General features: G+C 37.2%; 4 protein-coding genes across 4 annotated transcripts; 1 reads left to right on the forward strand and 3 right to left on the reverse strand.

Annotated features, from left to right (window-relative positions):
• Window positions 1-12,769: 12,769 nt before the first annotated feature.
• Window positions 12,770-16,930, reverse strand: LOC140817806 (uncharacterized). Its single transcript, XM_073177595.1, has one exon. The coding sequence runs from the start codon at window positions 16,928-16,930 to the stop codon at window positions 12,770-12,772; it is 4,161 nt and encodes a 1,386-aa protein (XP_073033696.1).
• An 8,182-nt stretch (window positions 16,931-25,112) lies between these two features.
• LOC140818626 (coniferyl alcohol acyltransferase-like) lies at window positions 25,113-28,130 on the reverse strand. Its single transcript, XM_073178655.1, has 2 exons — window positions 27,674-28,130; window positions 25,113-26,178 (listed from the first exon to the last, which is right to left on the reverse strand). The coding sequence occupies exons 1-2, from the start codon at window positions 28,073-28,075 to the stop codon at window positions 25,216-25,218; spliced, it is 1,365 nt and encodes a 454-aa protein (XP_073034756.1). The 5' UTR covers window positions 28,076-28,130; the 3' UTR covers window positions 25,113-25,215.
• Window positions 28,131-31,411: 3,281 nt separating this feature from the next.
• LOC140817807 (zinc finger BED domain-containing protein RICESLEEPER 2-like) lies at window positions 31,412-34,616 on the reverse strand. The gene is made up of 3 exons (XM_073177596.1): window positions 33,992-34,616; window positions 33,893-33,906; window positions 31,412-31,501 (listed from the first exon to the last, which is right to left on the reverse strand). Exons 1-3 carry the CDS (start codon window positions 34,614-34,616, stop codon window positions 31,412-31,414), a joined length of 729 nt encoding a protein of 242 aa, XP_073033697.1.
• A 15,807-nt stretch (window positions 34,617-50,423) lies between these two features.
• LOC140817808 (uncharacterized) lies at window positions 50,424-52,295 on the forward strand. Its single transcript, XM_073177597.1, has one exon. It carries the CDS (start codon window positions 50,424-50,426, stop codon window positions 52,293-52,295), a length of 1,872 nt encoding a protein of 623 aa, XP_073033698.1.
• Window positions 52,296-65,077: the final 12,782 nt, after the last annotated feature.

Below are 65,077 nucleotides of genomic sequence, written 5' to 3' on the forward strand. Positions count from 1 at the left end.
ACTGAAGTGAAGAAAGTGCTATCCAAAATTGCTTTGCACTCATCTTTTGAGTTTGGAAGTGTCAAATCTTCTCGAAATATCTATTCGGTTCGTTGTGTGAATAAAGGTTGCAGCTGGAGAATTTGGACTTCAAAACAGGAGAACTTTTTTGTGATTCATACATACTGCAACATACACAATCATGACTTGACTAGAATGCGTAAAAGGCATCGACAAGCCATCTCATATGTCGTTTGTGATATGTTGGTAGAGAAATTTCGAGGACAACAGAAAACACCTCAACCAAAATCTATTATGAAAATTATGCGGAATAAAGAGGTTGACATTACCTATTACAAAGCCTTGAAAGGTAAACAATTTGCTCATGATATCTTCAGAGGTGATCCTTAAAGAAGTTTTGGTCTTCTACATTCATATTTGAAAATGGTCGAGAGAATGAACCCTGGTAGTATAATAGATTTATTAGTAGATGAGCATAATAGATTCAAGCATTTGTTTTTAGCATATGGCGCATGTGTAAAAGGATATAGGTTCATGGGAAAAGTCGTATCTATTGATGATAAATGGTTGAAAGGAAAGTACGACGGTACTTTACTTGTGGCATCAGCACAAGATGGAGATTTTCATCAATATCTTTTGGCTTGGGCTGTTGTTGATGTAGAATCCATTGGTTCATGGAGTTGGTTTTTGACGAAGCTCTTGGAAGTAGTGGTTGATGAGGAAGAGCTGGTGATTATCTCAGACAGACATTCGGGCATCATTGCTGCAGTTGCGGACATTTACAAAAATGCACATCATGGTCATTTTATATTGCACTTGTCACAAAATATGAAAATTTGTTGAAAAAGAAAGGTTGTACCGAAATGTTTATGTGGTTAGCAAAATTTACAAACAAATCGACTTTGACTTGGAGTACGAAAAGTTTAAGAAAATATTTCCCGATGGTGCAAAAATTTGTATGAAAGTGATTCATTTGATCGATGGACTCGAGCATATAGCCCAAGATCTCGGCAAAACATTATGACAATGAATGGTGTTGAATCAATAAATGCAAGATTGCGTGAAGAAAAACAACTTCCAATCATTTCACTACTAAATTCTTTGCATACATTGACTACATCTTGGTTTTCAAGGTATTGAAATGATCCATCACATCAACAACAAATTTCACTCCAGCTATTGAGTCGATTCTGCGTGAAAGGTTTAATATTGGTCGGAGATATCAAGTTTATGAGCTGGGTACCCATTGATATCAGTCGGGTATTATCGTGAAATTAATCCTAGCCATGCAATAGTTATGTATTAAATACATAAAAATAAATAAACACATGATTTAAATAAAACCCTAAATTGCATGCATTCAGGTTACGAAAAATTTAAATTTACTGGACCTTACAGAAAGAGTATCTAATTAAAATTTACAAATACATGATTTTACTCTCCTAGATACTCATATCCAATTATTTTGGGATGCCAAAATATAATTTGAAATTAATATTGAGTGGTATTGATGATGACATCCATGAAGTAAAATTGTGATACCTAAATTAATAAAAATAAGACATAATTCAAGTCCACAAATACATGATTTTACTCTTTAAATACTCAAATTCGATTATTTGAGGATGTCAAAATATATAGTTTGAAGTTAATATTGAGTGTCATTTGATGATGAGATTTGTGAATTAAAAATATGGTACCTAAATTGGCACAAATATAACCTAATTGGATCTCACATATACTAGCTTTTACCCTTTTAAGACTCAATTTTGATTATTTTGGGATATAAAAAAAATATAATTTCAAGTAATATTGACTGACTTTTGATGTGTCATTTGTGAAATTAAAATATGATAACTAAATTGGTACAAATAGTATCTAATTTGAGTCTACCAATACTTGATTTTACTACTTAAATACTAAAATTCAATTAATTTTTTATGTAAAAATATATAGTTTGAAGGTTTTATTGAGTGTCATTTGATGATGATATTCGTGAAATAAAAATGTGATTCCTAAATTAATACAAATAATATCTAATTTGAGTCTAGAAATACTTGATTTTATCTTTTAAAAACTCAAATATTATTATTTGATGATGTAAAAAAATATAGTTTGAAGTTAATATTTTCTATGATATCATTCATGTGAAGTAAAAATGTGAAACCTGAATTGGTATAAGAAAAACCTAATTCGAATGACAAATAGTTGATTTTACTCCTTAAATACTCATGTTCAAATATTTGGGGATGCCAAAATATATAGTTTAAAGTGACATCATCAAAAGACACTTAATAGTACTTGATATTTAAGCATTTTCTTACAAATTTGAAATATTACAATAGTCAGATTTGGAACCCAAAATATATACTTTATCGGTCGATATAATTATTTTTCTAATTTCATGATGTGTGAGAAACTATGTATTTTCAAAAATTAGATGACATGAATAAGTCATCTTAATGCTTTTTCAATGAAAAAACCAACAATTACTGAATTTATGGTGATTGTTCGAAGATCCAGTATTTTCTTACACATTTGGAGTATTCAAAGAGCCAAATCAAACATCTGAAACTCCAAAATAGGTATTTTTTAGGTCAAAATAAATACTTAATTTTATTTCATGATGAGTGATGAATTATGTTTTTTCCTAAGTAAAATGATATGAATAAGTCATCATAATGCATATTTCATAAAAAGACTTACAATGAATGAATTTGTGGTAATTACTCGAAAATATAGTATTTTCTTATACATTTGGAGTATTCAACGAGTTAAATCAAGTATCTGAAACCCCATAATAGGTACTTTGTATGTCAAGATAAGTATTTACTCTTATTCCATGATAATTGAGAAACAATATATTTTTTTAATTTTTTAAAAAATATATTTTAGATGGAGAAGACACGTTTAATTCTTGTGAATAAAATAATATATTTATTTAAATAATAAAAAGATAAAAATGTAAACTTAGGTTTGTAGGGAGTTAAAACTAAAATGATCATAATATTGTCAGGTACTGAATCTTAAAAATTTGTGGTTAGGTACTAAATCTTAATTTAAACAATGACAGAAGTATTTTTCACAAATTCACCGAAGTTTTATAATGATTAAAGTTTCATATATTAGTATTGAATTATGTTTGATTAAGTTTCATTATACATGCATTAGTTAATTAGAGGCAGCGTCCTGGGTAAGGGCTTTACATAACATGTTCACTCAAAATATTTGAATAGTTCATCGATATAAGCAATGCATTTTAGTAGCATTGCTGTTACTAAAACATTTTTTAATGAACAAATCCAAAAACATTAACACAAACAAGGATTCTATGATTATTGGGTTTGAGATTGATCTAATAATAAGAGACGTTGATTCAAGTCGTTATAATGATACTTGAGCAAAGAGTACTCTAAAATCACATCTATTCCTTGTCTTAGGGCACCCACATTGGTATGTTAATGGGTGTTATTAACACCCATTAACATTAAAGCACCAATGTGGGTGGAGGTGTTATTAATTTTTTTGTGCCAAGTCAGCAGAAAAATTCATCAGAATGAGCCGTTAATCCGAAATTTGAAAACCGTCGCAAATTCAAAAGCGTCACTACTTTCTTATTTTTTTAAAAAAAAATCGCAACTTGCGACGGTTTTGTAAAAACCGTCGTTATTTGCGACGGTTATATTAAAAACCGTCGCTAATAGCGACAGTGTTTGAAAAACCGTCGCTAACATTATTCACCAACGGTTCTTTCATAAATTAAATGTAGTGAAATTAAATGAACGTGGGTGTGTGTTAATAATGGGGAAGTGTTAATGTAATGAATATGTGGCTCGTGGACCCCATCATTTTTGATGAGATGGAGAGTTATTAACATGAATTAATTCCGACGGATGCGGATGCCCTTATATAATCATATCATATAAGGCAAAACTTGTGTGAGACGGTCTCACGGGTCCTATTTGTGTAACGGATCCCTTATTTGGGTTATCCATGAAAAATTATTATTTTTTATGCTAAAAGTATTACTTTTTATTATGAATATGGGTAGGGTTGACCCGTTTCACAGATTAGGATCCGTGAGACGGTCTCACATGAGACCCACTCATCATATAAATGCCTCTACTTAGTGTCATCACACCAACAATCCGGATAAAACCGTCATATTTATAATCTCAGCAAACTGCATTAATAATTACCAATCAAAGATCTACACTCTAATCAATCACATACATTTTAAATATATTATCTGACTTTAATCCTCAAGAATATTATATTATTATATACTGAAATCATAGTAATAATCATATATTTATATTATGAATTTTATATAGATATCAATTTTTACACAAAATAGCATACAACAATCAAATATTAAAATAAATACTTTTTATATTTATATAAGCAGTTATTTATATTAATATCAGAAGTTGATGTCAAGTGAGATGTTTTTGTGATTTTCTTGACTTGAAGTTTATTTCATTTCACTCAAGTTTTGCTACGATGGTTTCTTGAACAATTACTTCGGATAAATCTTTTCCGTTAAATTTTGATTTTGAACATGTAAATGTTTTAAAACTTGAAAATTATTTAAAAATTGAGTAGGCCAAACTATTCGATCTTTGTTTTTTCTTTGCAGCCTAGCTTCTAGCTACCAGGCTTAGAGAAAAGAAACGGGTCTTCGACCTAACTTACCTGTAATCATTGTAATGCACATGGACTGTTCCCGGTTGGACTGATGCAACACGGTTATCCCATTACCCATTACTCATAGAACTTCTCCAGCCCAGGCACTGGAGTTTTTGCCTTCCCCAGGATTAGAACCCAAGACCTCCTGGACTTATATAGATCTTACCAGGATTGATGCCAAGATCTATATAAGTCCAGGAGGTCTTGGGTTCTAATCCTGGGGAAGGCAAAAACTCCAGTGCCTGGGCTGGAGAAGTTCTATGAGTAATGGGTAATGGGATAACCGTGTTGCATCAGTCCAACCGGGAACAGCCCATGTGCATTACAAAAAAAAGCAATCCTGGTACCAGTTGAGTGATCGCCGGTGCCATCAGTTGCACGGACAATGAGCGGCTCCTGGCAGGCTTCTAGGTGGAGGGAACATGAATGAACCGACCCACACGGGAATGAGAGGGATTCTGAGACTGTGCAATGTAATGGACTGAACAGTTGAAGAGGGCTTAAAAGATTTGATTGGTACTACTCATATCACGAAGGTGCATCTTCTTTTCGGTAGCTCATCACATAAGAACTCCAAAGCTAAGCGTGCTTGACTTGGGGAAATTTTGGGATGGGTGACCTCCTGGGAAGTTTCCCAGGGTGCGTGTGAGTGAGGACATAAGCACGCTGGAAAGACCCGTCTTGATACAGTGAGGACAGTCGTCAAATATGGGGCGTTACAAGTGGTATCAGAGCCGACCTCTCTTAGTACGGTGTGGTTCGGGGACGAACCAAGCGGAAGCTGGTGGGCATGTGAGGCCCGGGGCCGAAGAGGGCGGGGGGTGATCGCCGGTGCCATCAGTTGCACGGACAATGAGCGGCTCCTGGCAGGCTTCTAGGTGGAGGGAACATGAATGAACCGACCCACACGGGAATGAAAGGGATTCTGAGACTGTGCAATGTAATGGACTGAACAGTTGAAGAGCGCTTAAAAGATTTGATTGGTACTACTCATATCACGAAGGTGCATCTTCTTTTCGGTAGCTCATCACATAAGAACTCCAAAGTTAAGCGTGCTTGACTTGGGGAAATTTTGGGATGGGTGACCTCCTGGGAAGTTTCCCAGGGTGCGTGTGAGTGAGGACATAAGCACGCTGGAAAGACCCGTCTTGATACAGTGAGGACAGTCGTCAAATCTGGGGCGTTACAATCATGATACCCCAATCGGGTTGCCACAGAGGAAGGTAAAAGGATTGGCCCATTCCAATTCTTTCCATTCTTCTAATCAGAAAGTCTCCTCGTACCCTTCCTTTTATTCTCCATAATAGTAACTAAGTTGATACGATCTCGCTGAAATGGGTGAGCCGGGTAAGGAGCTCCAACGGGTCGAATCAGTAATTTATAATGGTTGGGAATTCTGAACGAAGATAATGGCTTAGAGAGCACCTGTAGATAATAAAAGGAGCTCGTGAATGGGCGTCGGAGGGGTGTCCGACGTAACCACTCCGATGCTAAAGTCAGCAAGTTGGCGAACAAAGAACACATGTAATATTTTGAAGGAAAATATATAAGTACTCTTTGTTTTTAGGATTTCAGGATCATTAAATGAGATTAATACTTGCTATTTATAGTGGAAGAGTGGGTAGTTACCTCGATTATCACACCGTCTACTAAGTCGGTTTATCATACTAGCTTCTGATGACTTCTCGGACACTTCAAACCCAAGTGGTTCTGACAGATTGGACTGCCTGCATCGGCTGTACTCGAGTGGGGTTCATACCCCGAGGTGGTGCAATTCTCGAGGTTGCCCAAGTGGTAACGTAACCGGGAACTTAACCCGGACAGGTGAGAACTACGAATGAAACCCCAATGCCCGGGAAGGGAAGATTTACCCGGGCCCTCATAAAATGACCCGGTACCCCGGGTTGTAGATACGGGTATCAGGTGAACGCCGACCCATATCCTTATAAGGGTATCAACACCCATCCCTAAAATATTCGGGCTAGAGCTTGACTCGCTGTCCCGATCCAGTCACACATCATAATCCCAAAGCCTGTAAAGTGAACTGTACACGTCGAGATTTAATATCTCCCCTGCCTTAAGCATCCGTTATGAGTACTCTTGGGAATTTCAAAAGATATTATTATGATGCATGCACCGGAGCATTGAATTCGCCGAAGATCGCTCATTTTCAAGGTAATAATGAGTCTGTCCCCTCGATATACGTATACGTCTTTTCACATGTACGCACGATTTCATAGGCTTTTTGCGATCGTTTGATTAAATTCAGATCGAGGGTGGAAATTAGCGCCTTCCCTTATAAATAGTAACCTTACTTATTCTTTCATCATATCTCACAGATTTTCATCGGATAAGTGAAATGGCAGGCTCGAGCAGTTCGAAAGTCCTGGATATGGCGGAGGAACTTATGACATCTGCAATAGAGAAAAGGAAAACGGCTATGGAGGACGAAGTCTTCCATAAAATACTTCATTTCTGGGAAAAACTGTACGAGCTGGAATCCTCTCAGTATGTAGAGGGTGTTCCTACTCTTGAGAATGTGGTTCTTATGCGGAAATATCGTCGACGCCTCGGTGTTGCGGATTACGTGGACATCTTTACTCACCATGGTGTCTACGCATTAATGCTACAAAGGGAGTTGAAGATCCTGGAAGATATAGCCGGGTCAGATAGCTTTGGCAAGACCGCTACCGGAAATCTCAGCGGTTGGTTGCACAAATGGAGGGTTGTTGTTGAAAAGGAATATCTTCATGTACTTTCTGCTCATTTTTTTTAAGTAATGAAATATCCCTTTTGTTTTGTTCTGGCATATATCTGGTAAATGACAAAACCAAGTTAAACGAAGGTAAATAACGAAGATTATCATGACTAAAACTCCCCAGATAAAATGTTTGGGCCTCCGAGATCTCAGCCTGTCAACCGATATGCCGAGATCCCGAATTCTTTAGTCCATAAGGGAATAAATCGGGACCCATAATCCCCGGTCTCCTGATGTAGTGACGCGATTCATCATTAAACTCCTGCTAGACAAAAACGTTCTGCATTCCGAGATGCGTTGGATTGACGCTTTGATAACCGTTCATGCCCTTTCGATGGCTCAGCACAATTTACGAAAGGTTTCCTGGGCCTCCACGTGTCTACATCCGACGGTTTCGATTAATTCTTGTTTTTGAATAATAAAGGAGACGTTCGATTGGTTGAGACCGTTTGACTTCCTCCGCACTTAAGGACGCTTACCTATAAATAAGATAGTAGAAATGCAAAGCGAACCTTAATTTAAAATGTCGAGTTCAAGTGGTTCCAGTGCTTGCAGCAGTACTCATGTCCTAGTGACTGATGCCATGCGTCCTCATATGGAGGATTTAAAGAAAACCATTGAAGACCTTATCTGGGTGAAGGTCATGAATGTATGGTTCAAGGTTCAAGACCTGGATAATACCTACCGCAATCGTCTCGCCCCTACTCGAGTACAAAGAGCAAGAGCAAGGAAGTATACCCGAGAATTTGTCGTAGACCGGGTGACAGATCTGGCTGATGACGAAGTTCTACGACATATGATGTTGTGGAAAGAATGGCATGCGCTGAACAAGATAATGACCGACGAATCCTTTGTCAACCTCCGAATTCACGAGTTGACTAACTAGATAACAGAGTGGCAGGATTCTGTGTCTCACATAATGGATAACATAACTGTTCGACGCTATTTTCTGTAATGAAAAGTTTATTGATTTTTATTAATTCATTACTCTTCTGCAAACAAGTCTGTACGAATTGACGCGCACTGAAACAACAGATGTACAATAAATCGTAATAACCGGATCTCTAAAACTGAAACGCCTTCGCGACATACCTGACCAAAATATGATTCCGGGGTCGGGTACCCCCCCCCCCCCCGGACTCAAGACATAATACCGGGTAATCAAATCTTCGGATTATGAACAAGATGCCGGGGCCTCGCACTTACCCGGATCTAGAGATCATCACCCCGGGTTACTAGGTTTTCCGGGTTACGAGACAACCTTGCCGGGGTCTCAAAAACCTCTTGGCTTATTAACGCAGCGTCGTAATGACACGTGCTCCTTTACTCCAACGGTCAGTGACGTCTCGCATTCCGAGGAATTGATAAGCCTGACACTTTAATGATTGCGTGTGTCCCTTCACATACTTACCGATTCCCGAGGATCATCTCGACCATTCGATTGGATGCAAATCAACGGTAGAAATCGAATCCCTCCTTTTATAAGTAGTGGTTCCCAATTTTTTACCGAAATCATTCTCGAATTCGGATTTTCAACAGAGCTCTTGCGCTTTTTTCTCTCTTTCTCCGTCGTGCAAAGTCATCCTCCTCCGGCGAACTCCCCACCGTCTTCCCTACCTATTTGTAAGTTTTTCTTTCTCAAAATGTCTGATTCCACCTCTTCCACGTCGGGAGCCAATGCGCGCGGTTCGCCTAGCGATGAATCCGCCGCATTGCGCTCTGATGCCTCTCAATCCCAACCCCCCCCCCCCCCCCCCCCCCCCGCCGCTCTATCACCCAACCGGCTAAAAAACCAGTAGCCCATCAAACTAAACCTCTTTCTTCTTCTAAACCCTCTAGTTCTAGCCACTCCAGAGCTATTGCCCAAAAGAAAGGTAAGGGTAAAGCCCGGACTGCAGGCCCTTCTCATACCGAGGCCCCAGGAGTACCCTGGTTCTCCTCTCTGAGCAGCACCCTATGCTCGGAGGCTGGTGCGGAACTTCGGGCCTTAGCCCGTATTCCTCCTACTCTTTCTATTCTGATACCCGGGCCTTCTGATAGAGCCAACAACCCCCCTCCCGGGTATACCACTTTCTTTCGAGACCAAATTAAGAATGGTCTCCGATTTCCTGTTCATCCTTTCTTCATTGCAGTCGCCAAATTTTTTGGTGTACCAGTTAACCAATTTCACCCTAAGTCCTTTAGAATAATGCCTACCACCTTCGTCCTTTTCCGAATGACCGATTTTCTCATCAACCCTCTCATCCTTCACTACTATTTTTCTTGTCGGTTTGGTGATAATGCCTTTTCCTTGACCGCCCGGCAAAACACCCGTTTCCTTGATGACATACCCTCTTCGCAGAAAGGGTGGAAAGGAAGATACTTCTTTATTCGACTTTCAGGGGATCTTCCCTGTCTAACGGGCTTTCTCTCCTCTCTTCCCACACAACCTTCCCTTCCCGGGACCTATAAATTTGAAGAGCTCTTCCTTATCAGTCAAGATCTGGTAGAGGGGCGTAAATATTCGTCCTCCACCCTCATCTCTGATGAAAATCTGACTACTTACGGGTTGAGTCCCCAGCCTGAGGATCTCGAAGACCGCATAATCGATGAGGTGGCGGGCTCGGGCTCTCAACCCGGTAATTCACCCTTCCGCCTTATTGCTCTTTTTTTTTTTGTTTCCCTCTCCATTTACTTACCATTATTTCTTCTCTGTGCAGATAATTCCGAGATGCAGGCAGCTTTTGCTAAGAGAAGGGCAGCTGAGAAAATCGCCCGGGAGAAAGATCTTGCAGCTCGTCGTGCTACTATTGAAGCGGAAAAGAAACGAGCTGCCGAGGATGCGTCTCAGAAAGTCGAAGTTACCCGGGAAGATCCTCACCGGAATGACACCCTCCGGGGGATGGCTGAGACTTCAGAGGAAACTGAGGATCTTGTCCCTCTAAGTCAGAGGAAAAGAAGAGCTGTGGTAGAGCCCGAGCTGGTCATTCTTGAAAATCCACCTGAAGGTGATCCAAGTGCTTCCCAGTCTACCCAATCCCGGCCTTCCCAACAGCCTGCTGAGGTCCCAACTCCTGAGCTTCCTTTGAATAACATTTTTTTCGAGGGAGCTACTGCCAGTGGTGCAAAACGCTTTAGGCAGATGCTTCATCCCGCCGAAGCAATTTTTCTGAAGAGTGTCCCTGCTAGCAGCAGGTTTCTTGAGGGATCAAATCGGCTTTTCTCTGTAAGCTCTCCTTCCCGTTGTTTAGCATTTATACCGACCTATTACTCCTAAACTTTGTTTTTGTTCAGGCTGCTCAAATGATAGTCTCGGCCTTCGAAGAGGTGGCTGTCGTGGCTACTAAGACGAACAGGCAAGCTCGAGCGACTCAAGAAGTCCACGACTAACTTCGAGGGGAGATCGCTCGAGCTGAAAAGCTGCATGAGGAGAAGGTCACCGGTCTCCTCGCTTCCTTGGAAAGAGCCAATCAACAATTGGACTCAACTCAGCGTGCCCGGGACGAAAGTTTGGCTCGAGAAGAGGCCTCTCAAAGGCAAATTACTTTCCTGGAATCCCGGGCTCAATTTCTCGAAGAAGAAGCCACTCTTCAACAACATCGGGTTGTGGCTGCTGAAGATAGGCTCAAGCAGGAGGAATGGAAGACTGTCTTCCTTCAATCTTCGGATTTCCAAGCAGCTGTTGAAGATAGATCGTACAACTACTTCAAAGTTGGCTTTGAGAAGTGCCGGGAACAATTTGAGGAGGAGGGCTTGATTCTGGCAGACAAGGAGGGCTTTCCGGACATAGACCGAGCCATCGACTCCCTTCCCAAGGACGATGCTGCTGACAAGGAGACCGAGAAGGCTCCCGAAGAGGCCTGGGAGAAATCTGATGCAGTAGTTTTAGCGTAGGATTGTTTCTTTATATTTCCATACTTTCTTGTGTAATTCTCGCCCCCGGGCTTTGGTTATAAAAATCATTTCCTTTTCGCAATATCTTGATTTAGGGCGGATCAAATATCTTATATTCGATAGGAAGTTAAAGAATGCAAACCTTGCTAAATCCGGATTCCCAACATGGGTTCATATTCTTGGAGTGGGAAGCTTGGTTTACAAAGAAAATCCTCAAGCTCCTTTTGACCAAAGAACAACCCCCCGAACCACGGTGTAGTTCCCTGGGCTTTTAGATAACCAAGGTGCGGAGCCTTGGGCCGGGGAGCATGTCCCGGGACTTGTGAATGGTCGAGGTACGGAGCCCCGAGCCAGGGTGTAATTCCCTGGGCTTTTAGATAACCAAGGTGCCGGGGAGCATGTCCCGGGACTTGTGAATGGTCGAGGTACGGAGCCCCGAGCCAGGGTGTAATTCCGTGGGCTTTTAGATAACCAAGGTGCGGAGCCTTGGGCCGGGGAGCATGTCCCGGGACTTGTGAATGGTCGAGGTACGGAGCCCCGAGCCAGGGTGTAATTCCCTGGGCTTTTTGTTGTTTCTTCCGGAACATAAGATGCAATAATACAATTCTTTCGAGAAAAGTAAGTCTTTCATTTATATCCTCAATGAATCGATTACATTTGTTACGTATAATACTGCTTTAAATTAAATACATTCCAAGGTCTCTTTAGAGACCGTCCTCGTGCATCCTCAAGATAAAAAGATCCTGAGCTAACCCTCCGGGTGATTTTGTAGGGGCCTTCCCATTTTGCTTCTAACTTTCCGACCTCTCCAGCGGGGTTGACTTTTTTCATGACTAAATCCCCGATTTGGAAATCTCGGACTCGGACCCTTTTATTGTAAGATTTCATTACTCGACCTCTGTATGCCTCCATTCGGATGAGCGCTTGGTCTCTTTTTTCCTCCAATAAGTCCAATTCTACGGCCCGACTTTGATCATTTGCGTTCGGATAAGATTCTATCCGGGAAGAAATCTTTCCAATCTCAACTGGAAGCACTGCCTCAGAGCCATATACCAAGCTGAAAGGTGTTTCTCGAGTAGGTGCCCGGGAAGTAGTTCTGTAAGCCCAAAGAACACTAGGTAGTTCTTCAACCCAATCCTTTCCTCTGCCTTGCAGTCTTGTCTTCAATGCTTGCACAATAATCCTATTAACAACTTCTGTTTGGCCATTTGCTTGAGGATAAGCGACGGAGGTGAAAGATTGAGTGATCTTCATTTCTTGGCACCATGACACAATCCCTTTGCCCTGAAATTGTCTGCCATTATCTGAGATTAGTCTTCAAGGTACTCCAAACCGGCACACAGTATTCTTCCATAGGAATTTCAGCACTTCCAGCTCGGTGATCTTTGCTAAAGGCTCAGCTTCTACCAATTTGGAAAAATAATCGACTGCTACTAATAAAAATTTCTTCTAAGCTCGGGCAACTGGGAAAGGTCCCACGATATCCATACCCCATTGATCAAAGAGAAAAGATGCCCAGATAGGCTTCATGAGAGTAGCTGGGCTGTGTCTGAAGTTTGCATGGTGCTGACAGCCCTCACAGGTTTGAACCACCCGAGCTGCATCTTGACTAAGGGTGGGCCACCAAAATCCGGCAAGCATTGTTTTGCGAGCCAAAGACATTCCTCCGAGGTGTTCCGCACAACATCCTTCATGAATCTCTCGGAGTACATAATCTACCTCTCTTTCGGGTAAGCATTTTAATAGAGGTCCCTGGAATGACCTCCTATATAAAATAGTATTCAAAAGAACAAACCTGGGAGCTTGCCTCTTGATTTTTTGAGCTTGAGTTCTGTCCTCAGGTAATTCATCTCTTTCAATGAATCTCATCAAGGGTGTCATCCAGGAGTCTTCTAGATCTGGGGCCATTTCCTCCTCTGTGGAGAGGATCAGACGGGAGACATGCAATACTTCCCGGGTGTTTATTTCCGCCAATGAGGCGGCCATTTTTGCCAGAGTATCTGCCTCACTGTTTTCTTCTCGGGGTATTTGTTCAATACTCCAATCCATAAAGATCTCTGCTCGGGCTTTGATGAGTTGTAGGTATTTTATCATTCTGTCATCCTTGGCTTCATATACACCCTTTATCTGTTGAGTGATGAGCTGCGAATCAGAATACAGCATAATCCGGGAAGCATTGACTTCCCGAGCAGCCTGGATTCCAGCTAATACGGCCTCGTATTCGGCCTCGTTGTTGGTTACCCGGGAATCAATCCTCAGTGCTAGTTTAATTTTCTCTCCCAGGGGGGATATTATCACAACCCCCACTCCACATCCCGCAAGGCTGGATGCCCCATCTACAAATACTCTCCATACCTCCTCCTCGCCGGGCTGGATCATCTCAGATAAGAAGTCCGATAGAGCTTGTGCTTTAATAGCCACTCGGGGTTTGTATTCGATATCATACTCCCCCAACTCTATCGTCCACTTGATCATTCGCCCGGATACCTCTGAATGAGTCATGATTCTACCCAGAGGGCTATTGGTAAGAACCACTACTTGATGTGATAAGAAGTAAGGTCTTAGCTTCCGGGCGGTCATGATCAAAGCCAAAGCAATCTTTTCCACTTCAGTATACCGGAGCTCAGGCCCTCTTAGAGAATGGCTGACATAATAGACAGGCCTCTGATCAGAGCCTTCTTCTTTGATCAAAACTGAGCTGACAGCATGCTCGGTAGTGGATAAATATAGGAATAATTTCTCCCCGGGCTCTGGCTTTACTAAAATAGGGAGCTCTGCAAGATGGGCTTTCAAGTCCTGGAAGGCTTGCTCGCACTTATCGTTCCACCTGAATTGTTGGGCCTTTCTCAAAACTTGAAAGAAAGGGTAACTTCTGTGTGCTGACCGGGAAATAAATCGGGAAAGGGAGGCAATCCTCCCAGTCAGCTTTTGTACTTCTTTTACAGATTTGGGAGAGGGCATGCATAAGACAGACTTGACCTTCTCCGGATTTACCTCGATTCCCCGCTCTGTCACCATGAATCCTAAGAATTTTCCACTCTTTACGTCAAAGATACATTTGGCAGGGTTGAGCTTGATCCCATGTTGCATGAGAGTGGCAAAAGTTTCCTCCAGATCATTAATGAAGCTAGTAACCTCCCGGGTTTTGCCCAGAATATCATCCACATAGACCTCCACGTTCCGCCCTAGCTGCTTTTCGAATACTTTGTCCATAAGACGCTGATAAGTGGCCCCTGCATTCTTCAACCCGAAAGTCATTACTATATAACAAAATGTACCTCCCGAGGTGACGAAACTGGCTTTGTCTTGATCACTTTTGGCCAAGGGAATTTGATGATACCCTTGGTACGCATCCATGAAACTCAGCAATTCATATCCCGAGGTGGAATCCACCAGCTGGTCGATCCTAGGCAGCGGGTAATGATCTTTGGGGCATGCCTTGTTTAGATCGCGGAAGTTTACGCACATACGCCACTTTCCAGTAGATTTGGGCACTAAAACCACATTGGAGAGCCATGTAGGGAATTGAATTTTCCTGATATGTCCCGCCTTCAAGAGCTCCTTTACTTGCTCACTAATGACTTTGTCCTTTTCAGGACCAAAGTGCCTCTTTTTCTGCTTTACCGGGTGAGATCCCGGTAAGATGTTCAAATGGTGCTCCGATATAAAGGGAGAAATCCCTGTAAGCTCCTGCTGAGACCAGGCAAACAAATGGATATTAGTTTTCAAACACCTAATTAAACTCACCCGGGTGGATATGTCAAGATCCCGAGCCACCCGGATTTGTTGGCCTGGCCCAATTTCCACCGCCTCCTGCTCTTCTTCTGCTACAAAATGTATCTCCCCTTCCTCCACTATCCTTCCTCCTGCTCTATCCATCTTAGCCCTCTTCCCTTCCCTCTTAGATCTGCCCTGATCCGCTCGGACCGCCTCTACATAACACTTCCGAGAAGACGGTTGATCTCCTCGGACCTCTCCTACCCTGGCTCCCACAGGGAACTTTATTTTCTGGTGGTAGGTAGATGCCACAGCCCTCAACTCGTTCATGGCTGGCCTCCCAAGGATGATGTTATAAGATGATGGGGAGTCCACTACAGTGAAAGAAGTCATCACTGTTTTCTTGAGATCTTGAGAGCCCAAGGTCAGAGGTAAAATAATCTCCCCCTCCAGATAAACCACGTGACCGGCGAAGCCAAAAAGAGAAGTTTCCACTGTTTCCAGGTGATAGCCCTGCAAATCCATCTGCATAAAGGCATCTTTGAAAATTACATTTACAGAACTGCCCGAGTCTATGAAAATTCGCAGAATATCGTAATTCGCCACTCGGGCCTGGATCACTAGAGCGTCATTATGGGGTAGATTCACCCCTCTCAAATCCTCCGGGCCGAAACTGATCACCGCCTCATTCCTCCCTGCCCCTTCCACCTCTAAACATTCCTTCCTACTCCTCGACTTCCTTGCCCGGTTAGAGTCTCCATCAGTAGAGCCTCCAGATATCATTTTAATCGTCCCTACAACCGGGGGCGACTTCTTTCTCTGCTCAGGTTCGGGCCCCCTTCTCCTTCCGGGTTCGATCCTGGAACTATTTCTGATACCTCCTCCCCGAAAACTAAACCCTGGTTGCCGGGGCGTCCATGGCGGCAACCTCAGCATCTGGGCATTGTTGAGGGGTCTTGGAAAGGAGGGCGCGACAGAGTTTCCCTTCAAAACTTTGCAATCCTCAGTGTTATGGTAGCCTAACTTGTGAAGTGAGAAAAATCCTGTTTTTTCTGGCCGGGACAATTGATGGTCCGGGACCAAGTCTCTACTACACTCCTGCACCTCCCTCTCTCGGCCAATTTTCAGAGGCACATGCAGAGAGAAATGTCCTGAACTGCCCCTCTTTTGTCCCCTCTCCTCGGGTTTAGATACCCGGTCTCCCCTTTCTTTCCTCACGGCTTCCCTCTTTTGCTTATGAGCTTCCTCCATATTTATGTACTTCTCTGCCCGGGATAACAGGTCCTCAAAATCCCCAGGCACCTTCTTTGTCAAGGACTTGAAGAATTCACCTTCCCTCAAACCCTGGGTGAAGGCCGTAGTCTTAGTCTCAGCAGCACAAGATGGGACGTCTAGGGCTACCTTGTTGAACCTTTTGATATAAGCCCTCAAACTCTCTTCCGGGCTCTGCTTCACCTCAAAAAGACTAAAAGCAGTCTTTTTGTATTTCTTGCTGCTACTGAAGTGGTGTAGGAATACCTTTTGGAAATCTCTGAAAGAATGCACACTTTGAGGGGGCAAACCCTCAAACCACCTATGGGCGGAGTCCACCAGAGTTGTCAAGAATACCTTGCACTTGATTCGATCAGTGTAGCAGTGCAGCATGGTCATGTTCTCGAATCTGGCGAGATGCTCCTCCGGGTCCGCATTGCCATCGTAATCTTTTACTTTGGCAGACTTGAAATTCCCGGGAAGAGGTTCCCGAACAATAACATCAGCAAACGGGCACCCTTTGGCAACAACCCGGGTAGCGCTACGGCTCTCCAACTGTCCCTCCAGGACCCTCATCTTCTGCTTTAACTCTCTCAACTCCTCTGCTGTAGTCGGAGCTTTTGACCCGACACTATAATCCATGTTATCTCCACTCACTTCCTCCTACCCCCCCCCCCCAATCCCCGCTCCTGCTCTTGCTCCTGATCCTGCTCTTGCTCTTGCTCTTGCTCGGGCGGCGTAACAGGCCGAGAAACTTCTTTCCTGGCCATAGCTTGAATTATTGCGTCGGCCATAACTTTCTTAAGCTCCTTCTGGGTCATGGTTACGAGATTCTGTCTAATGTTATTAGCACCCGTTTGTCTCGAGGATTGTCCCCCATCCCCCTGGGCCTGGGAGTTATCCTGGTTTTTTTTCTAGTACGAGCCATATCAACGTCTCAAGCTCAATAAGATTTCCCACAGACGGCGCCAATGATACGATCTCGCTGAAATGGGTGAGCCGGGTAAGGAGCTCCAACGGGTCGAATCAGTAATTTATAATGGTTGGGAATTCTGAAGGAAGATAATGGCTTAGAGAGCACCTGTAGATAATAAAAGGAGCTCGTGAATGGGTGTCGGAGGGGTGTCCGACGTAACCACTCCGATGCTAAAGTCAGCAAGTTGGCGAACAAAGAACACAGGTAATATTTTGAAGGAAAATATATAAGTACTCTTTGTTTTTAGGATTTCAGGATCATTAAATGAGATTAATACCTGCTATTTATAGTGGAAGAGTGGGTAGTTACCTCGATTATCACACCGTCTACTAAGTCGGTTTATCATACTAGCTTCTTATGACTTCTCGGACACTTCAAACCCAAGTGGTTCTGACAGATTGGACTGCCTGCATCGGCTGTACTCGAGTGGGGTTCATACCCCGAGGTGATGCAATTCTCGAGGTTGTCCAAGTGGTAACGTAACCGGGAACTTAACCCGGACAGGTGAGAACTACGAATGAAACCCCAATGCTCGGGAAGAGAAGATTTACCCGGGCGCTCATAAAACGACCCGGTACCCCGGGTTGTAGATACGAGTATCAGGTGAACGCCGACCCATATTCTTATAAGGGTATCATAAGTGTAGTCATTATATGTACCCGTCTATCTATGAACTTTAGCAGAAACGAGAAAATCATCATCTCTAGAGCTCCCATTTCGAGTCAAGAGATGGATAAATAAAAGCATCTCATTGTACTTATTGTTTTTTCCTTTCTGCAGGACTAGGAGATTAGATCTAACCGCAAGAAGAAGAATGTTTCTTGGTCTTCGACCCTTCTGTCACTACGAACGCCTCCGATCAATGCAATGAGCTGTGTTTATTTATCTATCAGTTGACTCGAAATGAGAGCATGTTTGAAAAAAGATCTTAGAGTGTCTAGGGTTGAGTCAGAAGATCTCTTAAATGTGTCAAACACGGTTGCCAATTACTGGTACAGCTAGTCGCAAACGAGCCTTCTCTTCCTCTCTTTGACATTTCCTTTCATTTTTAGAAGGATCACACCAAGATCGAAATAAGAATTATCCGAAACACGTTCTATAATTTTTAGAAAGCTAACTTTAACATATTTCTTCAATAACATATTCATTCAGTTTGGTTTCCTACAACAATAACTGATACAAGTACTTCTAGAAGATAATACATACATATTGATGCATAAAGCACATACACCTCTTGCTCTTAGTTGGACTCAGGAATATTCTGAACGAGAAAAATAAACTTGATTTTTTTAAAAAAATATTACATATTAAAAATCAAGTTTTATTATTTTTAAGTGACATCTCCACCTTTGCTCAACATCTTTTGCGGTAGATATATGGACTTCCAGGAATTATGTAGATTGTTGTATCAGATGACGCTGCAATAACAGATTGAGCAACTGCATCAGATGAAATCACATCAATACATTCAAAAAATTAAGATGAATACTTTATGTTTTCGTTAATCGAGCTTGAGTTTAAATCCTTCTACATGCTCGGCTCAATTTGAAGCTCGAGTTTGGCTCGACTAGAAGTTTGAATTTAATTATTGAGTTAGCCCAATAACTTACAATGATAGTCATTCAAATTCATAATTAATAATATCATTTTATGTCATAAGATTCCACCTATATATTCTTCCGTTACTAATGCGATAAAATTATAATAGAAATTTATTGATTTCAAATCCACTTCGTTATTAACGATAAAACTATAATAAAAATTCATGGATTTCAAATCCATCTCCCCAAATACGTTCTAAAAACAATTTGAATGATGCTTAAAACGGTTTAAAAAGTCGTAGATTATATTACCTTCAAGGGACATTTCTTGAAGAGAACAATATGGTCCACTTGCCATAATAATAATATTTCAGCTCCACCTTACACAATGGGATTTCAACCATGAACACCATGGGATAGTTTTGATTTTTCTTGAGATCTTCGTCCATGGAATCTTGCTGGGACTTTATTGAACTAGCGAACTCGTTTAAATAGGCGCAGAGGAAAGACGAAGGTGTTAGTGCATGCGAGTGAAGTTGGTGCAACGTAGCTGTTAGTAGCATTTCATGTTGACACGTAATAAGATCAGTGTCGACGTTACCTGCATGTATTTGATCACGTCGACACGTAATATGACCAACGTCAAGTTTGATTATATTGATCATGTCTGATTCACTTGCATGTATTTCATCTTAAAAGAGTAATAAAATTGCATCTTAAATACTAACATACATAGAAGCTCCACCATTAATATATACCACCTGTTTCATTATGCCCATTTTGAGAATTTTTTTCTTTTTTTTATAAAATTTAAATGTTTCTTATATTTAAAATCTAAAATTTTATTTTTGGTTATATAATATATATTTAGATTTTGAACTTCGTTAACAATATTATTTTAGTAATATTAGAGCTTATTTTATTTGTAACTTTTTGTTTAAAAAATATATGCTTATATGTACGTTGTTGTTTAAATTGTAAATCTTGGTAAATATTTTTTTATTTAATTATATACAAATTTAATATTTTTAAAATTTTAAATATATTATTTACTATATTTTATACAATATATCAGTGTTTCGATCTGACAGACCGATTGAACTATTATTTTAATGTGAACCAGTTCCATTACCGGTTTGGTTATTAAAACATTGATATTATCCATGTATTAGCACCACAAATTAACTTTTAAATCATGATACTACATATATCCAAGCAAAAAATTCCAGTCAGATTTAATATAATTGCTAAATTATTTGTATAAAAACTCACATATTATCCACATAAATTATAGAGATGCTTGATATAATTGCACCATTTTGGGGGGAAGAAATTTCATATTATCCAAGAAATAAAGAAACTAATTAAAATATTAGTACCACAAAATAGTTACAAAAATTTTCAACACAATTTCTTATATTTTGTATAAAAATTGACTGTATATCTCCAAAAACAAATATTTGGAAATAACATCCATATAAACATGAAACACGTACAAAGATGCCTACATATATAAAAAAATTCCCATGGAAAAACTTGAAAACAAAAAATTGAGGAGTTCATTAAATATTTCATTTCCAACACTATAAAAAAAAAATCATGTAGTAACAACCAATATTTCGGTTGTAAATCTAATCACGTGCGGAATTTGAGATAATAAAACCCTAAAATAAAGAATAAACTAGACACCGAGATTTACGTGAAAAACCCCTAAAAAATTATTAGGGTAAAAACCACGGCCAAGATGAAAAGAATTTCATTATAATATTTTGTGGTGTACAACTCACTCACTGTGTTTCCAAAGAGAACACACATTCTCTTAATACGTGAGAACAAACACCTCACAAATATTATAGAACTAAGCACTCAATGCTTACAAGATGAGAGAAAACTCGAAGAAGAGATGAATGAAATGATCGAATTGTGTCTCTATTTATAATCAAAATTTTGAGTGTGAAACCGCGTGCATTTATTAATTTCGCATGCAATTTCGTTTCTTCATCAACCTGCAAAATAAGACCCATCATTTCCACAAAATAAGTCACCATAGAAATTTCCTATTTGCCGACAGTAACTAAGTGTAGTCATTATATGTACCCGTCTATCTATGGACTTTAGCAAAAACGAGAAAATCGTCATCGCTAGAGCTCCCATTTCGAGTCAAGAGATGGGTAAATAAAAGCATCTCATTGTACTGATTGTTTTTTCCTTTCTGGAGGACTAGGAGATTAGATCTAACCGCAAGAAGAAGAATGTTTCTTGTTCTTCGACCCCTCGGTCACTACGAACGCCCCCAATCAAGGCATGAAATGTGTTTATTTATCTATCACTTGACTCGAAATGAGCTCATGTTTGAAAAAGGATCTTAGAGTGTCTAGGGTTGAGTCAGAGGATCTCTTAACACCGTCAGAGTTATTTAACAAAAACTTGCGGTCCTCAGCTAATTAGATGTGTCAAACACGGTTGCCAATTACTGGTACAGCTAGTCGCAAACGAGCCTTCTCTTCCTCTCTTTGACATTTCCTTTCATTTTTAGAAGGAGCACACCAAGATCGAAATTAGAATTATCATAAACACGTGCTAAAATTTTTAGAAAGCTAACATATTTCTGCAATAACATATTCATTTAGTTTGGTTTGCTACAACAATAACTGATACAAGTACTTCTAGAAGATAAAAAATACATACATATTGATGCATAAAGCACATACACCTCTTGCTCTTAGTTGCACTCAGGAATATTCTGAACGAGAAAAATAAACTTGATTTTCTTAAAAAAACATTACATATTAAAAATCAAGTTTTATTATATTTAAGTGACATCTCCACCTTTGCTCAACATCTTTTGCGGTAGATATATGGACTTCCAGGAATTATGTAGATTGTTGTTCAGATGACGCTGCAATAACAGATTGAGCAACTGCATCAGATAAAATCACATCAGTACTATCAAAAAATTAAGCTGAATACTTGACATTTCGTTATTCGAGCTTGAGTTTAAATCCTTCTATATGCTCAGCTCAATTTGAAGCTCGAGTTTGGCTCGACTATAAGTTTGAATTTAATTATTGAGTTAGCCTAATAACTTACAACGATAGTCATTTAAAATTCATAATTAATGATATCATTTTATGTCGTAAGATTCCACCTATATATTCTTCCGTTACTAATGCGATAAAATTATAATAGAAATTTATTGATTTCAAATCCACTTCTTTATTAACAATAAAACTATAATAAAAAGTCATGGATTTCAAATCCATCTCCCCAAATACATTCTAAAAACAATTTGAATGATGCTTAAAACATTTAAAAGAGTGGTAGATTATATTACCTTCAAGGGACATTTCTTGAAGAGAACAATATGGCCCACTTGCCATAATAATAATATTTCACCTCCACCTTACACAATGGAATTTCAACCATTAACACCATGGGATAGTTTCGATTTTTCTTGAGATCTTCTTCCATGGAATCTTCTTGGACTTTATTGAACTAGCGAACTCGTTTAAATAGGCGCAGAGGAAAGACGAAGGTGTTAGTGCATGCGAGTGAAGTTGGTGCAACGTAGCTGTTAGTAGCATTTCATGTTGACGCGTAATAAGATCGGTGTCGACGTTACATGCATGTATTTGATCATGTCGACACGTAATATGACCAACGTCGAGTATTATAATATTGATCATGTTCAGGGGCGGATCTAAAATTTCGACTCTGTGGGAACCGCTTATAAAATACAGACAAAATATTAAAAGAAGAAAGACAAAAATTTCATTGGTTATATTCAACTAAACATAAACATCACATTTTAAAAAGAAAATTTCTAATTAATAAGAATTCGCGTTCCTTAATATTTTCAAATCTTCAATAATAACATCTATACAAATATTTTAAGCAATTTTTCTTTCAATAAATATCATCAATACATTCAAGAGAAAATCATCATCCATTTTGCTTCGAAGCCTAGTTTTGACGATATTCATAGTTGATAATGACGGTTTTGTAGTAACGATAGAAACTGAAAGAGTCAGCAGACTCGGCACCTAATAGTAGAAAAGACTTTTCATAGATGATAAATTTAAATTTAAGTAATAAAGTATTAAATAATTTAAAAGTAAATCAATTATTAAAAAAAGAAGAAAAAAAATATTTGAACCTGGGTTTACACGTACAGAAACTCTTGACTTGCCATGGAGACACAAGCTCTTTAATTTATTGTAGTCGGTATATATATATATATATATATATATATATATATATATATATATATATATATATAATGTTTCAAAAATTCAAATCAACTAAAAAAATTTAAAAAATTCGGGGGGTTGTGGCCCTCGTGAGCCCTAATGTAAATCCGCCCCTTCATGTCAGATTCACTTGCATGCATTTCATATTAAAGAGTAATAAAATTGCATTTTAAATACTAACATACATAGAGACTCCACCATTAATATATAAACCACCTGTTTCATTATGCCCATTTTAGAAAAAAATTTAAAATTGAACTGTTTCTTATATTTAAAATCTTAAATTTTATTTTTGGTTTTACATATATATATATATATATATATATATATATATATATATATATATATATATATATATATATATATATATATATATATATATTATTTGGATTTTAAACTTTGTTAAAAACATTATTTTACTAATATTAAAGCTTATTTTATTTGTAATTTTTTGTTTAAAAAATATATCATGTTTATGTGTACATTGTTGTTTACATTTTAAATCTTGGAAAATATTTTTTCAATTAATTATATACAAATTTAAGATTTTTAAAATTTAAATATATTATTTACTATATTTTATAAAATATAACCGTGTTTTGAACTGACAGACCGATTGAACTATTATTTTAATGTGAATCAGTTCTATCATCGGTCTGGTTATTAAAACATTGATGTTATCTATGTATTAGCACCACAAATTAACTTTTAAATCATGATATATACTCTATATATATATATATATATATATATATATATATATATATATATATATATATATATATATATATATATATATATATATATATATATTGGTAAATTATTTGTATAAAAACTCACATATTGTCCACATAAATTATAGAGATGCTTGATATAAATGCACAATTATTTATTTTTGTTTTGGGGGGAAGAAATTTCGTATTATCCAAGAAATAAAGAAACTAAATTAAAATATTAGTACCACGAAATACTTACAAAAATTTTCAACATAATTTCTTATATTTTATATAAAAATTGACTGATCTCCAGAAACAAATATTTTGAAATAACATCCATACAAACATGAAATACGTATAAAGATGCAAACATATATAAAATATTCCCATGGAAAAACTTGAAAACAAAAAATTGAGGAGTCGATTAAAATATTTCATTTTCAACACTATAAAAAAAATCATGTACTAACAACCAATATTTCCGTTGTAAATCTAATTTGTTTAATTGTTTGGGGTTTCACAATCGATCTTTTAAGTTCACCAACTGTTGAGGAGTCCTGATTCTGTAAAGTTCACAACGATACAAATCCATTTGAAAACCTAGTTTCAAAAGCTCAGTTACAGAACCCATAAATAAGTTGTTTGCTTTGAACGATTAGATGAGTTGGTCCACGACCCATAATGGATGATCGTTGAATGTGGTTGGAATTACTCGGAGGAATTGAATAAAAACCAACATAAATTATCAGAAAATCTCTGGTAAACTCATAAGCAAAAAGCTATAACAAAGCTCTGAAAATTCTCTCAATTTTTTGTTTGGTTATTTCAATTTCTAGTAGTTTAATTTCTTTTCAACATGTTCATCCGATTTTTTTGTAACGTTGTTTAAGTTCATAATAAAATAATTAAATTTAATATTGTTCATGGATTATTTCTATAATTTTTATCAGATTCTTTGTTTAAATTCTTAGTTTTGTGGCATATCGAAAGAGTTAGAACTAACAACTTAATCAAGATCCACGTCATTTGATAATCGAAATCATGTTATTTCACAACTTTGACATGATTTCATGCTAGTACGTTCTCAAATTTTCTGTGCGAACACCAATATTTATGATCTGAAGGCAAATTGATGTGTTAGGATAATATTTATCATTCCAGGCGTAGAAATCTTGAAATGCAATAAATTCATAATAGATATTTTTACAAGAAAGATCTAAAAATATTTAATCTTAGAATTATTAATTTTGTTTCAAGATATACACATTATATTATATTATGGTAGTTTTTTCAAATGTTTTAAAATAATTTTTTTTTACAAGTCTACGAAAATTTGTAAAAAAAAAAGAAGTTTTATAATAATTTTTTAAGTATTTTCAAACATTACCAATATACATATTATATAAACATAAACCCAATAATTTTTTTAGAAACAAAATACATTTTATGCATCAAGACTTAAGAATGTGTGGTCAAAGGGTGTGAACACGTGAGGCGCACGTGCCTCGAGCAGGTCCAGATGCCTTCTCATGAGGTGCATGTACACGATCCAAGCCCCATTCCCATCAGCGCTGGGCATAGGCATCACGTACCCGGTCTCTCCACCCCACGGAAAATGGTACGACCCGAATACAGGCCCACCCCACCCGAAATCAAGATCCAAAACCGGGAACCTCTGACCCGACGACACGACGATGGCTGCGTCGTCGTTTTCATCCTTACAGTACACTTTCACGACCGCAGGCTTCGGCCTCCGCAGCTCCACCCAATCGATGAGAGCTGAGAAATGCTCCGCCGTGGCCGCCGCCGCCACGAGTCCGTGCACCGTCTCAGCGACACTCTCAAGAGACGCCACTTGGAGATCGGACACTGACGCCTGTACATACGGGATGGAGAGAACGTTCCCGAAATACCTGTCCAACGGCCTCGATTCGCCTTTCACGTCGGTGATCAGCCTTGATCTACCGTCGATTACAATCCCTAATTTCACGGTTCTCGATCGATGAGCGGCGATAGTGTCCGCGATTGATTTCCAGAGAAACGCGCTAAAGGACTCGATCCTGCTTCTCTTTGATCCGTCGCTGCAGCTCGCTTCGTACTGGATCCGATCAATTTCTTCAGATTTCACGTAGTAGATTCGGCTAGTGAGGTGATTGAGGGGATCGTCGTCGCACGTAGGCGGCGGCAGGGATGATAGCGGCACATAAAATTGGTCGAGCGATTCATGCGGTTGCGGAGGGCGGCGCGGATTGAGAAACGAGCGGCGGAACGTTGGAAGGAGGGTGATTTGCTTGGATTGAGCGACCTCCGCCCATGCCGTGAGGAACATGTTGGCGGAGTGAGCATCGGCGACACGGTGGTCGAAGGTGCAGCCGATCACTAGACCACCGCATTTCAGATCTGTCACCTATAAAAACTCTAAGTCAACATCTGTTCCTCCATACTATGTTTCTAAATAATATAAAATAAATATTTATTCACGTTGTGTCCGCTTTAATCCGACCTATATATAATATTAAAATTTTAAAAATAAGAAATTTTTTATCAAACGTGTTTAAAAAAATTTGATTGATCAAAATATAATTTTATTATAATAAATTGGCTTATTATTCATTTTTAATTTGATTATTTTTTAATATAATAACGTAGTCTAGAATATGTTAGCAATATATATGATCATATTAAGAATATCATTAAAAAAATCAATTATACAAATAAATTTTTTATTTATCTTCATTTAATGTGTACTTTAACGATATTAAAAATTGTTAAAAATATCCCATTCTATAATGAAACATGTGTATTGGTAAACAAAAAGAAAAAATACTATTAAAAATAAATATTTATCTATTCCGAGAATGAAATGTCATTTATAAATCGAGGGTAATTAAGTCATTTGTAGTATATTTTATTATTAAATTAAAATTATCACACCTAATAAAAGGGACATTTTATCTTTGTAAAAAATTATTTATCAAGAACCCATGATATTATCATGTGCTTTTTAAAAAGATACCAAACATGAGATAATGAGGAATATTTATCAATCCCTCCTTTATCTCATGTATCGAACTATTCCTCATGATATTACTTATATATAGGTAATAAATATCTTCTTGCGCATTTTTTTTAATAAGATAATTTGCACGTCATGATATACTAATCCAATATATAAATAAGATTGTAAAATAATAATTAGAGTGGGTTAGGTGTCGGTTGTCGGGGCACAAAGTCATACTTATTAATTAAGTAGTTTAAGAAATAAGTTAATTTTCATATATATTTAAAACATTATATATATATATATATATATATATATATATATATATATATATATATATATATATATATTTCATGCAATTATACAAAGTCATACTTGTAGTTTAAGAAATTAGTTGGCGAGAAAGGTAGAATTAAACGTCATTAATTTCAACGTGGTGGAATTGGTATATTTTTGGCAATCTAACTAATTTATAATTTTGTCCACGTATGAATAATAAATATATATATTTATTCAAAAAATAGATATATTGTGAGATGGTATCATAAATCTATATCAATGAAAAATGTCAATCCAACTTATATCTATAATGAAAAATAATAATTTTGAGAATATGTCTCTTGTGAGACGATCTCATGAATCTCTATTTGTGAGACGGGTCAACTCTATCGATATTCACAATAAAAACTAATATTTTTTCAAGGATGACCCAAATAAGAGATCTGTCTCATAAAATACGACCCGTAAGACCGTCTCACACAAATTTTTACGTAATTTTGATAGAACCAATAATATTTTTTCGTTAATTAGTCGATCAAAAATCTATATAACAAAAATAAACCTGGAGAGTTAACACGATGGATTTTAATTTCTGAATATTATCATGACTGAGCAAGTGTACCTGAACGGCTAGCACGCCATGCTTCTTGAGAGGAACAAGTCTCCCATGAACAGACACGTCCGGGTGGTGAAGATCCAGATCCATTAACCCTACATCCGCACAAGCGTGCACGAAATCGACGCCGTGGTTGTTGCACAGGATCTCAGGCTCGTCGTGGCGGTTCTGCACGACTTCTCCGGCGAACGGGTAGAAGGATACCAGGGTTTTGGCTAAGGCCTTCTTCATCACGCTCACCATGTTGTTGTCTTGGTTTCTCTTGTAGCAGAGGAAGATTCCGAAGTCGAGTGGCGGGAGGAGCAAATCCAGGTTCGACATTGGCAGCCAATGCTCTTGCATCGGCAAAGCGGCGGCAGTCACCACCTCGTGCCGCTTCACGATCAAGGGAAATGCGCCGGAATCCATAAACAGTGGATGTTTTTGCAGGTTAATTAGAAACGAGAAAACGGTGACATTTTTTTGGAGCGAAGGCTAATAAGCTATATATACAAAAAATGTCGTTGTTTTCTCGTTTCTAATATATATATATATATATATATATATATATATATATATATATATATATAGCATTGTCAATATTTACATTTATGTAAACACCGATGATGAGGTGATACACATCTATTGAATATGAAATTTTTATATATTTTATCAAATTCAATATGTGAGTGTCACGTCATCGATACTTATATAAGTGTGTACGGTAGGGGTGTGTTTGGTTGGGTGGATTAAATAAGGATAGATTAATAGTCCAATATTTATCGTTAAAATTTTAAGATGTTTTAATAATCATTTTGATCCTGTTTAAGATCCAATTTTATTAATCAAATAGTTATCCATAAAATTAGATCTTAAACCGGGTCAAAATGATTATTAAAACAACTTAAAATTTTAACGATAAATATTGGACTATTAATCTATCCTTATTTAATACACCCAACCAAACACACCCAGGTGTATAACACATCAAAATTATGTCACATCGTCGATACTTAAATAAGTGTATACGGTAGGTGTACAACATATATATATATAAAAAAAATTTGTTGATCATTATTATTATTGTTATTATATAAATAATGAGTGTTGTAAAATAATTACTTTTTTTTTAAAATAATTGTTTTACTTAGGAATAAACCATAAAATAATTACATATTAAAATAACAAAAATTTAAAATAATTTAAAAATAAACATCATGCTCCTGCTATATTAATTGTTATGATTAAAACTCATGCACAAAATAATTAGACCCTAAAACGGTCCCTACTCAGGATATTATTTTACCTAATTAGAAACAATCGTTTGAAAAAATTGTCCCCAAACGTTCTTAATTCTAAATTATTTATATGTTAATTGGTTTGAAGCAAAAAATAGTATATGTACCATATAATAAGCACACAAAATATGCCAAGATTGTTGGTTTAATCAAGGTCCAATATAATTATGAAATTGAAAAAAAAAAATACAAAAAATAAATACATATTTGGATAAAAACCGAGACTTCTTAAAAATATAATTTTGTGAAATTTTTCCGTGTATTTTAAAATAGGTAAAAACTTATGTGAGACGGTCTTACGAGTCGTATTTTGTGATACAGATCTCTTATTGGGTCATCCATGAAAAATTATTAATTTTTAGAGTGAGTCTCATGTGAGACCGTCTCACGGATCATAATCTGTGAGACGAGTCAACCCTACCCATATTCACAATAAAAAGTAATACTCTTAGCATAAAAAGTAATGCTTTTCATGGGTGACCCAAATAAGAGATCTGTCTCACAAATACGACCCGTGAGACCGTCTCACACAAGTTTTTGCCTAATTTTTATGCTAAGAGTATTACTTTTTGTCGTGAATATCGATAGGATTGACCCGTCTCACAGATAAGTATTCGTGAGACCGTCTCACAAAAGACCTGTTCTTTGAAATAAAATCTCAAAAGGATCAAAGTAATAATATTGCTCATCCGTTTGTGATGGAACCACCACTAAGGCGCCGTCGCTTTTGATAAATTGAAATTTAATAAAATAAATGTTATGTTTCTAGTAAGTTAACCCACTAGATAGTTGGTAGAAAAAGTTTTATGTTTTCTATAATGGAAAACTGCATTTTTTATTAAGTTATGTTTATTTTTTCGGATTTTGATCTTCTACGTATGTCCTATATATATATGCTTATCTATGGTCACGTATGCTTTAGAGGCAATATTCGATATCGATTTTCGATTTTGATCTTGGTAGAGTACGAAATTTGAGTAATCGCTTAATTTTGATTTCGAACAATTTTTCAAGACGAAGAATGCAAGTTTGCAATGTGGTGACAATATTTTTCAAGAAACCTACATTAATCGATATTGTTCGAAAATTTACTTATTTGTATATCTTCGAAAGTAATAGGGAAATTTCTCAAATTAAATTAAAAAAATTTCTATCATTTTTATTCAATTTAGAATTTAACTATTTTTTATTTATGCTATTTTCTAAATTAGCAGATGACAGCCAAAATTATTGAATCGATGCCAGTGAAATTGTACCAAACTTGAAGACTTATATATTGAAGTGCAATTCAAATATAACATAGAATAGCAAGAAACTTCATTAGTCTAAAGTGGATAAGTAGATATATATATATATATATATATATATATATATATATATATATATATATATATATATATATATATTGTAAAAAAAATATATATATTGTAAAAGGTCACGTCTAATTCGGTGGGACGTCTTAATCGGACGGACTTGAAGGAATATAGGAATTATATTAATTATTTTCGAATAAAAAATGTGCAACTAATTATCTATTTTATAAATTACATATAACTATTGGTTGACAAAATATACCAAAACTTGTGAGATGGGCAAAATTTGTATCATGAAAATTTGAAACGTTGGGAGCAATAATTACCTCTACTGCAAGATGGATTGAAAGTGAAGTTTGGTTTATTGTATAGTTAAAATATTTGAGTTCACTACAAGATTTTTATTTATTCTGATGCACAGAGCGACCAACGTCGCCAAATGTAACAATTAGTGTTGGAGTGCATGTTGCATTGTTATCAACTATAATTTTGTACAAGAATTCAATCTTACAATGAGTATTGGAGTCGAGTCCACGTGTTCGACTCATATGGATTGTAATGAACGCAATCATTGACATATGGATTGTTGAGAGCCATAGATGTTTGGGGCGATATAAGTGATAGAGGGATAGTAACTCATATCACGGAAGGAAACTTCGCGAATTATTCATGTTTGAAGAGTGATCGAAACGTGACGTTTGTGCAATTATATGGTTTGAAATATTTGTGTTACATAATCATCACTAGTTATAGATTTTAGTGCTAAAGTAAAAGTTCTCGATTTTAAATAAAATTTAATCTTTGTTTGAACGGAATTTCAAATTGTAATCAACCGAAAATAACCATTTCTGGTATGACCTATCAACTAATTGTTTTCCAATTTGCCCCGATATCATATTTGTATTGATTTGTAAAAAAAAACTAAATCAATTATTTTAAAATAATATATATTATATTATAAACATTCTACTTATATGCACTTGTGCTAGTTTACTTGTGTGAGGGCATACCAACAAATAGTTTGTGGTATGGCCAATTCTCAACTTGCTCCTTGGCAATTTTATTACAATATTTGTAACGATCATGGGCTATTCCGATCTTGAGCTCTCTCGGGGGCTTTTTCCCATCTTGGATTTCCACTGGGGTCTTTTCCCTCACGGGCTTTTCCATGCGCCATTACTCATAGGACTCTCCACACCAGGATGGTAGAGTGGTACCTCCCCAAGTCTCAAACCCATGACCTCCTGGCATAAGTACATAGTTCAAAGAGACTTAATACCAATTGAGCTAGTAACTCAATATTACCTAATTTTGCAAGTACATAATTCTCCTCGCTAATTTTATATTAACAACATAACTTGTATTATAGTATAAATCAAATAAATTATAAAAATATTTATTAATTTTAAAAAAATTGTAAAAAAAAACCATAAAAGCACGTAATGTGTGCACAAACATTAAATAAAGTTTATCATTAAAGACTTGATTGTGCACGTAATGTGTGCACAAACATTAAATAAAAGCACGTAATGTGTGTAAGAAATAACGAAGATTATCATTGAAGTTTGTCTTTTGGCAGGTGATATACATGGTAGAATATCTGTTCAATCAAGTTTATTTAAAAAATAAAGTTTCTTAAATAAGTCGTGATAAATGCTAAAATAAATACAGAGAGCCATACACGAAGAAACTGGACCAATCTTATGTTTCCAAACATTAAAATTTTTATGTTATTATATTAAAATTGTGACTTTCACAACCAAAAAATTATTTTTAGAACTCACTTTTACACATAACAAATATGAAGGAATAAATTTATTAAATTTGGTGAATGTGTGAATAATTAGGCCATCACAAATATATGATAAGAAATCAAATATTCAAATTATTTTTAGAACACACAACAAATATAAACGAATAAATTTATTAAATTTGGTGAATTTCTTAGAATTAATTCATTACAAGTATGTTTTATGAAATGTATCGAGGAATAAAATATTTAAATTGACGATATGCTAGTGCCTAGCTTGATTCGCCTGCACCCACCACGCCGTTTGTTCTATGAAAATGTATCGAGATCGAAAATGTAACGCCCCAGATTTGATGATTGTCCTCACTGTATCAAGACGGATCTTTCCAGGGTATTTATTTCCTCACTCACACGCATCCTAGGAACCTTCCCAGGAGGTCACCTATCCCATAATTGCCCCAAGTCAAGTACGCCTAACTTTGGAGTTCTATGTGATTCTTTTCGGTAGCTTATCACATAAGAACTCCAAAGTTAAGCGTGCTTGACTTGAGACAATTTTAGAATGGGTGACCCCCTGAAAAGTTTCTTATGGTGCGTGTGAGTGAGGACATAAACACGCTGAAAAGACTCGTCTTGGTACCGTGAGGACAGTCGTTGAATCCGAGGCGTTACAGAAAAGTGTTTAGCGAGAGGTTGAATAAACACTTTAAAATAATTTACTAAATTTGAGTTGACTTTTAATAGTTTTTAGTTGTTAAAACATTTTCTAGAATGGTTAGATTGAACTGAACCATTAACAAAAATTTAGTTCGAAAACGGTCCAACTAGACTAGTGATATAAGATATATTCAATGCAAACAATCAATTAAATATTAGCTAGATAAATAATAGGCTGAAGAAGTAACTACGTATGTAAAAGAAACAAGATTTTAGGAATGTTCGGTGACTATAACTCCTACATCACCCCTTCTTTCACTTGGAAAATAATCTACTAAAAAAATTTGATTGGTACAACTCTTATACAAACTCATTTTAATTAGGGTTTATAACCGCGTAAATTGAAACCCTTAGTGATAACTTCGCATGACAAACTCTGAATGTTTAAGAACCCTTAGTTTTCTAGAAACAACGAACTTTCCAATGGATAGATTTGAACGGCTAGAGTTTGAAAAGTAGCAAAACTTGATCCTTCATGATATGATGTATAATATAAGTCTGTACTAATGAACGTCTTGATATTTGAGAAAATAAGAGTGCTCAAAATCTTGTACATTGCATATTGTAAAAAAATTTAATCTTGTGGTCTTTGATAGGGTGTGTAACGGTCGGTTTGGTTCGGTTTTAATAAACTTCGGTTTGATTTTTCGGTTTAAAATTTTTCGAATGCCTAATCCTAAACCAAAATATTTTAATTCGGGCCGATTTGATTTTTTTTTTTGTATTACGGGTTGGTTATTATGGTCGATTAATATGGTTTTTGTAATAAATTTAGTTGTAAATAAAGTTGTACATTATAAATTTTAAAAAATATTAAAAAAAACCACAATCAAATTGGTTTTTATTATCTTACAAAAATCAAAATAAAATAATCAAAAAGAGGCACAGCTATAATTCGTGTAACCAATTTGTTAAGTATATCACAAACATCAAAATAAAATAATAAAACATATAGTTATGACAATTGTAAGCAATTTGGAATTTAGATATGTTAGTAGTGAATAATTCCAGCATTGGATATTCATCAACTCCTGCAACAAAAATCCTCATGTGTAGGGAAATTAAAATATCAACCCATTGTGAAAAAGAATAAGTTTATATAAATTAGATCAATTTAACAAACCTGATTGAAAATCACAACTATATATCAATAATGCAAGTCTCTTACATCATTGATAAAATCTAGAAAAATTTAAAAAAGAGTATCATCAACCAATAAAGAATAAATTAATTATAACATAAAAAGATGAGATACATAGATACTCACCAGATTCAAGTCGCTCAAGATAATCCAGGTCTTGTTCTACTTTAACGGGTGAATATTTATTTCGAAGCCAATCTTGAACACAAACAAGAGCTTGCACCAATTTAGGAGTCAAAGAACTTTTAAATGAATCAAGAATACGTCCTCCGATACTAAATGCACTTTCCGATGCCACTGCAGAAATCGGAATCGCTAACATATTACGAGTCATCTCAGCAAGAGTAGGTAATCTAGGTTCATTCATTTTCCACCAGAGTAAAATACCAAATTGTTCATTTTTAACCTCATTTTCTTCACCAAGGTAACTATCCAACTTTGTTTTAGTATCCATACTTCCATTCTTTGCTTTATGTCTCATATATTCTTGTTGTATCAGTGTTCCTTTATGAATGCTTCCGAAATTTATACTTGATAAGTCCGATGTGTTACAATGTGAATCAGATGAGACTCCACATGATTTTGAAGTTATCTTTCGATACTCATCAAATAAAAAAGTCATATATGTCTTAAATTCATCTATCATTTTCTCCCCTTTTTCTTGCCCATACATCCTCAAAAGAACTAATGCGACATAATCAAACTTGAATCGAGGATCAAGAACACAAGAAACAAAAATCATCTTATTCATCTTCTCTGGAGCACCCCCAATATTTGTCAAATTTAGCTTTTATTCTCCTTGCCATCAAACTCAAATTAATATCATCACCCTCTATCAACAATTTCAAAACACAATAAAGCTCGCCAATTTCATGGAAGTGAACATTTGAAGTTACAATTAATGAACCTGATACTCTCGGTATAAGATTATAAAATGTCTCAAGAAACTTCTCCATCCGTCTTACATTAGCCCAATCATCACTTGTGAGGACTCCTACAGTCTTTCCATCTTACAAACATAATAAGAAGTTATTCCAGAAACCCAGGATCAAGTTGTCATAACTTACAAAAGAGTTTTCAAATTCTTGAGTAGCTTTTAACATCAAATAAATTGAATTCCACCTAGTGACAACATCTGAACACAAGGACCTTTTATTTTTTATTTTTTCAATTTCACAACAATCTTTTCATCATTGTAGGAGATTGTCTAATGTATATCACAGCTTGTCTAGCACGTCTAACAAAATCACCAATTTCTTTTAAACCATCTTGAACAATAAGATTGATCACATGAGCCTTACACCTCACATGAAGGTGATGACTATCCATCAAATTTGTTCCCCATTTTCTAAATTTTTTTGACAATTCTTTCAAAGTAATATCATTTGAACTAGCATTATCAAATGTGATTGTGAACACTTCATCCAAGCCCCAATCAAGTAAACACTTAGTTATAGCAAATGTCATATCCTTTATGGCTACTAACATGGCAAAAATTTAGTATCTTCTTATGCAACTTCCAATCTTTATTGATAAAATGAGCGGTGAGACACAAATAATTAATTCTTTGGATTGAAGTCCATATATCTGTAGTTAGGCAGACTTTTTGATTATTCTCCCTTAAAAGGTTCTTAAGCTTTTATTTTTCTTCATAAAAAAGTTCAAAACAGTCCCTCGTCACTGTCGTACGAGATGAAATTCGAAATTGAGGTTATGCCACACTTACAAAGTACTTAAATCCTCCATTCTCAACAAAACTAAAAGGTATCCAATCTACAATTATCATTTTAGTTAAAGCTTTCCTACATAATTCTTGATCAAATTTCCAAATACTCATTGAAACATCACCTTTATGATATTTAGAAGCTTGTTGAAAACCTATTTTAGCTTAGCTGGTTTCAACATTGTGGAGATTTTGTTTACATTTTCTCAAATGAGCGCTCAAAGTTGATGTGTCATTATAGCTTGTATTAGCAGCATTATTAGAACTACAGTATTTACACCTTGCTCTAGGAGCCCCATCAAAATCATCATACTTCTCAAAATGTTCCCACACAGCAGATCTAGCTCTTACCACTTTCCTTTTTTTTTTCCAGCATCACTATTAATTGTAGATTCAGAAGGAGGTGCATTAGCATTTGAACCTTCACTATCATCAAGTTTACCATCTTATTCGGCCATCTATTAAGATATTATTATAAATAATTTATAAGGAAGATATAAGAAACTTTTAATTTTGAGAGGTAGAATAATTAATTAGAGTAAATAGGGAAAAAAAAATTTAGAGCAGAACAATAAATAACATTGTCAATGTTGTATCGTGCAAGAGAAATCAGCTATCACCTGCAAAGTCACTTTGGAAAGACATGGCCCGTTAAGAAACAAATGTTTCTTATACCGCGCATGACTGACACAACATATACGACACAACACAAAAGTTCAATTTCTGGGAAAACCAGTTTGGGTAATATGCATAGTTTGGTATGGGATAGTTATCTCATCAAAGAAAAATTTAGAATGCACATATTGTGGTTACTCTGCAGGTGAGATTCCAAGCACATGGACTGTGATCACTGATCACTAATATTAGGGCCTCTTTTTCTCCACCCGATCCCACTATACATTTCAGCATGTTAGAAAGCTAGTATTTCAATAGTACTTGTGTAACTAAATCGATGTAAATTATATTCACCATTTCCTTGATTTTTTACTTTTTTTTATCACATCAGCTCGTGAGAATGTGAGATAAAGTAAACAAATAATGACAAAAATAATACTGATATTAAACATATTTAATAAAGAAAATATCATCAATGCATCATCAATTACTTTTTTAATCACTCAATCCACGATAAAAGAAATTAAGATAATAATTTTATCATAAAAAATACCATGAGCAATATAGAGATTAGAGAGTAGAGAACTAAGAGTAGTGAACTCTTGAAGGCCAAAGCAACACATGTTCTTCTTCTCCAGTCTAGACTTGTGATGTTGTTGATTGATTGAAAAGGGAAGGTGTGAAGCAGCCCGCAGTCACAACAATTCAACAAAGGCTCGAAGCAATGCCTCTTTTACCAATCTTGATTTGTGCGACTGAAATTCTGAATCGTCAATTTCAAACGTCAATATCAAAACATAAATAAAATTAGTTTATTATTTATTCACTTATTTTTAATTTTTAAGTTAGGACGTGTTTGGAGTACAATACAATAAAGAAAGAAACAATTCTCATATATTCGGTTTTTCGGTTATTTCGGTTTTAAAAAAATCGAAAACCGAACTGGAAAATTGAAAATGCGTAATATCGAAACCGAAACCGGCGAAGTAACCGAAAAAATCGAATTTTACGGTTCGGCCGGTTTTTTTGATTTTATCCGAAATTTGAACACCCCTAGTCTTTGATGATTTGAATATGGATATATACAAAGTTCCTAACGGATAGAAATTTTTTCAAACGATCATCTGTATTGTCTCCCGACAATATGGTATTATCAACTGCTCTTCATCGTACACTGCATTCGATATCATTTTCTTTTTTGTCTTTGACTTCTTTAGCTTCAGAAAAGTTTAATGATTCATAAAATTTTAGGAAACACTCATGTCAATCGAGAGTTGAGAGGATATTGTGCTTGACATTTTATCTGATGATATTGAACAGCTCGAGCCCAAAGTATCCACATTGTTACGCCTTAAACGCATACAAATCTCGAGGATGAGATTAATGTTTTTAATGCTGTAACATATCCCAAAGTTTTTGTTTTGATGATACCAAAACTTGGCTTAAAAATGTACTAATGTTTTATATTGAGGCATGCAGGAAATTAAGAATAAGGTTACGTTCGGAAGATCCGAAATTTGGTTCGGACGTTCCGAAATTGTGCCAATCAGAAGCAAAATAGAAGCTGTTCGGAAGCTGCGAGGAGCAAGTTCGGACGTTCCGAAGACTGGATCGGACGTTCCGAACACAAGCAATCAAATCACTTCAATCTGGAGACAATTTGATCTGACTGATTGATTGAGTAGATTTCGGACGCTACGATGGACATGATCGGAAGCTACGAAGTGTTGAAGATTTCAAATCTCCGGAACGCGAGAATGTTCGGACGGTACGAACTGGAGTTCGGACCTTCCGAAGTTGTTCATACACTGTCTGAAAGAATTGTTCGGAAGAAACGAAGTTTGATCGGTCCCTCCGAAGCATATGTTCGGACCCTACGAAGTCAAGAACGGAAGATCCGAAGTCATTCCAGAATTACGCAAATTGATTTCAATCACTTCGGAAGTTCCAAAGCATAAACAGAAGATCCGAACCTTGGCGTCCAAGACTAGTATAAATAGGCCTTTGAGGATGCATTCTCAATCATCCCACTCCATTCTCTCATGTCTCTTACAAAGCTTTCTACTATCTCTTGTGTGCGTTGATTAAAAGAGTTGTAATATCAAAAGAGTTGTAGAAAAAGAGTGAAAGTTATACTCTCGAGTGGGTTGTAAAGTTCGTGGCTATCCTTGGAGCCCTCAAGGCCAAGTAGACGCATCGAGGCGTGGTTGTAAAAGCTAGCTTGGAGCTCCTAAAGCCAAGTCGTTATAGTGATACCTCGATCCTCATCGAGAAGGGGAGACGTAGACGATTCTTCGTCGAACTTCCATAAACATCTCTATCCCTCTTTACTTTACGCATTTACTTTATTGCATTTAAATTACGCATTTATTTTACGCACTTACTTTACGCATTCATTTATCGTATTTATTTGTGATTGTCCCTCAAGTCTTCCGCTTGCAATTTTTGCAAACTCGTTTTAAAAACGCTAAAGGGCCTTAAAGAACCTATTCCCCCCCCTTTAGGTTCTTCAAGTGGTATCAGAGCCAAGTTTTTCAAAATTTTTTAAAAATGGCCAATCTAGCAAGCGAGTATGCCCAAAGACAATCCACAAATCGTCCCCCTCTTTTCAATGGTACTAATTACGGATATTGGAAGAATAGAATATCTCTATACATCCAATCCGTCGATTACGACCTTTGGAAAATAACGGTGAAAGGTCCCTATATCCCCATGAAAACGGTGGATGATAAGGAAATTTCTAAGGGAATGGATGACCTCACCAAGGACGATATGAAACTTATTTCTCAAAATGCTAAAGCTATGAATATTTTTCATTGTTCCCTAGATATGAATGAATACAACCGAATCTCGGCTTGCACCTCCGCCAAAGAGATTTGGGACAAATTGGAGATTTGCCACGAGGGAACCAATCAAGTCAAAGAAACGAAGATAGATCTTCTCCAACTCAAGTACGAGACCTTTGAGATGGAACCCAAGGAGGATATCGACACCATGTTCCGGCGGCTCACCCAAATCATCAATGAGCTTGCCCAACTTGGTGAGAACTACCCAACTAAACAAGTGTGGAGGAGAGCCCTTCGAGCACTACCGGCGGAATGGAATGCAAAGCGCACGGCTATCATTGAATCCAACAAGGGAGATGCGGCATCCTACGATCTTAATCAACTTCATGGGACCCTAAAGACCCATGAACTTGAAGTATCTACCCAGAAGGAGACAAAGAAAGATGACGACAAAGTAAAGGCGAAAGGGATCGTCTTGACCAGTCAACTTGAAGATAGCGACGATGAAGAAATGGCACTCCTCACTAGAAAGTTCAAAAGATTCATGCGGAGTTCCAACTTCAACAAGAAGGACAAAAAGATTGAGAAGGAAGTGACCTGCTACAACTGTCAACAAAAGGGTCACTATGCAAACGAGTGTCCCTCCAAGAAGAAGGCCGGCAAAGACAAGAAGAAGGCCCTTCTAGCCACGTGGAGCGACAGCGACAACGAAGAGGAGTCTACCCTATGCTTCATGGCGAAGGAAGATCATCTGACCGACTCGGATGACGATAAGGTACCCTCTTACGATGAATTACTCTCCGCTTACACTAGTATGTACAATATGGCTAAGTCACTTAGAAATAAGAATAAGCAACTTAAAACTGAACTAGAAGCTAGGATGCATGACAACACTAGGATCAAGACAAACCTAAGAGACTTAGAGAAAGCCTTCAACAAGTTCAATGTGAGTAGCGGTAAACTAGAAAACCTCTTGAGCATGCAAAGGTGTAACTTCGACAAAGGAGGTCTAGGATATGAAAAGAAATCAGTCAACTTCGCTAGTCTTATCGCAAAGGCAAAACTAAGAACACCACCAACATGCACTTACTGTTGTAAGATAGGCCACATAAGACCTAAATGCAAGAAACTTAGACACCAACACAATAAGAATAGTTATTGGAAATGGATCCCCAAATCCCCAACTACTACTAACCTCAAAGGACCCAAAGAAACGGGTACCAACTATCAAATTGTATCTCAATCTTATAGGGACAAAGGGGAGACAAGTCATCGAGCACTTGGTATCTTGACAGTGGATGCTCTCGACACATGACGGGAGAAAAGAAGCTGCTACAATCCATTCGACCAAAAGAAAAGGGATCGGTGACCTTTGGAGACAACAGCAAAGGGATCATAGAAGGCATCGGCTCAATAGGTATATCTAACTCTACTATTATTGATGATGTACTTCTTGTGAAAGGAATTAAACATAACCTCCTAAGCATTAGTGAATTGTGCGATAGGGGTTATGAAGTCAAATTCACACCACACGATTGCACTGTATCACTCACAACTGACAAATCCATTAGTTTCAAAGGTTATAGAAGTGAAAATGTTTACAAGGTCGATTTAAAGACTTCATCTTTTTCAAAAATAAAAAGCCTTGTAACATTAAATGTTGATGACAACATTCTTTGGCATAGACGACTTGGTCATGTTGGGATGAGCACCATAGAAAAACTTTTAAAACTTGACCTAGTTTCCGGAATGCCAAAGCTGAATTTAAAATTAGATTCTTTTTGTGATGCTTGTCAACTTGGTAAACACACAAAGGAATCTTTCAAAAATAAAAATTTTGTATCCACTTCTATGCCCCTTGAATTACTTCACCTAGATTTATGTGGTCCCTCGAGGACAACTAGTCTAGGAGGTAAATCCTATGCTTTTGTCATTGTGGATGATTTTTCACGTTTTACTTGGACATTGTTTTTAGCCCATAAAAGTGATGCCTTTGATCATTTCAAAATTTTTGTCAAAAAGGTTGAAAATGAGAAAAATCTTTTGATCAAACAAATCCGTAGTGACCACGGAACAGAATTTCAAAATGAAAATTTTTCAATTTTTTGTCAAAACAAAGGCATTGGTCACAACTTTTCTTGTCCTAGAACTCCTCAACAAAACGGTGTCGTTGAGAGGAAGAATAGGACCCTAGTAGAGATTGCAAGGACCATGCTATGTGAGCATTCTCTACCAAAATATTTTTGGGCTGAAGCGATGAGTTCTGCTTGTTACATCATCAATCGCGTATCAATAAGGCCAATTCTCAAGAAAACTCCATACGAACTATGGAGAGGGAGAAAGCCTAACATTTCTTACTTCCGCGCTTTTGGATCAAAATGCTTCATCCACAACAATGGTAAGGACAACCTGGGTAAGTTCGATGCTAAATCGGACAAAGGTATCTTTCTTGGTTACTCTACTTCTAGCAAAGCATATAGAGTCTTTAATAAACGCACTTTACTAGTTGAAGAATCTATTCATGTCATATTTGATGAAACTAACCCTTGCTTGCCTAGACCTGTTGTTTATGATGATGATGATATAGATATCCTTGGCGAAGAGTTGGAGTCCACAAGCCTAGATGATGTTCCTAAAGATCAAGAGGACGCACCTCTTCCGAAGGAGTGGACTACGCACAAGGATCATCCCATGGACCTCATCATTGGTAGCCCATCGAAGGGAGTATCTACTCGCTCTTCTAATATGTGCAATTATCTTGCTTTTCTTTCTCACATAGAGCCTAAGAACATAGAAGAAGCTTTACTTGATGATTCTTGGATTATTGCTATGCAAGATGAACTAAATGAATTTAGAAGGAATAAAGTTTGGAATCTTGTACCTAGACCCACTGATAGACCTGTCATAGGAACTAAATGGGTATTTAGGAACAAGTTAGATAAGCATGGTACAATCACTAGAAATAAAGCTAGGCTAGTAGCTAAAGGATATAGTCAAGAAGAGGAAATTGATTATGATGAGACTTATGCCCCTGTTGCTAGACTAGAATCCATTCGCATGCTACTTGCTTTTGCTTGCTCTAGAGACTTTAAATTGTTTCAAATGGATGTTAAAAGTGCTTTTCTTAATGGTGATTTGAAAGAAGAAGTATATGTTGAGCAACCTGTTGGTTTTGAAGATGTGCACTTATCTGATTATGTGTATAAACTTGATAAGGCTTTGTATGGTTTGAAACAAGCTCCTAGAGCTTGGTATGAGAAATTGTCTACTTTCTTGCTGTCTAATGGTTTTTGTAGGGGTAAAGTTGATATTACCTTGTTTACCTTGACTAAAGATAATGATTTGCTGATAGTACAAATATATGTAGATGATATTATTTTTGGTGCTACTAATGAACACTTGTGTAGAGATTTTTCTAAGCTTATGCAGGATCACTTTGAGATGAGCATGATGGGCGAGCTCAACTACTTCCTTGGTCTCCAAATCAAGCAATGCAAGGATGGTTTCTTTGTCAACCAAGGGAAGTACATCAAGGAGATGCTCAAAAAGTTTGGGATGGAGTCTTCCAAAGCCTCATCCACACCTATGAGCACGACAGTCAGACTCGACAAAGATGAGGGAGGTAAACCTGTTGACCAAAAGTTATTTCGTAGCATGATTGGCTCCCTACTCTATGCGACTGCTAGTAGACCTGACATTATGTTTAGTGTTTGCTTGTGTGCACGATTTCAATCATGTCCAAAGGAATCACACTTATTCGCCTTAAAACGCATTTTCAAATATCTTTCAAATACTCCAAATCTCGGATTATGGTATTCTAAGAACTCATTTTTCGATTTAAAAGCTTACTGTGATGCCGACTTTGGAGGATATAAGGTGGATAGAAAGAGCACTAGTGGTACTTGTTTCTTTTTGGGAAATTGCTTGGTATCATGGTTTTCTAAAAAACAAAACTGTGTTGCACTTTCAACGACCGAGGCCGAGTATATGGCTGCCGGTAGTTGATGTGCACAAATTCTTAGGATGAAGTATCAATTACTCGACTATGGTGTTACTTTTTCAAAAATTCTAATCTTTTGTGATAATACAAGCACCATATGTCTAACAAAGAATCCAGTTCAACATTCTCGTACAAAACATATTGACATTCGACATCATTTTATTCGTGATCACATTGAGCAAAATGATGTTGAACTTCACTATGTTGACACCAAGAATCAAATTGCTGATATTTTTACAAAACCACTAGATGAATCTACTTTTACTCGTTTGCGTGGTGAACTTGGCATGATTGAGTTGTAAACATTAGTCAAATACTCTCGTACATATTTGTTAAATTGAGGGGGAATATTATTAATGTGAGCATTATAATGTCGGATAATACAAATTAATTGTATTTATCCATAATTATGGCTCAACATTCATTTATGTGCTAAATATTTTAAATTTTAGGTGTTCCTCATCTTGGCTACTTCGGAATCACCGTTCCTTATTCGGATGCTTCGTTTCACTTCGGATCCACAGAACGTGTTCGGATCGTCCGAACCTGACCATAGGTTCCAGAACCTCCGATTCACTCTTCGGACCATCCGAACACACATCGGATCGTCCGAACCTCCTTCCGATGTCATTTAATGTTCGCGCCTTCCCAATGCCTGACTGTCGGACTTCGGACCCTCCGTTTACTCATCGTAGCCTCCGTTCTAGGATCGGAATGTCCGATTGTTAATCGGATCGTCCGAACGTCTTGCCAGATAACCGATCTGTTCGCATTCCGGACCTTCCAAACTCATGTTCGGACCGTCCGAACATGACCTATAAATAGGCGTTCGGATCCTCTGATTCATTTGCTAATTCACATCCTTCTTTCTTTCCCCACACGAAACACCCGCTACTCACTATGCCTCCGCGCCGTAACGCAGCTGGCCGAAATGTTCGCCCTCGTCACGGTGCCTTTCACCATGATCTTAACCAACCACCCAACCCTCGTCCTACCCCACCTGAATTCGAAAACCGTAACATTCTGCCTGGTCGTACCCTTCACACCGAATACCTCCGTAGCGAATTCCTTTACGTTGATTACTTTTATTGAGTCTCAACGTTGGGGAAATTTTTTTCTACCTTCCGTACCCGATCTCATCTACCCCTCTCTCATGCATCAGTTCTATGCGAACTTTTCCCTAGTTGTTGGTGGTGATGACACTCGTGTTGTTACCATTGTTCAGGGTCGGTTCATTTCTTTTTCTACCGCCGACCTCTCTACTTGGTTCGATCTTTCTCGAGACGGACCGAGTGAGTTCTTTTCTCAGTCTTGGACTGAGAATGACCCCACTTTTGATCGAGTCACTGCCTTGACCACCATCTTCGGTCGTCCGCCTACTCCTGCCGATGACCGTCCTCATGCGAAGGACCTTCCTCCTCAGCTTCAGCTTGTTCAAAAGCTTATCACTTCTTCCATTGTTCCTCGCAGTGGAGACCTCTCCACTTGCAAGTATCTCGATCTACATTCTCTATTACTTAGTCTCCCAGCGCCCTTTTAACCTTCCCGTTTTCTTATGTTCGCCATGGAGTACGCGGCTACTTCTACTCGCGTCTCTTTTCCGTTTGGCCGGTTCATTAACCGGATTCTCGCCCATTTGGACATTGACTTTGCAGGTGAAGAATCCGTGTCTATTTCTCCCCACGAGACTATCGACCATGATACCGTTGTTAAGATGGGACTCTCTTGGAATCCCGTCTTATCCTCTTGGGTCGTCGACAAGGATCGCATCTTTGCGTCCTATCGTCCGACCGAACACTTTTATGTTCCCTTCGGTCTTCTTCCTCCTCACGTTCAGACGAGAGGATTTCCCGCTGGTCCTCCTACTACGGGTACCACTCCTACCCCTTCGTCTGATATTCCCTCTTCATCCCAACAGCGTGGTCCCGACCCTATTAGCACTCCTTTGTTGACCATTGATGACCTTCCTCATGGCTTCACTCCGCCTGCTCCCTCTGGACCCTTCGATCGGATTTTCGAGTCTCTCGAGCGATTGGAGACTCGTTTCGACACTCGTTTCTCTCTTTTGGAGTCTGCCTTAGAGCGCCATCATACTGAGACTTCCTCGCGTCTTGATTCCATCGAGGCTGAGATAAGGAGCCATAGAGAGTCGCGGGATGCGGATTCTTAGCTTATGTTTTTGTTATTTTTTGTTTATTTTATCTTTATGCATCATTGTATAAAAGACTTGCATTTATTAGTGGATATTTTACCTGTTTATTTGTCTCTCTTTATGCTTATGTCTTTTTGATTATCGCAAAAAGTGGGAGAATTTATTTGGTTAAAATTGCTATTAAATGGTTATTAAATAAATTCGCCTTAATTCAACCTCTTAGATTTGTTATTTGACTTAAGGGGGAGTTATTTAATAACATTTAGATTATGTTGATTATTGTTTCTCAATTTTTAACCAAGTTTTGTGATCATCAAAAAGGGGGAGATTGTTACGCCTTAAACGCATACAAATCTCGAGGATGAGATTAATGTTTTTAATGCTGTAACATATCCCAAAGTTTTTGTTTTGATGATACCAAAACTTGGCTTAAAAATGTACTAATGTTTTATATTGAGGCATGCAGGAAATTAAGAACAAGGTTACGTTCGGAAGATCCGAAATTTGGTTCGGACGTTCCGAAATTGTGCCAATCAGAAGCAAAATAGAAGCTGTTCGGAAGCTGCGAGGAGCAAGTTCGGACATTCCGAAGACTGGATCGGACGTTCCGAACACAAGCAATCAAATCACTTCAATCCGGAGACAATTTGATCTGACTGATTGATTGAGTAGATTTCGGACGCTACGATGGACATGATCGGAAGCTACGAAGTGTTGAAGATTTCAAATCTCCGGAACGCGGGAATGTTCGGACGGTACGAACTGGAGTTCGGACCTTCCGAAGTTGTTCATACACTGTCTGAAAGAATTGTTCGGAAGAAACGAAGTTTGATCGGTCCCTCTGAAGCATATGTTCGGACCCTACGAAGTCAAGAACGGAAGATCCGAAGTCATTCCAGAATTACGCAAATTGATTTCAATCACTTCGGAAGTTCCGAAGCATAAACAGAAGATCCGAACCTTGGCGTCCAAGACTAGTATAAATAGGCCTTTGAGGATGCATTCTCAATCATCCCACTCCATTCTCTCATGTCTCTTACAAAGCTTTCTACTATCTCTTTTGTGCGTTGATTAAAAGAGTTGTAATATCAAAAGAGTTGTAGAAAAAGAGTGAAAGTAATACTCTCGAGTGGGTTGTAAAGTTCGTGGCTATCCTTGGAGCCCTCAAGGCCAAGTAGACGCATCGAGGCGTGGTTGTAAAAGCTAGCTTGGAGCTCCTAAAGCCAAGTCGTTATAGTGATACCTCGATCCTCATCGAGAAGGGGAGACGTAGACGATTCTTCGTCGAACTTCCATTAACATCTCTATCCCTCTTTACTTTACGCATTTACTTTATTGCATTTAAATTACGCATTTATTTTACGCACTTACTTTACACATTCATTTATCGTATTTATTTGTGATTGTCCCTCAAGTCTTCCGCTTGCAATTTTTGCAAACTCGTTTTAAAAACGCTAAAGGGCCTTAAAGAACCTATTCCCCTCCCCCCCCCCCCCCCCCTTTAGGTTCTTCACACATTGATTTGCTTATAACTAGCTGGTTGGAGAGTTGTTAGATTTTGACTCTGAACACTTCATCGATAAAGCGGTATGATTAAAAGAAGATCTAAGTAATGATCTATGCAACATGAGCTTCTGATAATGTGATATGATCGGCTTGGCTTGACTTGTCCAACAGTTGGAAACCAGTTAAATACATGAGAGTGGAAACTGGACTTAGAAATAGCTCGATGCATATTTTTGGCATTGCCAAAACTTAGGGTATTGCAAACTTTACAATTTTATCATTTTTTGTGATGATAAAACCAAACTGCAAGACTAAGTACAATCAATACATGATTAGTTAAACATAATATAACCAAAAATAGAATGATAATGTTTTTCATTGAGAAAATGAATAACATTGTTACAAAATTTATAAAAATAAAACTTATTTACACCTACGGAAAAAATAAAATCTATCTACATAAACTTGATATGTCACCACATCTCAAGCCCAATCAATTGTTTTTCACCAAACTCATCCTAACAAAGAGGCGATTGACATCGTCTGCCATACATAGCCTAAAAAAGAGACATACCAATAGTCACTTAAAAACTGTTATTATAAGAAAATTTCACTAGTGGTAAAGCTTCCTGCCAACTTTCCTTGAAATCCATAACTATAGCTCGAAGTAAATTCTCGAGTGTCTAGATTGTACGCTCTGTTTGACCATCTATTTGAGGATGGTAAGCAGTACTCAACACAAGTCGTGTACCCATTTCTTTTTGGAAACTAGTCCAAAGCTTTTATGTGAATCAAGAATCATGATCTGAGACTAATACAACTGAAATTACATGTATTCTGACTACATTCTCTATTTAAAAATGAGTCATCTTCTTATATGAATAAGTTCTTTCGTACGGAATAAAGTGAGCTAATTTAAAAAATCTATCGACCACTACCCAAATGGCATTGAAGTGATGAGATGTACATGGCAGATGCGTGACAAAATTCATAAACATGTTCTCCCAGTTACACTTAGGAACCTCAAGACAATGCAGCAATCCTCCTGGTCTCATATTCAGATCTGACTGTGTAAACATATATTTCAAAATTTTGTTATCTGGATAGATTTACAAATTGCTCTCCAAAGAGATTATGCCTCCAAATCTTAAGTGTAAATACAATAGCAGTCAATTCCAAGTTATAAACATGATATTTTTACTCATGTGGTTTCAACTAACGAGGTTGAACTTGATCTCTCTCTCTCTCTCTATCTTATGCTTACTATCCGGTTTTCATCCTAAATCGTAAAGTTTAATTCTTCGTAATAAAGTTATATCACTTGTTCGAGTTGAATGGTCAACGCATAGCGTAGAAGAATCAAATTGGGAGACAGGGGAGAAGATGAAAGCATCTTATCCAAATCTGTTGGGTGCAATAATTGTCCTTGCTTGGTAGAGCGATCGAACCATGGTGCTTGTGCTGCTGTGCGGTTTAAAAGATTTGAGCTGCACCATTACCACTAGCTATAGCTTTTGGTAAAGCGGTAAGCACTCGGTCCTACAATTGGTATCAGAGCCAAGGTCATGGGTTCGATTCTCATTGATTGCAAGGAGTGCAATTATTGGGAGGGAGATTGTTGGGTGCGATAATTGTCCTTGCTTGGTAGAGCGATCGAACCATGGTGCTTGTGCTGCTGTGCGGTTTAAAAGATTTGAGTTGCACTATTACCACTAGCTATAGCTTTTGGTAAAGCGGTAAGCACTCGGTCCTACAATATCTGTTAGATTCTTAGTATTGCGTTGTTGTATTTTAATCGAATGTAAGATGTATGTGTATAAACAGAAATTTTTTAAGGGGTAGAGAAATGTAAGACCATAGAATTAATTATCTAGTAATTTTGCATAATTAGAATATTTATTAAGTTAAATAATTAAAGTAATTAATTATGTCAAATAAGTTCAGAAATTGTGTTAAAATATGTATTTTAAAATATTGGAGTTAATATGATATAAAAAGATAACCGAAGATTTAAATAACACGTGAGATCAAAATAAATTCAAAACCGAGTTAAATGAGTATGAGTTATTATTTTTAGTAACCAAATTAAATTAAATAAATTACATATACATACACATACTTGCCATTATTGGAAAAAAGGAAAAATTATAATGGTAAGTATGTGTATATGTATATTATTTATTTTAGTTTGGTTATTAAAAATAGTAATTAATGCACATTTAACTCAGTTTTGAATTTATTTTGCTCTTGTATGTTATTTAAATATCTTTTATTTTATATTGTATTAACTCCGATATTTTAAAATACATATTTTAACACATTTTCTGAATTTATTTTTCATAATTAATTATTTTAATTAATGAGCTCAATAACTATTTTAATGATGTCAAATAGTCGGATAATTAATTTTAGGGCCTTATATTCCATCATCTCTCTTTATCCTAGCTTCTTCTCTTTTCTTCATCTCTCTTGGCTTCTTCATATTTGTCCCTCTCTGTCCCTGTTCCTCCATATTTTTTATCTCTCTTTTTGGCATTATCACAGTGCATATACTCGATAATTTCTGGTAACTTTGCCTGCCAAGGGATTTATTGAATGTGAACCGATCCTGAGGTCCATGTGAATTTGATATGTTTAATCTGGACTAGAAGTTCTCGTTCATGTTCACACGGGGTCATCAGGTTAGATAAGTCGTTAGGATCTGAGATGAAGTCGGAACGAAGAATAGCCTGAGGGGTTCTGGTTTTGCTGGTCAAATGGAGAGAGTCCTGATGAATCACCAGTTCCCACCGGGTTAGAGTATGGGAGAGATATCCTCATCCATATATGGTCGGATGGACAGTGAGTGATGACTGGTGAAGATGGAGCTCTAACCATTTGTTCTGTGAAAGGAATATATTATTCTCGAATCTATTTTGTCCTTAATACGATTTTGCACTTCTAGACAATAATTGATATATTTGTTTCCTTAGCCATAGTGTTTATATAAGTAAAAACTCATCTATAAGATATATGGTGTATCGTGTTTAAAATTAGAGTTTGAATTCTATTAAACTCAAAGTTTCTTTATACACAGGTGAAAAAAAGATCTTTGGAGATCGAGCAAAAAGATATGCTGAATATATAGTGGAGATCAATCAGAGAGAAAGGTAGAGAAGCAGAGAATAGAACATACGACTGCAGAGACTCAAGGTTTGGGAGTATTGAATTCAAGCGTGAGGATTGGTTAAGGAACCGGAAGGACTGCTTCAACCACTGGAGCGTGTTCAATCCAGTAGTGCCATCATCCTAGAACAACACTGACGCAGAGTGGTTGTTTGAAGGGTGTTCTTTGGTTTTGTGATTAAACAACACGATTGATTTATTTATGCATCTAGAATTTACTTTTAAGTTTTGGTGCATCTAAACCCCTTGGCATGTCAAGGAATTTGGTTTAGTTTATCTCACTAGTATTGATTTTGTGTAAACGATCTATCTAATTTACTAGTGAATTTTTTGCCATGAGGCATCGCACAAGTATTAGTACTTGTGCATAATTTACATCTGGTGTTCAGTTATTTATGTTATATTTGTGTGTTACAAATTAATTTTCCGCTGTCGTATTGTGTTCCGTGTTGTCAACACCGGACGCAACACTAACTACTGATATACACAAATATATTGAATTCCTGTACAACAATTTCTTACAAGTGGTATCAGAGCCGACACTTGATACACTAAGTGACTGATTCTGTTATTTTACTGTTCGTACAGGGAAGAATATATTCAAAAACCTGATGGATCCACTTGCTTCAAGCACAGCTTTTAGACCACCAGTCTTGGACGGTTCAAACTATGCCCTTTGGAAAGTTAAAATGAGGATGTACATCAAATCCATCGAAGAAAGGGCATGGCAACGTGTCTTAGACGGTTGGTCCCCACCAAGGATAGTTGATGCTGACGGTGACAGCAGAAGTAAACCAGAAAGTACTTGGTCAAATGATGAAGTCCAAACCTCGAACTTCAACTCAAAAGCGCTCAACGCTATATTTACTTCTGTTGACATCAACATGTTCAGTCTGATAACTAATTGCATTTCTGCCAAGGAAGCTTGGGATATTCTTCAGAAGCATTGCGAAGGGTCAGAAAGTGTTCGCAGAACCAAACTTAGAATGCTAACCTCAAAGTTTGAAAACTTAAGAATGGAGGAAAACGAGACTATTATAGAATATGATCGAAGACTGCGTGATATCGCAAATGAGGCCTTTAGTCTTGGTGATCCTATGTCAAATGAAAGATTGGTAAGCAAGGTTCTGAGATCCCTTCCTGAACGCTTTAATATCAAAATCTGTGCCATTGATGAATCCAAGGACACATCTACACTGAATCTGGAAGACCTGATTAGCTCTCTCAGAACATTTGAAATGAATCTAGATTTACAAAGAAGAAATACTGGAAAAACTGTTGCTTTTCAGTCTACTGATGATTCGGTGAATAGCCTAATTCAAGAGGCTAAAGATTCTGATCTTGGTGAGGAATCAATCTCTTTGATCACAAAGAAGTTTGGAGACTACCTGAAAAGGATGAGAGACAAAAAGAAAATTGTGCCAACATCGAAGCCACAGTTTACCTCTTTTGAAAGAAACAAAACAACTGCACCGATTCAAGCAAATCCCAGACCAAGAACCAATCTATCAGGACGACCAGAAGCGACAAAACTTGATTCAGTCCAATGTCGAGAATGCTCTGGATTTGGACATTATGCAAATGAGTGTGCAAACCGACTTCGCAGAAATAAAATCATGACAGTCTCTTTAAGCGACGATGATACTGATGAAGAATGTGACTTAAAAGAAGGAGATGATTGCACCTCACTATCTGCTATTCTGAAAGACATATGCTCACTGCAGATCAATCCCCATGGTGTTGCCACTGGTGTTGCCATTCCCAACCACAACACCATGCCAAACTCATTGTGCCTGAATGCCAAAGCTTTGAAAAACACAAAAATTGAAGAAATTCAGGAACTTGACCAAGAAGAACTCACTCTGGAGATTGTACAGATGATGTATGAAGAACTATATCATGATTGGCTCAAGAGGAATGAGACAAACGCAGTACTTTCAAAAGAAAACACTGATCTGAAAAATAATTTGTCTCGCCTTGAAGTTTTGTTAAGTAAGAAGGATCTTGAACTATGTAAAGCCAAGAATGATCTTGAAAAGGCAACAAAGACTCTTGCCAAATTCAGCTCAAGCTCATCCAAACTCGATGAAATGCTGGCTATGGGAAAGGATGGAAGGAATGGTCTTGGATATGTTAAAAGTATTTATGAACACAGAGAGTCATCTAACACTGATTCAAAGACTACGGTTTTTGTGAAAAGTGTAAAGGACTCCACTGATGTCTCAACTCCACATCCTCCCTTGAAAAATAATCCAAACTCAAGACCCACCACTGAACCGAATCCGAAAACAGCTAATTCAGTAAGTTCACACTCAGAAGATCTCTCTTCATCAAAGAAGTCTCAAGTCAAAAAGAAAGTGCAAATTACTCAACCCAAGCAGAGAATGCACCGCTTCATCTGTCACTACTGTCACAAGGCTGGACACATCAGACCTTTCTGCTACAAACTCCGAGATGACTATCTGAAGTGGCATTCGAATTGAATGTTGCACAGGGTGTTCCAAAACACCAAGCACAACACCACAGTCAAAAAAACTTCTGCAAGGAAAATATGGGTACCCAAAACTGTGATTCAATGCAATGTCATTTATACTTCTTTAAAAACTAACATTGCAGGAGCATGGTACTTTGATAGCGGGTGCTCACGTCACATGACTGGATCTATAGAACATCTCACTGATTATATCGAAGTAAAAAGTGGGCGTGTAACCTATGGTGGTGGTGCCAAGGGAAGAATTGTGGGCAAAGGAACACTGAATGTTGATGGACTCCCCGAACTTCACAATGTTCTACACGTTGAAGGACTTAATTCGAACTTAATAAGCATTAGTCAACTCTGTGATGATGATTTACATGTTAAGTTCAACAAAAATAGCTGTGAAGTTCTTAATGAATTAAATGTTTGTGTTATGACAGGTGTTCGTTCTGCTGATAATTGCTATCTGGTCGTAGAAGGTAACTGGTGTCGAAATGCCAAAGTAAGCGAACTGAATCTCTGGCATCAAAAATTGGGTCATGCGAGTTTCAAGACCTTGAAGAACCTGTGTAAGTATGATTCTGTGAGAGGTTTGCCCAACTTAAGTTCAGGCACTGCATATATCTGTGGTCCTTGTCAGAAAGGTAAGCAAACCCGTGTTGCGCACCCAGTGTTGCAACACTTTGGCACAACACGGTGTCTTGAACTTTTACACATGGATCTTATGGGTCCAATGGATACTGAAAGCTTGGGTGGTAAGAAATACTCTCTGGTATGTGTCGATGATTTTTCTCGTTTCACCTGGGTAAGATTTATAAAGGAAAAATCAGATACGTTTGATGTCTTCAAACAATTGCATGCTAAAATAACCAACTTGCATGATGAAAGAGTAGTTAGAATACGAACTGATCATGGCAAGGAGTTTGAAAACTCTCTTTTTACTCATCTTTGTGAAAAGAAAGGAATATCTCATGAATTCTCTGCTCCTAAAACTCCTCAACAAAACGGCATAGCCGAAAGGAAGAATCGAACTCTCCAAGAGATGGCACGAGTAATGTTAAGTTCAAAAAATGTGTCAAAAAGGTTTTGGGCTGAAGCCTTGAACACTGCATGTCATATTTCAAATCGTGTGTTCCTAAGAAGTGGTTCCACCATGACTTCCTATGAAATCATCATGGGGAGGAAACCAAATCTCAAGTACTTCCATGTTTTCGGGTGTATATGCCACGTTCTAAATGATCGAGAACATCTGGGAAAAGTTGACTCGAAAAGTGATAAATGTCTATTTCTCGGATATTCAATGAATAGTAGGGCTTATCGTGTATTTAACCTGAGAACAAGAACAACCATCGAATCTATTAATGTGATTTTTGATGATCTTGCAGATCTAACAGGGAAATCAAAGGAGGATGACACCGAAGGATTACTGGAAATAGGCGAGCCAATGATCAGTACCGGTGTTGAGACTGGTGTTGGGACCATCGAAACAACACCAAGTACAACACCACCTCCTGACAGGACTGATGTCATGGAAGATGAAGCTGACGAGGATGATGATGAGATTATCGGCAGGGGGAAAGAATTTCCCACCAAAATCCAGAAGAATCATCCACCATCACAAATCATTGGTGAAGTACATGGAGATATGAAAACAAGGAAGAAGGACAAGGTTGATTACCGAAAAATGATTGGACTGGTATGCATGACTTCCTCTTTCTCTAAGGTAAGTTACTCTTGCTTCATGTCTCAAATTGAACCCAAAAACATTTCTGAAGCACTAAAAGATGAATTCTGGGTCAATGCAATGCATGATGAACTTGAACAATTTGTACGCAATGATATATGGGATCTAGTTCCCCGGCCTTTAAATGTCAATGTCATTGGAACAAAATGGATCTTTAAAAATAAAACTGATGAATCCGGTAACATTGTCCGTAATAAGGCTAGGTTGGTAGCTCAAGAATATAATCAGATTGAGGGGATAGATTTCGATGAAACCTTCGCTCCTGTAGCTAGAATTGAGTCTGTCAGACTTTTACTTGCCATTGCTTGTCACATGCGTATTAAATTGTTTCAAATGGATGTAAAAAGTGCCTTCTTGAATGGAATTCTGAATGAGGAAGCTTATGTGAGTCAACCAAAAGGTTTTGAAGACCCTCATCACTTGGATCACGTCTACAAACTGAAGAAAGCACTCTATGGACTGAAACAGGCTCCTCGTGCTTGGTATGACAGGTTGGCCGAATACTTGATAAACCTAGGCTTCAAATGAGGTGAGGTCGATAAAACTCTTTTCATTCAAAAACTGAATCATGATATTCTGATATGTCAAGTGTACGTAGATGATATTATCTTTGGTGGTTCATCACTTAATCTTGTTGACAGTTTTGTTGAAAGTATGTCATCTCAATTCGAAATGAGTATGGTTGGTGAGTTAAATTTTTTCCTTGGATTGCAAGTTAAACAAGTGCATGATGGTATATTTTTATGTCAATCCAAGTATGCACGGAACTTAATTAAGAAATTCGCAACTGACTGTTCTAAGCACATGAAAACTCCTATGGGGTCTAGTGAGAAACTGTCCACCGATGGTGTTGGCGAAGGTGTTGACAACACCATGCATCGCTGCATTATTGGCAGCCTTTTGTACCTAACGTCCACTCGTCCCGATATTATGTTCAGTGTGTGTTTATGTGCTAGATACCAAGCTAATCCGAAATTATCACACCTAAAAGCTGTGAAACGTATACTTAGATACGTAGCAGGTACTCTAGAACTAGGCTTATGGTACACACACGAAACAAACACCAACTTGGTAGGATTCTCAGACTCTGACTGGGCGGGTGATCTAGACGATAGGAAAAGCACATCGGGTGGATGTTTTTACTTAGGAAACAATCTTGTATCATGGACTAGCAAGAAACAGAATTGCATATCCTTATCTACTGCAGAATCTGAATACGTGGCAGCTGCGAGCTGTTGCTCACAACTAGTATGGATGAATCAAATGATAGAGGACTATGGATTTCATAGTGATACTATGATTGTTTATTGCGATAATTCAAGTGCTATAGACATTGCAAAGAATCCCGTTCAACACTCTCGAACGAAACACATAGACATAAGACATCACTTCATTCGAGACTTGGTTGAAAAAGGAATAATCCATCTGGAATTTGTTAGAACTGAAAATCAGCTGGCGGATATTTTCACAAAACCTTTGGACTTTGAGAGATATTCCAACCTTCGGAAGTCTCTCGGCATGTGCATACATTAATTTTATTGCCTGGGTTGTCATGGATGTTAACAACACCATTGACAACACCAGTTTGTGAACAACCTTTATTAGGATATTAGACATTCTGCATAATCATACACCATCCTTATACTGTGTTACGTATACTGTGTTGACAAAATCTCTTGAGTGTGCACCCTAACTTTGTACAATTCTTCTATATTCATTCTCGAAAATGTCATGAGATGTCAAGACTTTCTTGATTACATCCAATATGAAGGGAGTAAAGTGAATTTCCTATGATCACTTATGAGATGAAAAACAGAAAAGAGTTATAAAATATATACAATAGTTTAGAAGAAAATGGAAAAAGCTACCTAGAAGAGTCCTTTGAAGACCGTTCTTCTAGAGTGGGAGCTACCACTTCTAAAAACCAATATAGCATTGGAAAAAGCTACCTAGAGGAGTCAATTGAAGACCGTTCTTCTAGAGTGGGAGCTACCATACCTAAAAATTTATTGAAGGACTTGTACACTTGCCAGTGGTGTTGCACCCTCGTGTTGTCAACACTAAGTACCGACACAGTATTTCGTGCATAATTGCCTGACACTTTGATCCTTCATCTGAATTAAGGCATCCTTAGGACATTCATATTTGGTTTGTGTTTTTCATCAAGTCCAGCAGATTATTCATGACTATCTTACAACAGTGGTTTTTCTTTTTTTTTTTCCTTTTTCTTGAAGAAAAATGACCTTTTGTGTTTGTGGAGTGGATTCGATGTGGGGTTGATTTGGATCATCCTTGTAAATGTTTAAATCATTTTTTTTATCCTACGTAGTGACAATGCAATTAAGTAGCAGGAAAAAATTTCAAATTGTTACCGTTGGAATAGAAACAGTGTTTCCGAATTCTTTTACTGTCTCTTCATTGCGTTGTTCTGGGGTATAAATCTTACCGTTGGGATGTAGGCTTATATCTACGCTTATCAAATTTTTCTCGTACATTTTTTTTTCTCGCATTTTCCTTGTTACTCATCGAGATCTTCGGAATCTACTTGTCTATCGTGTAGGATGGCTAACGATCAATTTGATCCACTGGATATACGCAATGAAATGGCAGGCAGCCAGGGTGTTTCTCCTCCGACGACAACACCACCAACAACACCTCCCTCAGATACCCTTTCTGAAAATCCACTACAGATGGTGGTCCTTGCTCCAGAACCTGTGCCATTGGAAGCCATTGCTCCTGGAGATCCGGGAAATCCTTGGGATACTGACAATCCTCCAGACACTGAAGCCTATCGGCGGGCCTTTCCCTCACAACCACCTTTCTCGTATCGCCGGCAATCAAAGCGACAAGCAGGGTATAGCCCTAATTTTGATCAACCAAAGAAGCCGAGGATGGCCACCTATTTTACCCTCGATCCGGACTTTTCATCAGGAGATGACTCCAATTATGAAAACTTTGAGTTAGTAGCACGAAAGCGGCCCCCTACTTCAAAGAAATCTTCAAAGTCCACCACCGCTTCTGATACTCCACCTGCACAATCAACAGTTCGTCCTACAGAGGTACATTTCTCGTCTGATGAAGAACAGAGCAACTGCCTGCTGCTGTCAACACTAACCTCAACACCATTGTCAGTTTAAGGGGGAGCTACACTTATTTTGATTCAGGGGGAGTTACGCCTAGGGTGAGATGGTTTTGTCCAGAATTGCAAAAAGGGGAGATTGAAAGGAATATATTATTCCGGAAATCTATTTTGTCCTTAATTACGATTTTGCACTTCTAGACAATAATTGATATATTTGTTTCCTTAGCCATAGTGTTTATATAAGTAAAAACTCATCTATAAGATATATGGTATCGTGTTTAAAATTAGAGTTTGAATTCTATTAAACTCAAAGTTTCCTTATACACAGGTGAAAAAAAGATCTTTGGAGATCGAGCAAAAAGATATGCTGAATATATAGTGGAGATCAATCAGAGAGAAAGGTAGAGAAGCAGAGAATAGAACATACGACTGCAGAGACTCAAGGTTTGGGAGTATTGAATTCAAGCGTGAGGATTGGTTAAGGAACCGGAAGAACTGCTTCAACCACTGGAGCGTGTTCAATCCAGTAGTGCTATCATCCTAGAACAACACTGACGCAGAGTGGTTGTTTGAAGGGTGTTCTTTGGTTTTGTGATTAAACAACTCGATTGATTTATTTATGCATCTAGAATTTACTTTTAAATTTTGGTGCATCTAAACCCCTTGGCATGTCAAGGAATTTGGTTTAGTTTATCTCACTAGTATTGATTTTGTGTAAACGATCTATCTAATTTACTAGTGAATTTTTTGCCATGAGGCATCGCACAAGTATTAGTACTTGTGCATAATTTACATCTGGTGTTCAGTTATTTATGTTATATTTGTGTGTTACAAATTAATTTTCCGCTGCCGTGTTGTGTTCCGTGTTGTCAACACCGGACGCAACACTAACTACTGATATACACAAATATATTGAATTCCTGTACAACAATTTCTTACATTCTGGTTGCGTCTCAACCAAATCTTCCATTGGTTTTGGTCTTGGTTGGACCTGTTCAAAGAAAAATTGGAAGAGTGACTCCACTACATCATCCACTGATGTAAGTGACATCTCTGGTACATGTTGCATACGAGATTAAGACGACAGAGGACATGCATTGTTGGTGCCACTGGTTGGCAAAAAACATTTACACGTGCAACGATGGTTCCCATGACCATAAATTTCTCAGTTGTCACTTTGTAGAAGGCTGAGCCTTTTCCAACAGGGACTTGCTCACCAAATAAGTGAGTAGCGTGTATTCCTAATTCAAGTCTTTCTTCAAACAAGTGAGAGATGACAAAAGAAAGCCAGATATAGAAAATTATACCCTCCAGTGTGCAAATTTCCTTTCGGAAGCTCAGAACATGCATTTAGACTGTTGGATGGTAAGTCGAAGGTATCCACGAACAACTTCTGGGAGATGATGATGTTGGCTCCTTGGATGGTGCATATAACATAGCCATGTTCAATCTTGACTGATGCAAAATACTCTAGTGCTACAACCTAGAAACTTGTGTAGGCTAGATGAATCCAACATCCTTAACATATTAACAATGGCCTCATTCTTCATAGCCAAGAACGATTCAAAGTGAACCAAAAAGGATTGGTTGAATGGCTTGTCATTTTTTTATATAGATTTTGGTGAAACGGCTTGACCTGTTCCGGAAGAAAAGTTAGGAAGCAAGAAATCAAAAAGGTATACACAGATTTTCCAAGTGTGATGAAGGAATAATGAGAGAAAAAATGGAATGTATATATGATCTTATATGATTGACATGAATGCCCATGTGTCTTCATGTCACATACTTAAATTAAAAAAAAAATGAAAATTCAAAAAGTTGCTTTCTGTGATTTATGTATCCACGTATTAATACACACATTTTAGATGTGGAGATTAACCAATTAAACAATAAATACAGAATGTAAAATAATTCAAACACTTGAACTTTTAAACATTGAATCATTCGGAAGAATTAATATATTTTAGAGGAAAAACGGTTACAGATATAATGAAATAAAGTTTCCACAAGCTCCATCCAAAGCGGTCGGAGTTGCAAATCAGCTTGACATATTGTGTCACTGGTTCGATTTTAATTTCTCCTAACACATTTAACTAAATATACAAAACCAAGTATATTATTAAAGTAAGAAAATTTAGCGTCTAGTAGTGGTTTATTAAAGATGTCGGTGGCTTGTTGAACTTTCAAGATGTACTCTAGCCAGAAGTCCTTCTTAATCACATGATCTAGAATAAAATGATGGCATATCAATATGAATGGTCAAAGAATTCAATACAAAGTTGTAGGTGATTTCTATAGCACTTGTCACAGAAAATCGGAGATTCAACCGCTTGAAGATCATAATCTCTTAATTGTTGTTGAATCCATAATAATTTTGCACAACTTCTTTCTTCGGCTAGATACTCAGCTTCAGTCGTTGATGTAGTGAATGATGTTTTCTTTTGCTGAATCACAATATATGTATGTCTCCAAGAAACTAATATGATTCACTGGTTTTCTTTCTATCAATCTTACAATCTACGTAATATACATATGAATAGACAATCAAGTTGAAACAAGGGTTTTTGGGTTACCAAAGGCCCACACAAAGAGTATCATTTAAGTATTTAAATTATTTTAGCTGTAATATAATGAGATTGTTTATGATTAGCCTGATTAACCCTCTATACATGGTTATGTCCACTGAAATTTCCTTTGCATTTTTATCTTACTTGATTGATGAGCTTATACGGGTAGTAGCAAAACATAATTCTCTGCTCAAAATTTATTTAATGGCTTTTTGGTGTATTTGGCATGCTTGATAAAAATAACATTGTCTAACTGCTTGACTTGCAAACCAAGAAAAAATGTTAATTGTCACATCATGCTCATTAAAAAAATTTCTTACATCAACTTGGAGAATTTCTCACAGATTTTAGGGTTAGTGGTACCAAAGAAAATGTCATCAACGCAAATTTGTATTAATAAGGCATGATCACCCTTGGTGAACTTGAACATGGTTTTATCCAAAGTTCCAATAACAAAATCATGGTCAAACAAGAATTTGTACATTTTATCATACAATGATCGAGGATCATGTTTTAATCCATACAAGGCTTTATCAAGTTTATACACAAGATTAGAATTAATATACTAACAAAGTCAGGTGGTTGTTTGACATATACTTCTTTATGCAACAAGACATTAATAGATACAGATTTAACATCCATCTGATATACTCTAAATTCTTTATAGACAGCAAATGTAATGAATATTCTTATGGCCTCAATTCTAGCTACAATAGCAAATGATTCATCAAAATCTATATCATCTTCATGTTTATATCAACTTGTTATTCCTTACAACTAAGACACTCTCATCTAGTTTGTTCCTAAACACCCATCTAGTTCCAATTATATGTTGATTAGAAGGTCGGGAAACTAGGTGTCAAACTTTGTTTCTCTCAAACTGATTAAGTTATTCTTGCATTTCATCCATTCAGTTTGAATATTCTACATCCTCATCTATCTTACTAGGTTGAAGTTGAGAAATAAAAACATGCATGAATTCATCTATCATTTGTCATCTAGTTCTAAGAGGAATGGTTGGGTTATTGATGACCATCTCAAGTGGATGATTCTTATTCCATCATAGGCATGGTCCAAAGGATTTGGTTCTTGATGTTGAATCATTGGATCTTCACTTGCAATCTGCAATAAACTTCTCTTGATGTATTTCTGGCTGGTGATCACTCCAAATGTGATACTTAGTCCTTTATAGTTGATGAATTCATAAAGCATCTTGACATCATCGGTCATATGTTTGGAGCATCCATAGTCCAGATACCGGATTTATTCTTTGAAAAACTGCTTCTTTAATGTTTGCATTCATTCATATAAGCTTTTGATACCCAAATATAGTCGGATCCTGGTCGGATTCACTCTTTTGAGACTCATACTTGTATTAGCCTAACTGTTTTATTAGTGTGTATATCCAAAAGAGTGGGAGCATGTGCATAACCATGTGAAGTTGTGTGTTTTGTTTTCTATCTCACTGAATGTTGTTTAAGTTGTTCGTCCTTCCCATTCAGTCTGTATCACTTTTGAATTGGCTTGCAATTGTGATATCATCTAGGTGGATTTGGATTTCTATGAGACCAATTCTAGCTAGTGTGACCAGCTTGAATTTGTATGTATTTTATCAATGTTTGGCATACATAAAAATATTTGGTTTAACATATTGAAAACCTTTATGCTTAGCCTTATTCTCAAAAGTTAAATTATGACTGGTTTGAATTTCTGTCTGGTCATATTCATACAGCGTGTTGGGCTGGAAAAAGTGTATTGTTTTAAGCTTGTCTTTCTCCAGAAACGATTGAGTATTTGTCTCTGAAGTGTTGCAATCACTATTTCCAAACCCTCAGTCATTTATGTCTCCGACTAGTTTTTGCATTTCATACATCTTTTAATTGGGACAGTAGACTTGTTCTGAGAATTGACTAATTGCAGCAATCATTTATTCTTATTGATAGTTACCCTAAAACACTCTTTTAAAATAGTTATTCTCAGTCACTAGCAGATTGAGTTTCACCTTTAGACTGTCAAGTTCTTTTCTCTGTGAGCAGCTAGAGTCGCTTGACTTATCTGTTAGGCTTTTATTTTTTGCCTTGACTTTCTCGAATGATTGCATAGACTTTTAAACTCTTCTATCATGCTATGTAGTGTTGTGACAAGATCTGCTCTTGTAAATTCATCGGATTCAAAGTAAAATACCATACCACTGGCAATCTGCAGCTCGACATCTGTGATTTCTAGCTCAACAGCTGCCATGATACATTGGACATTCTCTTCATCACTTTCACTAGAAGAATTTTCTGAGGATGAAGGGTATGAGTCTGAATCTGCCCACTTGTTTTTGTTATCCTCAACTACAAGTACTTTCCGATCCTCCTTCATCTTAAAAAATATGTTCTCATAGGGCTTCTTATCATCTCTATATGGTCTGTTACAATCTGCAGTGAAATGATCCTTCTTTCTACAGTTAAAACAAGCTTGATCATCATTATCTTGATCATTTTTATGATAAGAATTAAACTTGGTTTGATTATTTCTCATAAATTTGTCAAATTCTTAACAAATAAAGACATTGATTCATTGTTTATCTGGTCAGTAGATTTACTGCTGAAATACTCTTCACCGGCTGTTAGTGTAGGTGTTGTGGAGGCTAGAGCTTTGGTGGGTTGAGCAGTTGAAGGTTATTCTTCAGTCCGATCCTTAGCTCGAACTCATATGTCTTTAAATTTGAAAACATTTCACGCAACTCAAGTTTGTTGAGATCCTTGAACTCTCTCATTGCTATCATATTCTCATCTCATTCTATGAGCCACGCTCTCATTATCTTAAAAGTAATTTTTTGGTTAGAGTATTCTTTTCCAAGTGAAGCAAATTCAATTATAATATCACTAAAACGTTTATCAAACTCATTTAAAATATAGTCGGGTTTCATCTTTGTATTGTAAAATTTTTTTAATTTCCATGCTCAACTTGTTCTCATTCGTTTGATCATTTCCCTCACAAAGCTGGGTCAATTTTTCCTAGATCTCCTTGGCGGTTGAGCAAGTATTGTTATTACTGAACATGTTCTTTTCGAGGGTCTTGTAGAGGATGTCTTCGGTCATGTTGTGCAAGTTAGCTTTTTTATCCTCAGTGGTCAATTCTGACCAATGCTTTTCCACAATTTGTGGTGCGTTTTGTTATATGGCTATGGATGTATTGGCTTTAAAAATCTTCATTGGACCATCGGTAATGACGAACCACATGTCATCATATTATGCGGTTAGGTATTCCTGTATTCGTATTTTTCAATCATCATAATCTTTTTTTTGAGAAATATGGATCTTGTTAAAAGATTTCATTCGAATATATGAATATCAGAGTTTAAAAAAAAAAACATGCTCTGATACCACTTGTTGGGATCGATAATTGTTTAGAGGGTTAGATTTTGAACGGTTTGACTCTGAACACTTCATTGATAAAGCGGTCCGGTTAGAAGCATATCTAAGTGATGATCTTCTGAAGGTGTCTACAGCTTGAGCTTCTAATAATGCGATGAGCAGTTTGACTTGTCCAACGGCTGGAAGCTGTTAAATACATAATAGCGGCAACCAAACCTTAAAACAGCTCGATTTTTTTATCATTATAAAACATAGGGTATTTCAAACTTTAACAAAATATACTTTATTTTAGGTCTCACATTTTATAAAATCAATTCATCAATTCAATTTTACATTATTTTTTAAGAAATCGCATCTTGTCCCAAATAAACATGCCGGAATCAAGAAAATTAACAACAATTGCTGTAAAGGCCCGTATTTCGTGTTCGTATTTTGCGGAATTATTTAAAATTTTCTCTTTAAATAAATAACATGCATCATTCATAAAATAAACTGATAAATAGATTTAGCTTTGAAATAGCAGCGGAAGTAAATATTGTGTTCAAAACCACAACTTAAAAATAATTCAACATATTAAAACTGAGTTTGAACATAAACAGTAAATGATGAAATGTGAGGTCCTCGGGTTCCTACTACTGCTGATCCAAGCTAGCTCACTAGTCTCCGCCCTCAGTCTCGACCTCATCAGTATCTACAACAATCAAGTCTAGTGATTCTAAAGACTCAACATGCATATATCGTGAATAGCAAGTAAATATATCATAAATCCATGCAACGTAAAAATATTGTATCGTAGAGCGTAAGGTAAAAATAGTGTCATGAGTAATTATAAATACGTGCATATCTGAAAATCGTACGTAAAAGATTTGCTCGATAGAGCCCTGTCATAAAAATATCATATCGAAACTTTCCTAGTAGAGATAATGTTTCAAAGCAAATGGCCCGTAACATAACATGAACGTCTGATCAGACTAAACCACAGTATATTGGGCGGTATAGATCACCACAGCCCTTGGATTGGATGTCCGTACCCATACATAAACATAAACCGGTCGTAAGTCACCGGGGTGGAGAGATCCCATAAGCGTGAGGTGGCCACAAGACATATCGCATATATCTCAAAAATAAACATTTTATATTTTATGCACGTAATATATTTATAACCCTGTTTTACCGGATGAGTTGAATCGTTCCCAGCTTGCTGCGACCTAATACTAACATGAGACACATGAAAATATTCTCAACTTGGCCAAAAACTTCATATCCGAACCAAAAACGAGACAACCGAGACCAACAATCTAATTTCCAACCATGACTCCGTACCAACCCGAACCAACATCGAACCATCGTTTAGTCATGATCAAAATGCACCTAACATAATGAAATAATGTTCCTAATAATTGTAATACACGAAAATAGTGAATGGAGGCCAAAATCATAAAACGCTCTTTCGAGAGTCACTTTGGCATATTGAACCGTAAATTCTCGTACGACCTCTAAAATTAACCAAATCACAAACTGCCAAAAACATGGCCTTCTAACTCATTGAGGTACTGTCCAGTCCAAGGTCATAGGCTAAAAGCCAACCAAGAACTCGAACCAACCTCCTGAACCGAAACATTGATGTTGTCCAGAAGCACGGTGGCAGCTGCTACGTTTTTGCTGTGGTTTATGAAACTAATTGCCATTGGGGCTTGAACCACCGACCAAGGTCTCTTATCAACATCCTAAGGGGTGGCTTGGACCATGGCTTACGGCTCAAATCCAACCACAATCCAAGCAAACACCTATGATAGCTCAAAGCTCCAAGCGAGAGCATCACTTTCTGCATAGTGTGATGTGTTGAATCGTTTTACTGTCTTTGAGTCATTCCAGTGGCCATATGATTGACCATGGTTAGATGTAGACATGATGATGTATTGTATGACTAGAAACGATCCACCCAATCACCCAAAACCGAAAGCCAACTCACACAAAAAAAATCAGAAATGAAAACCGTGGGGCACTTTGCATCGTTGTTGTATAAATTTG

This window comes from Primulina eburnea, chromosome 17 (assembly GCF_022965805.1).
Source record: "Primulina eburnea isolate SZY01 chromosome 17, ASM2296580v1, whole genome shotgun sequence".
In the NCBI taxonomy this organism is placed as follows: domain Eukaryota; kingdom Viridiplantae; phylum Streptophyta; class Magnoliopsida; order Lamiales; family Gesneriaceae; genus Primulina; species Primulina eburnea.

Excerpts from the sequence above, each read along its gene's own strand:
- LOC140817806 (XM_073177595.1), bottom strand. The coding sequence starts at position 16,930 with ATGGATTATAGTGTCGGGTCAAAAGCTCCGACTACAGCAGAGGAGTTG.
- LOC140818626 (XM_073178655.1), bottom strand. The coding sequence starts at position 28,075 with ATGGATTCCGGCGCATTTCCCTTGATCGTGAAGCGGCACGAGGTGGTG. Across the intron at positions 26,179-27,673 it reads ATGGCGTGCTAGCCGTTCAG|GTGACAGATCTGAAATGCGG; the intron begins GTACACTTGCTC and ends GAGTTTTTATAG.
- LOC140817807 (XM_073177596.1), bottom strand. The coding sequence starts at position 34,616 with ATGAATAAGATGATTTTTGTTTCTTGTGTTCTTGATCCTCGATTCAAG.
- LOC140817808 (XM_073177597.1), top strand. The coding sequence starts at position 50,424 with ATGGATCCACTTGCTTCAAGCACAGCTTTTAGACCACCAGTCTTGGAC.